General features: G+C 33.8%; 5 protein-coding genes and 3 pseudogenes across 6 annotated transcripts; 4 read left to right on the forward strand and 4 right to left on the reverse strand.

The window, feature by feature from the left end:
• LOC132608299 (protein CANDIDATE G-PROTEIN COUPLED RECEPTOR 7-like) overlaps positions 1–904 on the forward strand; it is a 12,641-nt pseudogene extending 11,737 nt beyond the window's left edge.
• Positions 905–5,778: 4,874 nt separating this feature from the next.
• LOC132608300 (protein CANDIDATE G-PROTEIN COUPLED RECEPTOR 7-like) lies at positions 5,779–8,617 on the forward strand (annotated as a pseudogene).
• Positions 8,618–14,527: 5,910 nt separating this feature from the next.
• LOC132605433 (large ribosomal subunit protein eL21x/eL21w-like) lies at positions 14,528–15,003 on the reverse strand (annotated as a pseudogene).
• Positions 15,004–25,521: 10,518 nt separating this feature from the next.
• LOC132608301 (uncharacterized) lies at positions 25,522–26,862 on the reverse strand. Its single transcript, XM_060322343.1, has 2 exons — positions 26,833–26,862; positions 25,522–26,064 (listed from the first exon to the last, which is right to left on the reverse strand). Exons 1-2 carry the CDS (start codon positions 26,860–26,862, stop codon positions 25,522–25,524), a joined length of 573 nt encoding a protein of 190 aa, XP_060178326.1.
• Positions 26,863–34,416: 7,554 nt separating this feature from the next.
• Positions 34,417–36,822, forward strand: LOC132607179 (protein TERMINAL FLOWER 1-like). Its single transcript, XM_060321031.1, has 4 exons — positions 34,417–34,666; positions 35,147–35,208; positions 35,921–35,961; positions 36,449–36,822. The coding sequence occupies exons 1-4, from the start codon at positions 34,466–34,468 to the stop codon at positions 36,673–36,675; spliced, it is 531 nt and encodes a 176-aa protein (XP_060177014.1). The 5' UTR covers positions 34,417–34,465; the 3' UTR covers positions 36,676–36,822.
• A 12,132-nt stretch (positions 36,823–48,954) lies between these two features.
• Positions 48,955–49,947, reverse strand: LOC132607180 (zinc finger A20 and AN1 domain-containing stress-associated protein 4-like). The gene has a single exon (XM_060321032.1). It carries the CDS (start codon positions 49,731–49,733, stop codon positions 49,290–49,292), a length of 444 nt encoding a protein of 147 aa, XP_060177015.1. The 5' UTR covers positions 49,734–49,947; the 3' UTR covers positions 48,955–49,289.
• A 7,833-nt stretch (positions 49,948–57,780) lies between these two features.
• LOC132607181 (anthocyanidin 3-O-glucosyltransferase-like) lies at positions 57,781–59,458 on the reverse strand. Its single transcript, XM_060321033.1, has one exon. The coding sequence runs from the start codon at positions 59,355–59,357 to the stop codon at positions 58,011–58,013; it is 1,347 nt and encodes a 448-aa protein (XP_060177016.1). The 5' UTR covers positions 59,358–59,458; the 3' UTR covers positions 57,781–58,010.
• A 7,963-nt stretch (positions 59,459–67,421) lies between these two features.
• Positions 67,422–71,082, forward strand: LOC132607182 (uridine nucleosidase 1-like). 2 transcript variants are annotated; one of them, XM_060321034.1, is made up of 9 exons: positions 67,422–67,706; positions 68,916–69,031; positions 69,124–69,183; positions 69,277–69,459; positions 69,546–69,650; positions 70,063–70,159; positions 70,273–70,380; positions 70,534–70,669; positions 70,757–71,082. In XM_060321034.1, exons 1-9 carry the CDS (start codon positions 67,607–67,609, stop codon positions 70,863–70,865), a joined length of 1,014 nt encoding a protein of 337 aa, XP_060177017.1. In that variant the 5' UTR covers positions 67,422–67,606; the 3' UTR covers positions 70,866–71,082. The 2 variants fall into 2 exon arrangements, with proteins under 2 accessions (XP_060177017.1, XP_060177018.1); XM_060321035.1 differs by having other exon boundaries at positions 70,738–70,937.
• The last annotated feature ends 1,007 nt before the right edge of the window (positions 71,083–72,089 follow it).

The following is a 72,089-nucleotide window of genomic DNA, read 5'->3' on the forward strand; positions in this document are numbered from 1 at the left end:
GTAAATAATAATCAAGCCTTTTTACACATCCCTCGTATAGTTAAATTGGTCCAGCCGGGAACCACATTTGTGGATTCTGAAGGATGCCTAACACCTTCCCTTCGGAATAATTTGAACCCTTACCTAGAATCTCACTTATTTTCGTAGACCATGTTAAGCTGCATATATTAATAATTTATAGGTACCCTAGTATACCTTAAATGCTAGGTGGCGACTCTGTACATGATTAATTATTTTAGAGTCCCATAAGTTGTGCTTTGTTTAGCCTTTGGTAAAAATAGGGTGCAACAACATGGCGACTCTGCTGGGGACACTTAGGTTCTAACCATATGGACTCAATTTGTTATTCGAGGTATGTTATCTTTATTTGAGTTTTTGTTTATTATTTTACTTGCCTGTATTTATTCATCATGTATATCCTTCCCCTTGTTCTCTTATTTGTTTACGTACATATCTGCTTTTAATTTCATACACTGTATTATTGCTTTTTTTTACTAGCAAGTTTTATTTACCATACTCATTTTTTACTTTATTGTAAATTATGCCTCTTGCTTTTACTGTTTCTCTTTAATTGCTATCTTTTTGTGGTTTTATATTAATATTCATATGTGTTATCGGTTTATATAAAATGGCATTCCGCTCATATTTCCTCCACTCCTAGAAAATTCACACAAACTCACACACTTAAAGCGGTTTCGCGGTTCGCGGCCGTGCACTACTAAATTACCCTTTTAGTTGGATCGATCTTGTGGATTTAGTCGATCGGCGGTGCAGTCGACGGCCACCGACTTTCCACTCCCAAGTTGTCCACTTGGGGGAGCCTTGTGTCATAGGAAAACCAACTCTTAGAATTCCTAGGTTACTGTACATTCCATTTTGCAGTTGTTTTTAGCTAGGTTGAATTTTATCCTTTATTTCGAACATTCTTTTCATTTTTCACATACTCTTTATATGTTACATGTTTTTGTTTTTAAATAAATATTGTTGTCATTTGCTTTGCACTACCTTAGCACTTTATCTAACTATTTTTAGTTGGCTTGTGTTAAACCCTGAATTTTGTAAAATATTTTTTTTTCTTCAATCATGCAGTTTATACCCTATCTGCAAGAACTACGCACACCTAATTCTCTTCTTTGATGAGATACGTAGGCAGCCCTTTTGGGTTCGGTATTCATTATTCAAAAATTCAAAAAAAAAAATCCTTTATTTTGAAAAATCACAAAAATATTTTATTTCTTTCTATCATATTTGCAAGAACTACGCACACCTGATTCTCTTCTTTGATGAGATACGTAGGCAGCCCTTTTGGGTTCGGTATTCATTATTCAAAAATTCAAAAAAAAAAATCCTTTATTTTGAAAAATCACAAAAATATTTTATTTCTTTCTATCATATTTGCAAGAACTACGCACACCTGATTCTCTTCTTTGATGAGATACGTAGGCAGCCCTTTTGGGTTCGGTATTCATTATTCAAAAAATCACAAAAAAACAAACTTTATTTTTTGAAAAATCACAAAATATTTTATTTCTTTCTTTCTATCTTATCTGCAAGAACTACGCACACCTGATTCTCATCAAAGATGAGATACGTAGGCAGCCCTTTTGGGTTCGGTATTCATTATTTAAAAAATCACAAAAAAAAACCTTTATTTTGAAAAATCACAAAAATATTTTATTTCTTTCTATCCTATCTGAACGAACTACGCGCACCTGATTCTCATCAAAGATGAGATACGTAGGCAACCCTTTTTGGGTTCGGTACCCCTATTCAAAAAATACAAAAATATTTTTTAGATTCATAGCTTTGACTTGGTTGGTACCAACACAGTTAGAATGTGCATACGAGAGAAACAAGTAACAATCAATATGATGGAGAGGACTGACTTCGTGGTAAACTATAGATTCTTTTGGTACCTCTCATTCACACTTTAAGTGACACTTGAAAAAATTCTCTTACATGCTTGTAAAACAAGAACAAAACCAACCTCATTGTTTCATGTGCATTGTGTGGTGAGCTTTAGATAGCGTTCAATTGCATTGCATTGTGATCTAGAACTTGGCTTGAATGTCTGTTGAGGCGAAATTATGAGTAACACTCAGCATAGAAAAGGATCGTAGGCCTTCTTTGACCTGTTTGAGCCTTTCTAGCCTACCAAATGACATTATCTCTAGCATTCCCCCTTTGAGCCTAAAGCCTTTTCTTTGGCCACCACACCATAAGCCTATACCATTTCTGAGTGCTTATATGCACTATATCTCTCTTGGCCCAACCTCCCTGAGCGCACTAAAAACGTGCAACCGCGGATAGAGATCTGAGCTGAAGCTTCCAAAAAAAAGGGATTCGACCGTCCCAGAAAAACAAAGGCTAGGAACGACCTCCAAAGCAAGAAGGAGTCCACGCAAAAAAAAAAAAAAAAAACTCAGTCATTCGGGATCTTGGACATACAACCCGTTATTTCTTTTATTTTTCACACTCAGGCATACAACCCAGAATTAGTATCAAGACCTCGGGCATACAACCCAGGTCAATTCTCTTAATCCCCACAGAGTCTCGGGCATGCAACCCTAAACTCAAAAAAAAAAAAAAAAAAAAAGGGGGGCTTTAACTTGCAAAAGAGGTCGCACAAGTACAAAATAAAGGGACAATAAAACAAAGTAGATCAGCGTCAGAGCACACAAATACCAAGCACATACATAGTGCAACGCTTAGGTAAGGATTAGTCACTCCCTACCCAAATAATATCCTACCCTTTTCCCAAGCCTACATTATAACCCCTTAACAAGCCCTACGTGATCCTATGCTAAGGTTTCTCTCATTAGTGGATACTTACATGACGGTCAAGCTTATGGTATTACAATTGCAAGCATTGAACATCTTTCTGAGTTTGAGTGTACTTCTCTAGATGTCCCAAAGTTCAAAAATACTGAATATGTGTGAAAAGAGACTTTCTTTCTGGTGAGGGCACTTGAAACATGAAGATAGGTATAGTTCGAAGTCTTTGTTTGAAACAAAATGAACCAATCTTGTCGATCCTTAGGTATGTCTGAGGTACCACTTGAAGTTGTAGGAATTACCAATGAGTCGATCTTAGTTTGTTGGACGATAAATAATGGTGAATTCTTATGCACAATCTAATTGTTCGTACCAATTGAAGTTGAGGCATGTTATATCAATCATTGTTATTAAAAAAAAAATCATTTTTGCTAGATTTTTCTCACATGATTTTGCAATTTTTTTTTTATTTTGTTTTTTATTATTGCACAGTAAATATAGTTCAAGGTTATTGTGTTGTTACTAACTCTACGAGGTATCGACATCTGGTCTTACCATGAAAGATCCTCGTATTTCTCCGCTGAAGCATGAAATTGGGAGAACATTTTTTAGTAGCTTAAGAAAAAAAAAAACCCCCGCAAGTGCACATCGCATTCGCGGGAAGTATGCAAATTTTGTTTGTTTTCTAAACTGGGACAGAATTTTTGAGGGGGCCCTCAAAAATTCCACCAATGGCACATTTTGAGAGAAAAGGCACGGGCTCAGCCAGCCCCACAATAGGACACTGCATTGGCTCGTCCAGCCCCACAACAGGACACCGAGGGCGTCATAGTCTAAAGGCATCATTTTCATCGCCTAAAGGCACAATTTCATGGCCCAAGGACCTTACCTTCTGCACTGCATTCGCGCCGAAGCAAAGGCGTTATCTTCCACACCTGCGTTACATTATCACTCTCAAATGCCATGCAGAGGCAACATCATTGTTCGCAAAAGTACCGCATTTTAGGCTTGTCCGCCTTTAATTGGACATTTTAGGCTAGTCCGCCTTTAATTGGACATTTAGGCTTGTCCGCCTTTAATTGGACATTTAGGCTTGTCCGCCTTTAATTGGACATTTTAGGCTAGTCCGCCTTTAATAGGACAGTTTAGGCTAGTTCGCCTTTCATATGTTACATGGGCCATGCACCGCCCTTTGTAATTTCTGCATAAGGCTGAGCACCGCCTTTCATGTTGCATGGGCTGCGCACCGCCCATTTAAATTTCTGCATAAGGCTGAGCACCACCTTTCATATGTTACATGGGCCATGCATCGCCCTTTGTAATTTCTGCATAAGGCTGAGCACCGCCTTTCATGTTGCATGGGCTGCGCACCGCCCATTTAAATTTCTGCATAAGGTTGCTCACCGCCTTTCATGTGTTACATGGGCCATGCACCGCCCTTTGTAATTTCTGCATAAGGCTGAGCACCGCCTTTCATATGATGCATGGGCTGCGCAACGCTCTTTGCATCGCTTTCATATGTTACATGGGCCATGCACCGCCCTTTGTAATTTCTGCATAAGGCTGAGCACCGCCTTTCATATGATGCATGGGCCGCGCACCGCCCTTTGCATCGCTTTCACATGTTACATGGGCCATGCACCGCCCTTTGTAATTTCTGCATAAGGCTGAGCACCGCCTTTCATGTTGCATGGGCTGCGCACCGCCCATTTAAATTTTTGCATAAGGTTGCTCACCGCCTTTCATGTGTTACATGGGCCATGCACCTCCCTTTGTAATTTCTGCATAAGGCTGAGCACCGCCTTTCATATGATGCATGGGCTGCGCAACGCCCTTTGCATCGCTTTCATATGTTACATGGGCCATGCACCGCCCTTTGTAATTTCTGCATAAGGCTGAGCACCGCCTTTCATATGATGCATGGGCTGCGCACCTCCCTTTGCATCGCTTTCACATGTTACATGGGCCATGCACTGCCCTTTGTAATTTCTGCATAAGACTGAGCACCGCCTTTCATGTTGCATGGGCTGCGCACCGCCCATTTAAATTTCTGCATAAGGCTGAGCACCGCCTTTCATATGTTACATGGGCCATGCACCGCCCTTTGTAATTTCTGCATAAGGCTGAGCACCGCCTTTCATATGTTGCATCGGCTGCGCACCGCCCTTTGTAATTTTTGCATAAGGCTGAGCACCGCCTTTCATATGTTGCATGGGCTGTGCACCGCCCTTTTGTAATTTTTGCATGGGCTGCGCACCGCCCTTTTGTAATTTCTGCATAAGGCTGAGCACCGCCTTTCATATGTTGCACGGGCCGCGCACCGCCCTTTGAAATTTCTGCATAAGACATCGCACCGCATCTGCCTTGTTTTATTATTTTTTTTCTTAATGCCCCTGCGTATGCTCGCAGCCGCATTGCACCGCACTTGCATTTTTTTTATTGTTTTCAAATGCCCCTGCATATGCTCGCAGCCGCATTGTACTGCACCTGCATTGTTTTATTGTTTTCAAATGCCCCTGCGTATGCTCGCAGACGCATTGCACCGTACCTGCATTTGTTTGTTTTAAATGCCCTGCGTATGCTCTCAGATGCACTGCACATACATTGCATCATTGCTTTGCGAATGCTCGCAAACACTGCACATGCATTGCATTATCACTTTCAGATACCCTTCAAACGCATTACATCATGCCGGCTTTAAAAAAAAAAAAAAAAAAAAAAAGGGCGTTACATAACACGACCGTTCTTCATCCTACACTTGCTAGGACCATTCTAACAACACTGGGGCAAAATTTTGATTGGACGATCAAAATTTTCCACAACATCCATTAGTTATCACCTTTCGAACTACATTGACCTGATTCTCGTGATTGGCGAGATATGGAGGAACCTCTATGCAGAGTTTGGTCACATCGGGACGAGAATCATTCTTTCCCCAGCAAGTATGCAATCTTGCACCCTCCCAGTATCTCGTAGCTCGATATTGGGGCAATTTTGGAAGCGATGACGTGGGTATGCGAACATTTTTCCGGCCCTGAATAATTCTTCCCGTTTTATCATTTTATTTTCATTGCAACCCTACCTACAGACTGAGAGTATTGCCAAAGCTCTACCAACGTCTGTCCTCTTTCCCCGTACATATCCTTTTAACAATTCTTTGTCGAGCCAAAATAGGCTACATGTCAACGTCTTCGTCCGAAAACTCTTTCATCGTCTCCGGTCGAAGAGGGACAAGTTGTTGACACCTAATTTTGGCTCGACGTGCTTAAAATTAACGTTTTGGGGGGCCCTGATTTGTTAAAGAGCACGAAATACATTTTTACATTTTTTATATAATTTATTGATGATTGTCCTTATTTTGGAAATTTTATCAATTTATTGTCATTTTTTAAGAATCATTATTTTTCACATGTATAGCGCATTACTACCATTTTCGTGTAATTAATAATTGTTTCTTAATTTTATAGCAATACATTTTTTATATCTTGCACATTAATATTTATATTTTATACTTACGCTATTATTTATACATGTATTAATTAATTATATTTTTAGTGCAGCCTGACAATGCATAGAAAATCGGAGTAATTAATTTTTAAACGCAGAGTAAAATCCGATCAAGTCAAGGTTTCATCATTTTTTTAAAAAAGGGATTAAGGTAAGCATTGAGTAGACAAAAGGGTGCAATCTTCTATTTTTTGGACAAAACAGGGGCCATTTTGCATTATAAGAAAAGGGAGGGGGTATTCATCTTCTACATATATTTACACACACACACAAACACTGAGATTTCTAAACCTAATAAAAACATTTCCCATCTCCTTCCACTCTCCAGCTGCCACCTTCTACGCCGGAGCTCGGAGCTCCGCCGAACCTCCGCCACACCTCTCAGTCAACCATCTTAACCAACAAGCAAACCTTACACTTCACCTCACATTTCTTATCAATACATAAAAACCCCAAAACCCGCAATACATTTTTCTTGTAGTACTAAACAAGGTTACTCTGTTCAATTGTTCTCTTTTCTCTATAATTTTTACTGTCTTAATTACCACCGCATTAGCAGAGATCCAATCCGATTCACGTTCTACAATCCCCTTTGATGAATTCGGGTTCACCCATTTCGGTCGTCTTAACCTCACTGTAACCGACATCACCTTATCCCACTCGAAATCTGAACCCGAACCCATTCCATCTGAATTGGATTTTTCCTTGTTATATGTGAATCTTGGCAACACGTCCTTGAACAACCATCTGTGAAACAATTCAATACTTCTTTTAGTGTCGGTGAAGCGAATCAATTCACTCTTGTTTTTGCTAATTGCATGACTAATTTGGAAGTTTCAATGAATGTTCATTCGGTTATGTATAATTATAACCCGAAAGTGGGAATCTTTATTTTCTGTCTGCAGGCAAGACTGCTCTTCCAGTGATTTATTACTTGTTTCTTGTAGTGTATGTTTTAATGGGGGTTTTATGGGTTTTTGCACTTTACAAGAAAAGGTTATCTGTTTATGGGATTCATTTCTTTATGCTTGCTGTTGTGATCTTGAAAGTATTGAATTTGGTGTGTGAGGCTGAAGATAAATCGTATATTAAGAAGACTAGTACTGCTCATGGTTGGGATGTTTTGTTTTATATATTTAGCTTCTTGAAGGGTATTAATTTGTTCACTTTGATAGTTTTGATTGGAACTGGTTGGTCATTTTTGAAGCCTTACTTGCAAGATAAAGAAAAGAAGGTTTTGATGATTGTTATTCCTTTGCAAGTTGTGCCCAATCATGCTCAGGTTGTGATTGATGAAACTTGCCTTTTTGGTGAAAATTCATACACATGGAAGCAGGTTTTCTTGCTTGTTGATATTGTGTGTTGTTGTGCTGCATTGTTTCATATTGCATGGCCGATGAAGAAATTTCCGTCGATTTCTAAGGCCTTCCATGTACAAAGACGGTTTTTTTTTTTTTTTTTTAAGTTTATTCATTATTTCTTTAATTCATCCGATAGTTATTTATTTTCTTACTAACATTTTTATTAAGTCTCATGCAGGTATCCGGAGTTACTTTTTGAAGATGACACTCAAAAGAAGTTCAAATAGCTTCTTAAATTCTCTGTTTATATATATATTTTTTACATTATTAAATTATACAAGCATAAAATATAGTGAAACTTTACTTTTTTAGGGTGCAGGTTGATGGTATTTATTTATGATCTGCTTAGGTGATTTAAATTTTATGTGTTTTAGACAAATCAATATTAGGCAGTTATTATTTTCGTAGCTAATATTCTTATAGTTATCATGTTTCGCTAGAGTTTTAATTCAATAGCTTAGCACACTTAAGTAAATAAATAGGGTGATTTGCCTCAATATTTAGGCTTTAGAATGTACTCTCATAATTAATTGATTAGACGTACATACTTAGCTAGTTAAATTAGTTAACTCACCTTGAGTGCAAAATAATTTCATGTCCATTCCTTATACCCTTTTCACATACCCAAGCTTCTAAGTTGCACATAACTTTTTTTTTTTAAATAATTATTATATCACATATGTATAAAATACGTATTGCATGATTATTTTTGTGAATAGTCATATTAGTTATTCTTTAGTCTAAATTCTATTAATTTTTGTAAATAATAATCAAGCCTTTTTACACATCCCTCGTATAGTTAAATTGGTCCAGCCGGGAACCACATTTGTGGATTCTGAAGGATGCCTAACACCTTCCCTTCGGAATAATTTGAACCCTTACCTAGAATCTCACTTATTTTCGTAGACCATGTTAAGCTGCATATATTAATAATTTATAGGTACCCTAGTATACCTTAAATGCTAGGTGGCGACTCTGTACATGATTAATTATTTTAGAGTCCCATAAGTTGTGCTTTGTTTAGCCTTTGGTAAAAATAGGGTGCAACAGCTGGGGCTGGGGCTGGGGCTGAGGCTCCCTCACGCTCCTCTAATATAGGTACTGAACGGGAGGACTGAGATTGAGCCGCACCCTGGGACTCACTTTCCTCTACTAACGGTGGCGGTGCTCTTTCAGCCCGCTTTCCTGCCACCGTCTTGCCCTTTTGGGCTGCCGTAGCCTTTCTCTTTACAGGCATTTCTGAAAAAGACAATACACGATTAAAGAACAAGAATTTCTCATATCATAGCTCTACCGCATGATTCTTATGAAGAAAGAAGGTCATTTATTCCTAAAATGTCCGCAGCTTCTTGTTTATAAATGTGGCGCGCAACACACCCATAACCAAGACTCTACTAGACACGGTTCGTAGACACACCCTAGGACTGAACTGCTCTAATACAACTTTTGTCACGACCCGTCTAGAGGGCCGCGACGAGCGCCCGGTGCTAGCCCACCCCGGGCACCCCTTGGCTTACACTTCACTTACATTTAGGTGGGCCACATAATTAAACATACATTTATAATCACCATTCATGCTAGTCCCATTGGACGACAATGCTTTCATATCATGGTTGGCATCTATACCACGTCAATGTACATGAGCCGTCAAGGCTATCAAAATAATATACCAAATATAGGCCGACAAGGCCGGACACATCTAACCATATTCACATGTCTACGAGCCTCTAAGAAGAGTATAACATATCACATAAGCGGGACAGGACCCCGCTATGCCCATAACTATGTACACAAAAGAATAAGTACCCAAAAGCTATAGCTCCGAATGAAGTGGAGCCCTGCTATGTAGTCTCTGAGAATGTAGCTATGGATCAAGCCTGTCTCCCTGTGCACCTGCGGGCATGACGCAGCGTCTACAAACAAAAAGACGTCAGTACGAAGAATGTACTGAGTATGTAAAGCATGATCAATATCAATATAGAAGCATAATGAACATCACGAAAAGTAGCACAAGATGGGAGATGGTAATATCATCGTCATGGGCACTTATTTGCCTTTCATAGGAACTTTCCATTCAAATGCGTATTTGTGCTCATACATCAATAGCCGTATCCATAATCGTATCCATTCCATATTAGTACCCGTATTCGTATACATAACCTTATTCACATTCATATCGTATCATATTCATATTCATGCCGTATCATATTCATATTCATACTCATTTCTATATCATATACATCATCATATCATATACATAGTATTTACATAGCATACCCGACCATGGAGGATCGGTGTTTTATGCGTACTTGGCCAACCAAGGCTCAAGGTTACTCATACCTGGCCCTACCAAGGCTTCAGGATCACATCTACCTGGCCCTACCAAGGCGTCAGGGTTATTTGTACCATCTGCAGAGGTGTGCGCGCGTTACGTAATCATATACATACTTATTTACATATCTTACCCGGCCTCATAAGCTCGGGGTTCCATAATAGTCATACATAGACACATATACATAATAGCTCAAAAGCATCTTTACCATTTACATCATTATCATAATCGTCATCAACATCATTATTACTATTATCGTCATTCATCACATTTATCTCTATAGGCTTACTCGTCATACGAGGGATTTAGTACAATCGTGGCGTATCAAGAATCGTGAGCTTACTAGCTCGGAAGATCAAATCATTTGAAGGATATCATAGTCTCATAGAAGATTTAGATATTTGGCCAAAGAACCATGCCTTATGAAAGAAGGGTTAGCCTTACATACCTTTTTCGTTCAACTATTCTACACTTGCGCTTTCTCCTCCAATGCTAGCGTTTCTACCTTCATTAAAGTCATACTATCATTAGAATCGATAGCTAACATATATGACTAAAGCTAGAGAAAATTGGACAACATCTCCTTTATTTATACGACATTCCTCCATAACGTATATCAACTCCCAAACGTCAATAATGCATTCACAATACCATAACAATAATCATTATTCATCCACATTATCCACATTTCTAGACTTACTTTCAATTACTCATATCCATGACTATAGCACACAACTATGTCCATTTACGTACATTGCTCATCTCATGTTCTCAACATCATTTATAACACATTTACATCACAATACATCAAAACTCATAACTCAATTCAAACTATTTCTCAAAATGACACTATTCCACATTCATGACCCATTTTGCCATACCTCTCTACAATCCGAGTATTTCAACTCTTAAATACCTTAAAAAACATAGAAACATCATAAATCTTACCTTAGATGTCGTAGGAACAAGACTTGGTTGATAATACTCCACTTGAGCAAAACCCTAGTTTATCTCCAATGAGATTTCTTGACTTGTATGATCCTTAATGGGTTTTCTTATACTTGATTCACTTAGTTTATGTTGTTGATCACCAAATATCCTTGAATTCTTGTGGAATTTATGTCGAGAGATGTTTTAGAGAGAAGGGGGTGTCATGTGGAAATGAAATAATGAACTTGGTCTCTTATTAATAACCCAAAATCTGATCTTAAATGAACAGTCGTCGAAAGTGCACAGTGGTCGTAAACACAGTTTACGGTCCGTATTCCAGTTTACGGATCGTATTTCGTGGTCGTATTTAAGGATGACAGAAACAGAAAGTCAGGCTGATGACATGGTGGTTTACGACTCAGTTTACGGGCCGTATTTCAGTTTACGGTCCGTATTCCAAGTCGTCTGTAACCATTCCAGCATTTGACAGAAAGTTGAAGTTTTTGGAAGATGAAATACGACATGGCAGTTTACGGACCGTATACCACTTTATGGTCCGTATTTCATTTTACGAACAACTGGGTCGAACTGCAAATCTTCAACTTTCGCATTTTCAAAACTCATAAGTAGTCATCCCCTTCTTAGTAAAACACCGTACACTCATACTCTTCGTTGATCTATTCATTGTACGCTCACGGAGAAATTTCCGAGGTGTAACACCCCCGCTCAGGCATAAAATAAAAAAATAATTTCGCAAGGCAGGGCTGGGGGGAGTGTATGCCGGATCCGGCATAAAGTCCTTAAGGAAAAATTAAAGTTATGCCGGAGGGGGCATAACTTTTCCTCAAGGTATAGTTTAGTTATGCCTTATGGGGCAAAAATTTTCCTTAAGGAACTATGCCTTATGGGGCAGACTTTTAATTAAGGCATAACCAAAAGTATACCCCATAAGGCAGAACTTTTTCTTAAGGTATAGACTTTGCCTTATAAGGCAAACTTTTAATTATGTCTTAGGAAAAATTCCGCCTTATGTGGCATACTATAAAAGTTTGCCCATTAAAAGTATGTCCCCACCAGCATAAACATGTGAAGGAATTACCAAAATTATGTCGGACCCGGCATACATATGCCAAGTTTGCCCATAAGGCATAAGTATGCCGGGTCTGGCATAAGTTTGGTAATTCCTTAACAAGTTTATGCCGGTGGGGGCATACTTTTAATGGGCAAACTTTTATGCCAGACCCGGCATAAACTTGTGAAGGAATTACCAAAGTTATGCCGGACCCGGCATACTTCTGCCAAGTCTGCCCATAAGGCACAAGTATGCCGGGTCCGGCATAACTTTGGTAATTCCTTCACAAGTGTATGCCGATGGGGGCATAGTGAAATTTAAACTCTGCCTTGTGATTTTTTAAAAAAAAATTGATTGTGTGGGGGTTCGAACCTGGAACCCATGGGGTTTAGCTGAAGGGAAAAATTTAAAGATTTCAAATATGAGGGGCAAAATTTAAAGACCACCCTACTCTGATGAACTCTTGTGTTGGTTTTATGGAAACCGAAATTTTTTATGTCCGCAAAATTTTTTGAACCAAACCCTTTTATCCGTATATTGTTTTTGGACTTCACAATGATGAAATTGTATATTTTTTGATAAATTAAAAAATATGTCATTCGCCCATTTTACTATTTGGTACTGCCTTTTCTTTATTCTCAAAAATCAGTGTCTTTCTATCTTTTTCCCTGTAATGTTTTGAAAGTTCTTTTTTTTTTTTAGCATAAATGATCTTTTTTTCCCTTCCATTTGGAGAAGTAAATCCAATGAAGGCCTCAACTGATAATGTAAACAACAACAAGCCCAGTATAATTCCACCATGTGGGGTCTGGGGAGGGTAGAGTGTACGCAGACCTAACCCCCACCTTGAAAGGTAGGCCGGCTGTTTCCGAAAGACCCTCAGCTCAAGAGAGGAGAACAAGAGAGGAAAACAAGACCAAAGGTCAAATAGGACCAAGCATATCGAAAACAATATGAAAACAAGGAATAACAAAAGCGAGAAAGTCATGGTAGAACAGTCCGGAAAGAAAGGAGCATTACTATAGATAAATAAGATAACCAAAGTACAACGGCCCAACAAATATAAGCAGCAATCAAATGGTAATAAACAAATGAGCAAAACTACAACTACTATGGTGAAAGGATAAGCCACCTAGCCTTCTATCCTAATCTGAGTCCTCCACAACCTCCTATCTAAGGTCATGTCCTCAGTGAGCTGAAACTGTGCCATATCCTGTCTAATCACCTCTCCCCAATACTTCTTCGGCCTCCCTTTGCGTCGCCTGAAACCGTCCATAGCCAACCTCTCACACCTCCGCACTGGAGCGTCTGTGTCTCTCCTCTTCACATGCCCGAACAATCTCAGCCTCGCTTCCCGCATCTTGTCCTCTACCGATGTCACTCCCATCTTGTCTCGGATATCTTCATTCCTAATTCTATCCCTCCTAGTGTGCCCACACATCCACCGCAGCATTCACATTTCCGCGACTTTCATCTTCTGAACGTGAAATTTCTTGACTGGCCAACACTCCGCCCCGTACAATAAAGTCGGTCTAACCACCACCTTGTAGAACTTGCCTTTAAGTTTTGGTGGCACTTTCTTATCACACAGCACTCCGGAGGCGAGCCTCCATTTCATCCACCCTGCACCAATACGATGTGAAACATCGTCGTCGATATCCCCATCTCCCTGTATAATAGACCCAAGATACTTGAAACTTCCTTTCTTTTGAATGACCTGGGTACCAAGCCTCACTTCCCCGTCAGCCTCACGCGGTAGGCCACTGAACCTGCACTCCAAGTATTCTGTCTTGGTCCTACTCAATTTAAATCCTTTAGACTCCAACGTCTGTCTCCAGCCCTCCAGCTTATCGTTAACTCCGTTGCGAGTCTCGTCAATCAGGACTATGTCATCCGAGAACAACATACACCAAGGCACCTCACCTTGTATTTGTCGCGTCAATTCATCCATCACCAGGGCGAATAGAAACGGGCTAAGAGCTGATCCCTGATGCAACCCCATCATAACAGGGAAGTGCTCCGAGTCTCCTCCTACCGTCCTTACCCTGGTCTTAGCTCCATCATACATGTCCTTTATCGCTCTAATGTACGCCACAGGTATACCTTTAACCTCCAAGCATCTCCATAGGACCTCTCTTGACACTTTGTCGTAGGCCTTTTCTAGGTCAATGAATACCATGTGCAAGTCCCTCTTCCGCTCCCTATACTGCTCCACCAATCTCCTTACAATATGAATGACTTCTGTAGTCGAGCGCCCCGGCATGAATCCAAACTAGTTCTCTGAAATAGACACACCTCTCCTCACCCTCATTTCCACCACCCTTTCCCACACTTTCATAGTGTGACTTAGCAGCTTGATACCTCTATAGTTGTTGCAGCTTTGAATGTCTCCCTTATTCTTGTACACGGGAATCATTGTACTCCACCTCCATTCTTCCGGCATCTTCGCTGAGGTAACACCAAAAAACTAGAAATTAAAATGCGAGTCTGAGGTAACACCAAAAAACTAATCCTGTCTTTCAATTTCATAAAAGCAAACAAAGTAAAATATCAATAGCCTCCCTTCAAATAATTGACCACATCATACGGTATGGGGGTAACCGTCTCCAATGTAGTTCCTTCAACCATTAATCCTGGTTTGGGTCCTGCGGGTTGCCTTTTCGTGCTGACGACCTCTCCTCTTGTTTTGGCATCAGCCTTTAACTGGTCATTCCTCTGGATCCTTTCTTTGACTTATTCAGTGCACCGGGAAGCCTGAACATGCTCAATCCTAACATGGATCCTCTTTTTTAACATATTTTGTTAACTTCAACACCAACAGTGCGTTTAGTAACATTCCAAATACAACCAGTACGTCCATGATAGAACTCGTATTACCTTGTGAATTGCACCATTCACTTTGCTATCAACATAAACCCCAATTTTGAAAATCCTCAAATAGGTTTAAAGAGGGATGACACCCTCTTTCTGAAGGCGCGTGAGAATGAATCTCGAGTACCAGAACTCAATCCATGTCCGGCCGGCATTGTGTGTGTGTGTGCCTGTGCGTAAAGGAAGCGACTGAAATCCTCTAAGAATACACCGAAACTACGTTGTGACTGTGTGTGTGCCTGTGCGTAAAGGAAGCAACTGAAACCCTTTTTAGCATAAATGATCATCCCATTTGAGAAGATTACAGAAAGCATGATACTTTAATTCAACCTAGTTTCGTTGTATTCTTAGATATTTATATTTGTTTAAAATATTAATTCATCAATCAAATGACAGCAGCACTTCGTTTTTCAAATATTACTTCTCTTCTCACGAATAGACTGTCCAGGATTAATTTATGTTAGTTTTTCTTTATACTGCTTTTCTGCTTGCTGGCAGGATGGTGGATTGTTTCTACTCCTCAAGATGTTGCTTTAATGGATGCTCGCAAAGGGATTAAAATGTTCTCTTAATGTGCCAGGCAGAGGTAAAGGTGGTAACCGGTTTGGCCTTACCGGTTTTAACCGGTAACCGGACCGGTTAAACCGGAACCGGAACCGGTAGAACCGGTTAACCGGTTCCGGTTAACCGTTTAATGGTTTACCGGTCCGGTTCCAATATTTTGGAAACCGGAACCGGTTAAACCGGTAAAACCGGAACCGGACCGGTTAAACCGGTAAAAAATTTAAAAAAAAAAAAAAAACTAAAGTATATAAGTAAGTATATATAGTTATACACATATATAAGTATATATAGTATATATAGTAGATATGTATATATAAGTACTTATATTAAGTTATACATATATATAAGTATATAGAGTATATAGTACATATATTAAGTATATATAGTAGATATATAGTAGATATGTATATATAGTACATATATATTAAGTATATATAGTATATATATAGTATATATATTAAGTTATACATATATATACATATATATAGTATATATATTAAGTTATACATATATATAGTATATATAATAAGTTATACATATATATATAAGTATATATAGTATATAGTACATATATATAAGTATGTATAGTATATATATTAAGTTATACATATATTTAGTATATATATATATTAAGTTATACATATATATAAGTATATGTAAGTTATACATATATATGTATACGAAAAGCACTACTCTGTATTGCTGACTTGCTGTTAGGCTGTTAGTCAGTAAATATTTAAACTTTAATTATAAAGTTGTATAACATATGAAAATATAGCTACAATATACAAATAAATACTATAATATATATATATATATATATAATACAAAAAACAAAAAAAAATAGATTTTAACCACTCCAAACCGGATCGGTTCCGGTTTGAGGTTTAAAACCGGTAAACCGGAACCGGTTAACCGGTTCCGGTTTTTTAACCGGAACCGACCGGTTCCTTAACCGGTTCCATAACCGGTTCCGGTTCCAACCGGTTGCTACCTTTAGGTAGAGGTGTCAGCCCAGCCCAACCCAACCCAGCCTTAAAGGGCCAAAGAATTAAATGGGGTAGGACGGGCTGACCCTTTTAATTGAAGGGCCTGGAAAATGGCAGCCCTACGCGGGCCGCTGGCTAGGACGGGCCAGTCCTTTAAAGTTTTTTTCGTCTTTCGAAATAACATTTTCTAAGTGATTTTTGGTACAATTTGAACATGAAACTTTTGCATTATGAAATAAAATCTTCTACCATCCATTCTTGCGCAAATTCATATCATAGAAGAAAAAATTCTAGAGAACAAATATAAATTATTATTTTTAATCTCTAATTCAGATACGTCAAAAGAAATTAAACATAATATAAATTCTAAGACGAAAAAGTATTACTCCAGTTTTTAATTACTACTTAGTAGTAAGTACATTTTTTTTTTCTCATTACTTTTTATCTTTTTATTTAATTTGCTTATATTTTTTTTAAAATTAATTAATTTATTATTCTTTTCTAACCTCAAGGACTGGCCTCAGCCCAACCCTTGAGGCCGGCGGGCCAAGAGAGGCTGGCTTTTGAGCCTCAGTTCTATATGGGCCAAAGAAATCTTAGCCCAATCCTACTTAAATAAAGGGTTGGATTAGGCCGGCCTCGTGGGCCAAGCCCATATTGACAGCTCTAGTGCCAGGTATGATCTTTACTGAACTTTCTGTTTACGAGCCTAACATGCCATAGAAACATATTATTGCAAGCTGTCAAATATTATTGGCTTGATTTTTTGTTTGAACGTACTATTTTTACTTCCTAAATTTATTGGGTCTGGGTTGAGTTAGTTGATTTATAATTATTAAAATTCTCATACTTTGGTTTCAAAAGGAGTACTATGGAAAGTCGAAGTTGTTATTTTTTTTTTTTTAATGACATGGGAACTCGCAGCCGCTACCCTTCGGGTGCGCAGAAGGTAAGCCCAGCTCTCCAAATGTCGATTTGAAAAGAAAGTAGTTGACTTTTTGCTGTCTACTGTGAAGTGCTATGACATTTCTGGTCTGATCATAATGTAAGTTCACATAAGTTGGATGTTTCAGTTAGATTTTATCAAAGTTTTGGTTGCTATTGCAGTTACGCGGACGTGTTGGAGCCTTTCCCCAATTTATGGAGAAGTGTGGAAATCATTCCAGAACTGGAAGCAGCACGATCAAGAAGCACTATATATTGATATTCAAGCATTATGTGTTTTGCACACAGCACTTTAGAAGACCAAGAACACTTTGGCAGCGAATCCAACTTCAAGTCGCTCTTGCTGTAATAGCAACATAGTATTCAAGAGTACCATGAGAAGAGGGCCATGAGAATTCTGAGTTGGTGAGTCTTCCAGTTGAAGATAGAACCGAAAGATCGGCGAGAGTTACTTTTAAGATGGTCCTTTCTTATCATTGAGGTTCTTTTTAATGGATGGCAGAAGCAGCCTGGCCCGAATACTATCCAAGGGTAAGTATTTTTTAACTTAGCCATTCATATTTGAGAAAACGCTTAAACTAATTTATGGCCTCTCGTGTGGCAACGGATTTTGAACAGACAATAGTTTTTAGTTTAACATTCTTTTAACAACATGATGCTCACAGTTAACTTACAATTTACATAAGATTGTAAATGGTTAAGTTTAAGTTGCAGGATTCCTATCCTATGACATCTTGAGTGAAAATTCTAAATCTTGTAGTTTCGTTCTTTTGTATTCATTTGGTTATCTCATGGGGACATAGAGATGTTATACTTAGCATTTTAAGTTGAGTTTCAACCTACATTCTTAGGAAGGAGCTTTAGGGAAGGATTTTTAAATGATAAGAAAACCAAGACAGTAAAAATCATATTGATAATAGCCTTTTGGTAGATTATTTGCCCTTTGGCATAGGATTTTTTTCAACGGTTTTATCTATTGGAGCTTGAAGTTCCTTATGCTTAACGATATTTCAATGCAAATATTTTAGTTTCAGAGTTCGAAAATAATAACATGAATTCGATATAATGAAGCTCGCAATGAGAGTCAACATTTGCGTTGATGGTAGTTTTATTAATCACTTTATGACACTATTTTTGTTAGTTCGATGAGCTTGTGGTCGACCTGCTTCACAGACTAACAGATTTTTTTTTTTTTTGTAGTGATGAATTCCAGTATTGCATTGAGAAGAAATCAGAGTAGTTTTGAAATATAAATAAAAGTAAAGCGAGAAGGAGAAGATAGATCGCCTGTAGAAGCAGAGGAGAATATTGAATTGTCACCGGAAGATTGATCTTTTTACAAAAGAAGAGTGATCTTATTTGCAAGATCTTCTCTTTTCATTGTCCCTGCTTAATATTGAATAATTCCTTCATCAATGTTTATCATTCCTCCCATTTGCTTGCTTTTGTTAGTCCTACAATATGTATGTATATCGATAGGCTTCTTCGCTTGATTTTTCTATGAATAAGGTGGAGCTAGATTTAATGGTTAGATGTAGTTTTCAAGATTGTGTAAGTTGTACCTTTATCTTTTGAGTACAGGGATAAGATGAGAATTTAAAGTCCAAATTGCGTCCTGAGGCTGTATCTTTGCTACTTTTTTGGTACTTTCGTTATTTCAGGACAATGAATTTATGAATTGCATTTCTCTATTTTAGGTTGCTTATTAGATTATTGGTCAATGTTAAGCAAAAAGAAAGTAATTTTGCCTACTACATGTAATAGCATGCTCTAATTGACTGGGAAAGCCATGTTTTAAGTTTTCTCAAATCTACTAGTTACGATTATAAACGCGTGCCTTTTCACTTCCCCACTAAGGACTTTTGATTAGCTTTGTAACCACGCCTCATTCATTAGCTAAGTAAGTGTTTGAACATGCGATTTGAAATCATGAGATGAAATCGGCGTTTGGACATGCATTTCATCTCATGGTTTCAAACCATGGTTTGAAATCCCAAATCATCAAAAAAGGCATGATTTGGGGTTTCAAACCATGATTTCAAAAATTTAAATATAAAACTTGACTCATGAGTTTATATTTTGTAAAAAAAGACTTATAAGTTGGTAGATATTTTTAATAATTACTCCCACCAATCATTTACCAAATTTTATTTATGTCTATCATGTGGGAGGATTATATTAAAGAATAGTTACATTACTATTCATGTTAAATTTTCTTTTTTGTTGAACTAAAGTTTGATCAATTGATGTTGTATTTTTTAGAAAGACCTTCTAATAGCGTATTAATTTTGTTATGAACTATGACTTGCTCATTTGGTAAGATTGTATAAGAATTGAGAATATTTTGATAGTTTTCACAACTTGTGAGGTTTTTATGTCTATAATAAAAAATACAACTTGAGAAATTCAAATTGCATGTCCAAACATGGTTTCAAATCATGTCCAAACAACTCCTAAGAATGTTATCAACACCTATATAAATGGACTTTTACCTCAACAATCACCATTAGAGAATTTCTTCCTTTCAATTTCATTTCATCTTACCATGTTGGTGCAAAATCAATCGCAGGTAACCTTCAAATTTTATTGGAATATTAATTTTGTATGATAATTAAATTTATTTTTCTTTGTTAATGTTTAGTTGGTCTATCTTAACATTCAACATTTCAATCCATCTGACTTGATTTTATTTGATTGGTAAATTATTACAGTAATCAATTTATCTAGCAAATCATATAAGAAAACTTTCTAAAGAGGAAAACAATAATATTTTTGTTAAGCGAAGCCTTAAAAAATAAACACCAAATTATTCTTATTATCAGGCTTTTACCTTTTTGCTAGGAATTGTGGTATAATTAGTGGCAAGTGCACTTGAAGGGGAGTATGAGGTGAGATATAGAGATCACAGCAGCAGATTTTGCCTTGGTGATTTATATGGGCATCAAAACAATGCCGAAAAAAGAGATTCGTGTCAAAAACTTGTGCTAAGATGTTGATTAGAAGTTGAATAGCAGCGGCATTAAATTTAGACTAAGCAAGTTGATAAACTTTATTGGGTTCCCAATGTGATTCTTGAAGACTAAGTGCCTCATTTCCCATTGTTTTTTTATTTTTAATTCTTTTATATTCTTGTGAATTTTATAGCATTATGTAAATTAATATCTCCTTTGTAAAATGACATGCAAGATTTGAATGCATTTTTTGCAGATCATAATAGCATATGATTAGTTTTAATTTCTCTTTGATTAAGTGTTAATTTAAAAGATTGCTACAAAAAAATAAGCAACTCTATGTCTCTATCCAATGAATCTATTCTGTGCTACTAATGTCGCCATTTAAGAAAAATATATAACTAATATAGCGAAATATTTCCTCCTTTGAATTAGCTACATAAGATTAAGGGGAATTTACATAAATATACAATTCAACGAGCTAAATTTCATTCGCATAGCCAATTAAAAGAATTACATCTTTGTAGCCCAACAAATCTTATCTTTTCTTGCAAATCTAGAGATTTCATCCATTTTCATCCAACAACTTTTTCTCTCCCCTCTCTACAGTACACTGGCCACATAATTTGCTTCTTTTTTTCTTCTTTTTGTTTTCCTCTTCATTTTTTGGTTCCTAAATCAGATTACATTTTTTTTGTTTCATTATTTTTCTATTTTCATGCTTATTTTTTATCTGAAATTTGAAAAAAAAAAGAGCACACTACTATTATTGTTTGAACTTGAGCAACTCGAGTACATTCTTATACAGTTATACATAATTATAAACTAAGATACATTGTGTATACATTCTTATACACTGATATAATTAATGATTATACAATATTATACACAATTATACAAAATATACACACATGTATATAATGTATCTGAAGTGTGTATAAACATTAATTATATGCATTTGTACTGGAGAAACCTTTCAACCGCCACTGCATCTCTATTTTAACACCAAAATTACCATATACACCAACAAAAAAAAAGGAAGGCGAAGAAGAATAAATTTATAGCCTATACACTAAGATACATTATGTATACTGTAACACCCCGAAATTTTTAAAATAACACTTGAATTTTCAATTGACCATATCTTGATAGTAAGGGTATATTTTACTTCGCAATTCCTAAACGTGAATTTGACGATATTTGGAACTTCTTGAAGTGTTATGGTGTAGTTATGTAAACTACTCCTACTATTGTTATCTTACTAAATTAAGAAATGGAATAGATATATATCAAGTTTGGGCAGCAAACCTTTCCTATTAATTAATCCAAACATAAAGGGAAAAGGGTCAAAAATGCCCCTCTACTCTGGGAAAAGGGCTAAAAATATCATTCGTTACAAATTTGAGTCAAAAATACCCCGCCCGTTATTAGAGTTTTCAAATATACCCCTCTTAAATGAAATCCCCAAATCCCCCAAAATAACCCGATTTCATTTTTAAACTCGACCCAACTACGTAAAAAACCCACATGCGACCAACTTGTTCCCGAGTCCTACATCAGGAACCACTAGGCACAGGAGCAGGTAACCCATATGGGTTTTTTACTTAGTTGGGTTAGGTTTAAATGGAACGGGTTTAAAGATGAAATCAGATTACTTTGAGGATTTCATTTAAGACGGGGGTATATTTGAAAACTTTAATGACGGGAGGGATATTTTTTACCCAAATTTGTAATAAAGGTTATTTTTAGCCCTTTACCCAAAGTAGAGGGGTGTTTGACCCTTTTCCCAAACATAAAGGTTTGGGCAGCCACTATTTCTTTCATCCTTATCCAAGGTATATATATAATACCTTTTGGGCTCATATCCTCTCCACCTCCTCAAATTTCATTTTCTCCAGAAGACTAAAACCCCAAAACTCCTCTCCTCTTATCAAATTCTCCCACTAAATCACCAATAAGACTTGTTTTGGTTGAGCCACAAGCTACTCCACCCTTTTGAGGTAAGTTAACTAAACCCGTTTTTGAATTGGACAACTGTTATTACTTTTAGCATATCTTCTTGTATAAAATTTCGTTTTAAGTGAGCCAAGATGATCTGAAAATCTATTTCATAGATATACAATTTTTGTTTAGGCTCCAAAACCTAGTTTTGCTTGTATTTACTCGACAAGGGGTGATGAAGTACAAGGCAGGTGCTGCCCAGATTTCTGTTTGCAAACCCTCCATGTGCTACTATTAGTATTTTGAACATATCTTTTTGTACGAAACTGATCTTGGGGTAATTTAAATTTCTCTGGAACCCCAAGACATATATCTACAACTTTCATAGGGACCACAAAGTCTATTTTACCGTTTACCCCTTCAAAACTGAACCACAATACAAGACAGTGGTACTGTCCAGAATTTCTGTTTTGATAGTTTAGGGTGATTTTCACTGATATCATGTTTAGTTTTGACATGCTGAAACCACTGAACTTAAATAGATATTTGATTGTGTATTTAAGGTATATATACTCTTGTACAATCTAAGCAGAATTGGTTGAGGAAGTGGGAAAATTTGGTTGGTCTATGGCATAGACGATTTGAACTCCTCGAGTTGTGGTAGAACTTGTTGTGTGGTAAAACGCCAAGATTTGCGTATTAACCTGAACCTGGAATATCTTTACTTTCTGGAATTTTTGAAGTATCTTGATGTGTTGTTTCCTTTCTCTTCACTGTATATCATTGTATGGTTATTATCTCAAATATTGCAAGATATTCGCTAAATCGCCCACTTGTACGAATTGCCTGATCATTTTGCATTCTTATTGGGACTTTGTCCTTCTTGTGGCTGTGACTTTGTCACCGATATCGGCATGCCTCTTGACTCGGATCTTTTGCCATCTTGACTTTGGATTTGTGATTCATCTTAGTTATGAAACTTATCCATGTTATGTACGAACTAGAAAACCATCTTTAATATGGTTCTTGATTCTCTTGATTATTGGGTTTCGACCCTACTTGATTTGGGGCTTCGGTCCATGTTGATATTGATTATGCTTGGTGTGATGTATGACGTACATATTGGGCTAAAATTGTTGTTTGGAAAACTCTCTAGAATTGATTTTATAAGCTTTCATGACACTTAAGCCTTCGAATATTGATATGGATATTTGGAAACTCTTCAAGGTTTGATATTTGATACTTTTGGTATACTTGTTTACTTGATTTATTTTTATCTCATTGAGCTCCTACGACAGATAAGAGAATTGGAGAATCTAATGGCTCCAAGCCCAAAGTTTATATGCCACTAAGCTTTATGCTTAGCGATAGTTGTTTTCTATCGTAGGTAATGTACGGGAAGAGATTTGAAGATGTCTATTTGGAGTGGACTTTTGGGGAGCTTTAGTGAAGATCACATTTGCATATGCATTTAGGTTTTGTATAGTTTTGGGATTTGTACATGATCCATATGTTACACTCATGTATGAAATTTTGGAGGCTTGTTGGACCACAAGACCATAAGCTTGTAACTTAAACTTGGTAACTTGTTTTCCTTTTTTAGGGTGTGCTAATAACCCAAGTCATATCATGTACTAAATTTACATTTTGCCATGTAATTATGTACAAAGGAGATATTCACAAGTTGAAATTCGTGCATAATATGAACCTGTAGTGGTGCTGAATGAAAAATATAATTTCACTAGGAAGTTGCTTCAACATTTTGATTATTCAAGAAGGGTGCTACCACATTAAATTGATACTTTGATATTGTATTTCTTTAAGGGATTTTACGAAGTGTATTATGAAAAAGAAAAAAAAATGTCGCACCTTTAAACCTTTTTCGCATGGGTCTATTTCTGGTACTAAATCATTGTGAATATATTTTTAAAAAAAAAATTCTTCTGAACGTTGTAAGTATGAAATTAGCTTTTGTTTCGTAAGTGACATCCTCCCAGAGGGGGTGATACATATACATTCTTATACATTGATATATGTACGATTATACATGTATATGATGTTTAAATAATGTATCACCACTGTAAAAGTGCGTACAAACATTGATTATATACATTTGTACTAGAGAACACCTTTCAGCCACCACTCCATCTTTACTTCAACACCACAACACACACAAAGGAAGAAGAAGAAATTTATAGCCTATACACAGCCAAACACATGAGACTTTTTTTTTGTTCCTCAGAATCAACATCTCAAATGAAAGAAAAGTACTGAACTAGAAATAGAACTTCAGATCTTGTACAGATTCGAAGAAAGGCCAGAGCACAACTAGCAGTCGCTACTGAGAAGATAGATTTGACGGATGAAGTTAGAGTCGGTGCAACTTCGTCGGTGGCTACTATAGTTCTGTTAATAGAACAAATCGTGGCAATGACAGTGAAAATTGTTCTTCGAGACCACCATTTATGCTTGAGAGAAGAAAAAGTGAAGAGAAATTTAAAGATTTTGACTTAGTATGAAATAGAGAGGAAGAGAGAAGTGGGTGGAGAGACAGAGAACTTAGTGTTGAGAGTGAGTGATGAAAAATGAAAAGTGAAGGCGGTGTGGGTGTTTCTCAACACAAATTGGGCCTCTTCGGGTAATAATAGAAATATGGGCTAAACCGGGTAAATATTTTCTACACATAGACATAGAGTGTTATTTTCCCTAAGATTAATTCACCATCCTTCTTTAATTATTAATCTATTACTCAAACACAGTTATTAAGGACTTTTATGTAATATTTTATTCATCGACACAAGCTACACATACGGAAAAGGAAAAAGTTGAGTGACCTTATTGCCCACAAAAAGTTAAACAAATTTTTCACCCTTCAGACAAAAATTACTACAAAATTATTTTTTTATGAAGATAAAATTATACATTCTAGTAAAAATAAGAAAAAAAAAAACAGCATATTCAAGTAGGCACATTAATGCATCTCTCTCCACTACTTCTATACGAAATTGGGTCATTAATTAATTTTCCACTTATATATATAAAAAAAGATATATGATAATGCATGAAGTTTCTTTAGCACTTGTGAAATCTTTTTGTATTCCCGATCAAACTCATCTATAATGCAGTTGACTCTTTCACTTCTTGTCAGTTTCATACTCCTTCTAGGAGTAAGTAAACAGGGCGGAACCAGAATATTTGATAAGGGGGTTCAAGAAAATTAAAAAATAAACACGCGAAGAAATAAAAACAAACACAATTCTCTATTGAAAGTGCAAGTATATTACTACAACTGTACACGACGAGGTTTCATTCCTTGAAATGTTTTTATAATAACATCATTAGAGATCCTATTAAACACATCTTTTTCTACATAAGGCACCAAGCAACCACTAAAATAACTCTCATTCATTCGACTCCGCAAGTCATTCTTGATAAACTTCATTGCCGAAAAAGTTCTTTCAACGGATGCAGTGGCAACTGGCAAGAGCAAGGCAAGTTTCACTAAGAGGAATACAAGAGGGTAGTTTGAATGCTTCTTTGTCTGAACTAATCTTTTTGAAAGATCACAAAGTCCTTTTAGATCGGAGAACCTTTCATCAAGATCACGAACATCAATAATGTAACTCGCAAGTTGATTCTCAAGAACCCCCATACTAAATTCATCAAAGTCATCAGGATAATGTTCAGTCATTCTCATTATTTTCCTGAGATCAAAACTAGAAAATGAGTCAATTGGATTTAAACAAACAATTCCATGAAGCAAATCATGAGAGTCCAAACTTGATTTTGGAACTTTGGTAAAATAATTCTTCACTGACTTTTGAGACTGAATTATAATAAAAAAATTAGTTAGAATTAAAGACACAATGTCAATCTTAAAAGCCAATAAAATAAAGCCTATTTAAGAACATCTAACTGTGAGAATAAAAACTCAATCTTGTATAAGACCAATTTTGCAAACAAACAACATTTAAAAATTAAAACAATCAAGGTTTGGGGTTCATGGATGGAAAATGGGTCAGCTACCCATTTCACAAAATGGGTTGATTAACAACTAACAAGAAACAATAATGGATTTATTGTGATTTTGAGTATGGTTAAAAAACAAAAGAGGGAAAAAAAAAAAAGAAATACCTTGGAATTGGATTTGGAAGCCATGGGCCAAGAAGAAATGACAGAGTTGGAGACGCAGTAGTCAGTAGAACAAATGAACAATGTTAACACTTTTGAAATTAGGGATTCTATATCCCAGCCAAATGGCCCACATTTTTTTAATAATAATAATAAATAAAGTGACGTCGTTTTTTTTTTTTTCAAGGGACTGGCCGACTGGATGAAAAAAGTAAAAAAATGTGTCATTGCCGAGAATCGAACTCGCGACCGCGGGCTCAATCACAGGCGCCTTATCCACTGATCCACAATCTCCATTTGTTAAGGGGATGCAAAAATAATATTTGTACATGAATAAAAAAAATCGCAGTATATATATAGTGCAATTTTCCGACGAAGGAGGTTCGGTTGCCAGCCCTCGCACCCCTGTAGCTCCGCCTAAAGTAAATATGGACGATTATATATGAAGTCTACATGAGCATACCGTTAGAACAAATGAAGATACACTGTCCATATATCTGTTGTGTAACTTAATGAGTAGCAATTTGCAAGGGCAAAAGGGCAACGATATTAAAGAAAAATTTTGTTCCCCTGATGCTCCAGCTTATATTGCCGCAACTCTGAAATGTTTGATCGCTGAAGTAAAATTATTCATGTCTATTCTTTCGCAAGCTTTATCCTTGGGGCGTTTGTGTATGCTAAATTGAGATCAATGGAATTGGATTCAGGAGTTAGGATTCAAAGTATAGTTTATCTATGTAAGTTTATGTTGTTTTTCTAGCTTTTGATTGCTATCAGGTTTAACTTTTTACGCATAACGTCAGATTCTTATAAAATAATTCAATGAGCACTTATTTTTTTATTTTCTTAGCTGAGCTTCTGACTGGTCCAATAAAAACTATTACTTTCATGGTTTAACTAATTTTACTCTCTCAAATATTGAAATCCATATCAAAAGCCTTAATTTTCTCTCCTAACTAAGATGTAGGACCTTGTTCCCTTTCCTCCGATCAGTGATACAAGAATGGGGGGAAAAGACAGCTCCTTTATTTGGAATTATCAAAGTTCTAGGTAAGCAATTATCAACGTCATATTATTACTTTGTTTAAAATTATAATCGTCGGTTTCTATATGTCCCTTGAAAGGCATAAGCGTGATCTAAATATATAATTGTAGTTAATAAATTATGATGGAAAATATAGAAATTTATGCTATTTCACAATTTACTAATTGCACCTGCACTCTTTAACATTCAAATTTTATTTTATTGACTATTATGTGAGTTTACAAGTTTGTATAGAATAACATGAGATATACGCACGTATCCAGAACTAGTATAAGTGAAATTAATTAATATATATGAAAGTGAAAAAAGTGAAGAGGAAAGGTGGTGTGTTTTGAACTGCATTGAGCTGCTCGAATCACGGTTGACAAAGCTAGTATGCAACATAGTACTTTAGTTTCTAATTATAGTAATATTACCACCTCAACAATTTCCATCCAAAACAGGAATTATGGGTGCAAATCATCTTAATTTATCTAGTATGCAACAGAGTACTTTAGTTTCTAATTATAGTAATATTACCACCTCAACAATTTCCATAACAGGAATTATGAGTGCAAATCATCTTAATTTATAATCTCAAATGACCTCTCAGCTCTTGAATGGTCGTTTAGTAGCTGGTTAGAGTTATGCAAGTATTAGTAATGTAAGGATTATTTTTTAGAAAATTTATGTATTATTTTATGCGGGAATTGGTTACTCCATCTTCTATCCAGCATAAAGTAATACATTTTTTTTTCTTTAAGCTAAACCATCCACCTAGGCTTTCACCTCCCGCGGTGGTGGGGGGTTTGGCATGGACCCCTACCTCGTTATATATCACAACATAAAGTAATACATAGATTTTCTTATAATTTACACATGTATTAGTTACACAGATTTTTAAATTACCAACTAAACACTGTATTTATTTTATACATGAATAACTTAACTACCCAGGTACCAAACGTGTTACCTCCTAACTAGCAACCAAATGACCCCATTCATTGTCTGTAAATTAATCAAGTATGGTGGAGTTCCCTTTATACTCTGAGCAGCGTGCCATCAGAATATCACTTAAGAGAACTAATGTACTTCTAATATTTATATATTGTATACATATAATTTAGGAAAGGTTTTTACAGAGACGAGCCCAAATTTCAAGATTTGTTTCTTAGGATTACCCTAAATGAAAAAGCAATAGATTGCCTTGGTCTTTATGTTTTTTATTTTTGGCAAAAAATGTGACAACTTGCTTAGTTGGGTCCACATGCAAAGGATTTCATCTGACATTTTTATACTGGAGAGAAAAAAGTGTGGATTAGTTTTAACTTTTCTACCCTTTAGAAGAGCCAGTTTATGGGCACTTTCTGGTCGTCCGTTTGTGGGCTCAAAAAAAAATTATGGGCTCACATATTTTAAACAATTATTAATATTTAAAAACAACTACTAATATTTAAAAAAAAAAAAATTGTGGCCCACATATTTTAAACAACTACTAATATTTAAAAAAAAAATTGTGGCCCCCATATTAAACACCAACCAGTAATAAAATAAAATAAAATAAAAAAAGTGGAACCCACCACATCCAAACTCACGGGAAAAAAAAAGTGGATCCCAAAATTGTGGGTCCACATATTTTAAACAACTACTAATATTTAAAAACAACTACTAATATTTAAAAAAAAAATTGTGGCCCACATATTTTAAACAACTACTAATATTTTTTTTAAAAATTGTGGGCCCCATATTAAACACCAACCAGTAATAAAAAAAAAAAAAAAAAAAAAGTGGAACCCACCACATCCAAACTCACGGGCAAAAAAAAGTGAATCTCATATTAACAAAATCAAGCATTATTAAAAAAAAAAATGAATCCCATATTAAAAAAACAAACAATGTTAAAAAAAAAAAAGTGCTTAGAAAATCAAACAATTAAATCAATAATGATGGATTCATTGCCACATGTGTATCAACCTATTAGAGGGAGCAAATGAAATTATTGTACAGCAACATACTTAAAATACAAAAATGCTTAGAAAATCAAACAATTAAATCAATAATGATGGATTTATTGTCATATGCGTATCAACCCATTAGTGGGAGCAAATGAAATTATAGTACAACAACATACTTAAAATACTTATATATATATATATATATATATATATATATATATATATATATATATATATATATATATATATATATATATATATATATATATCCATTTTCCAATTTTTGAAAAAAAAAATTGTGGGCCCATATAGCCTGATGGATTCATTGTCACATGCGTATCAACCCATTAGAGGGAGCAAATGGAATTATTGTACAACAACATACTTAAAATACAAAAGTGCTTAGAAAATCAAACAATTAAATCAATAATGATGGATTTATTGCCACATGCGTATCAACCCATTAGTGGGAGCAAATGAAATTATTGTACAGCAACATACTTAAAATACTTTTAAAAAAAAAGTGTGGTCCCCATATTAAACACCAACCAATATTAAAAAATTCAAAAAAACATCAACCAATTAAGTATTTTAAAAAAAGTGTGGTCCCCATATTAAACACCAACCAATATTAAAAAATAAAAATAAAAACACCAACCAATATTTTAAAAAAAAAAAGTAAATAAAGTGAAACCCACCATCTCCAAACTCACGGGGAAAAAAGGGTGGACTCCATATTAAGAAAATCAAGCAATATAAAAAAAAAAGTGAATCCCATATTAAAAAAACAAACAATGTCAAAAAAAAGAGTGCAGACTTTGTATTCGTAGCAAACACTAATATAATAAAGTTTTAGATACGGAGCACAAACTACAATGTTATATTAATCGTGTTTTGAACATAGTATGTATATATATATATTATATGCATAAAAATAGAGCAAACTAATAATGTCCAAAAGGGTGGGTCCCATACTAAACAACACGAAGCAATATAAAAAAAAACTATATAAAGCATGGGTTTAGACCTATAAAAAAATATAATGTTAAAAAAAAAGTGCAGACTTTATATTCGTAGCAAACACTAATATAATAAAGTTTTAGATACGGAGCACAAACTACAATGTTATAGTAATCGTGTTTTGAACATACTATATGTATATATATATATATTATATGCATAAAAATAGTACAAACTAATAATGTCCAAAAAAAAAAGTGCACAAAAAGTGGATCCCACCATCTCCAAACTCATGGTAAAAAAAGGTGGACCCCATATTAACAAAATCAAGTAATATCAAAAAAAAAAGTGAACCCCATGTTAAAAAAAAAATAATGTCAAAAAAAAAGTGCAGACTTTGTATTCGTAGTAAATACTAATATAATAAAGTTTTAGATACGGAGTACAAACTAAAATGTTATATTAATCGTGTTTTTATATATATATATATATGCATAAAAATAGTGCAAATTAATAATGTCCAAAAAAAAAAGTGCACTCCCTATTAAAAAATCAAACAATATTCATGTAATTTCCAATGTATCTCATTAAGTCAATAATGATGAATTCATTACCACGTGCGTGTCAATCCATGAAATTGCTTTTCTTCAAAAGGTTAAGTAGTCAAACCATACAATTTTTTTTTATATTAGCCTGAGATCTAATCTACATATTAAACTGTTGTATTTGCTATTCCGCCATGTCATTTATTTGTTATGTTTACTAAAATAAATATACTTAAAATATTTATATTTTAAAATAAGATAGAATTTAATTACTTTTTTATTTTTATTCTTACTCTAATAAATGTGAAAAGAAATTAATATCGTAAAAAAAAATATATCAAATGCAGATCAAATAATGTATAAGGTAAATTAGTCAAATTATAATTCTAATAGACGTTTTCTTAGAAAACCATGCAAAAGACAACATGACAAGTAAAATGAGCTAAACCGAGAATATTTACTAAAAATTAAAAAATAGTATTTCTTCGTTTAAATAAAAAATCAATTTCTACTTTGTTTCGTTTTAAACATGTAAAATTAATTTAATAATTTGAATTAGAATTGTCCAAATCAAAATTTGATAAAAAATAATAAGTATTTTACACCTTTAAATTAATCGAATTAAAATTGAAAGTATCAACTGATGCTTAAATATTGCTATTGTTTTATCTCAAAGAGAAGAAAATAGTTTCCTTTTAAACAAGTCTTCTCTTTTAAAAAATATTAATAAATTTGCCGATTTTTTGTTCATAGCAAATATTAATATAATAAAATTTTAGATACGGAACACAAACTACAATGTTATATTAATCGTGTTTGAACATAATATATACTTTATATATATATTATCACTATTAAAAAACAACTACATACACATAAATGCACTATAATCTAAAGTGTTGGGTCCGTGCGCAGCACGGGCATAGGCCGTCTATACATACAAATAGAGTCCTCGAATGGGCCCATATATTGGGCCTACATAGCACGTGAAGTTCACGAGGTAAACTCATGTATTTGGGCCCACACTACAAGTGATAGAGACTAGAGGGTTAGGCTCAATTTGTGATACATAGCAACAAAAAAGGAAGAAAAAAAAGTGGACCCCGTATTATCAAAATCAAGCAATATAAAAAAAAAAAAAAAAATGAACCCCATATTAAAAAAAATATAATGTTAAAAAAAAAGTGCAGACTTTATATTCGTAGCAAACACTAATATAATAAAGTTTTAGATACGGAGCACAAACTACAATGTTATAGTAATCGTGTTTTGAACATAGTATATGTATATGTATTATATGCATAAAAATAGTACAAACTAATAATGTCCAAAAAAAAAAAGTGCACCCCATAAAGGGTGGACCCCATACTAAATGACATCCAGCAATATAAAATAAAAATAAAAAGTGGATCCCACCATCTCCAAACTCACGGTAAAAAAAAGTGGACCCCATATTAACAAAATCAAGTAATATAAAAAAAAAAGTGAACCCCATATTAAAAAAAAAAAATAATGTCAAAAAAAAAAGTGCAGACTTTGTATTCGTAGTAAACACTAATATAATAAAGTTTTAGATACTGAGTACAAACTACAATGTTATATTAATCGTGTTTTGAACATAGTATATATATATATATATATATAAAAATAGTGCAAATTAATAATGTCAAAAAAAAAGTGCACCCCTATTAAAAAATCAAACAATATTCATGTAATTTTCAATGTATCTCATTAAGTCAATAATGATGAATTCATTACCACGTGCATGTCAATCCATGAAATTGCTTTTCTTCAAAAGGTTAAGTAGTCAAACCATATAAATTTTTTTTATATTAGCCTGAGATCTAATCTACATATTAAACTGTTGTATTTGTTATTCCGCCATGTCATTTATTTGTTATGTTTACTAAAATAAATATACTTAAAATATTTATATTTTAAAATAAGATAGAATTTAATTACTTTTTTATTTTTATTCTTACTCTAATAAATGTGAAAATAAATTAATGTCGTAAAAAAAATATATCAAATGCAGATCAAATAATGAATAAGGTAAATTAGTCAAATTATAATTCTAATCGACGTTTTCTTAAAAACCATGCAAAAGACAACATGACAAGTAAAATGAGCTAAACCGAGAATATTTACTAAAAATTAAAAAATAGTATTTCTTCGTTTAAATAAAAAATCAATTTCTACTTTGTTTCGTTTTAAACATGTAAAATTAATTTAATAATTTGAATTAGAATTGTCCAAATCAAAATTTGATAAAAAATAATAAGTATTTTACACCTTTAAATTAATCGAATTAAAATTGAAAGTATCAACTGATGCTTGAATATTGCTATTGTTTTATCTCAAAGAGAAGAAAATAGTTTCCTTTTAAACAAGTCTTCTCTTTTAAAAAATATTAATAAATTTGCCGATTTTGTGTTCATAGCAAACATTAATATAATAAAATTTTAGATACGGAGCACAAACTATAATGTTATATTAATCGTGTTTTGAACATAATATATACTTCATATATATATATATATATATATATATATATATATATATATATATATATATATATATATATATTATCACTATTCAAAAACAACTACATACACATAAATGCATTATAATCTAAATTGTTGGGCCCGTGCGCAGCACGGGCATAGGCCGTCTAGTTACTTAATAAAGCTGAACGAGAAATCATGGACCGATTCAGAGGTAAAAGATTAATTTCACATACGGAAGAAGAGATTTGAAAAGTGTTGTATTAATCAAGTTCAAAATATTATCTTCATCAAAAGGATTTCACTATTATATTAGAATTAAGACCATTGACATTCACAAAATTTTGGAAGGAACTTGTTAAATTTATATGTACTTCTACTTAGAGTTATCAAATTTATGTGTACATGTAGTATAAATTTAAGGAAAGAAGAAAATTTTAAGGTGTAATAAAGGAAATGATTATAAGTAATACATATACCAAGATTAATTACATTATACTAGCCCAATAATTTGTAACGTATATTTTCGACCACAAAACGTCATTCTCATTGAAGGATGTGACCATCTTATCTAAAAGTTTGAGTTGTTAGAAAACACATTTTCAGTTACTCAATTATATATTTTCAACACGCCCATGATTATGTTTGATTTTTTTTAATGGCCAAACACGTGAATTTTTTTATTTATTTTTTATAATGTGTGGCGTGCCTGCCTAGCTACTCTGGTACTGTGCTGAATGAAAGTATCTCATTTAAAAGTTTAACTTGCTAGAGAGAGATACTTTTATTTACTTAGTTATATATTCTCAATAATTACGATGTGTATACTGTATAAAAACATAAAAATATTTGATGTTTTCTTTTTTTTCTTCAGGCTGCTAGGGTGGTTGCTATTTTTTCTTTTAATTTCTTTAGATATAATATGAAGTTCCCTAAGGTCCCATATTTCATTTGTAACTTTTAATTCTCCATATCTTTGAGGCTAGACTAAACTATACAGGGTAGATACTCCAAAACATCTATATAAGGAGGCTCTAATTTCAGTAGCTATTCAATCAAAATCTCTCTCAAAGTTCCTAGCAATCCAAAAAAGCTCTCTCTCTCTCTCATGGCAATTAAGAATATAGAGACTCTAGTTTTGGGGAGAGTAATAGGAGATGTTGTTGATTCATTCACTCCCACACTAAAAATGACAATAACTTACAACAATAAACAAGTTTACAGTGGCCAAGAGCTCCTCCCTTCTGCAGTCATTGCTAGACCTCGGGTTGAGGTCCAAGGATCTGATTTGAGAACTTTCTTCACTTTGGTAACATTTCTAAATAATTTTCCATCCAGAGATTTCTATGAGTACTTCTCATTGCCCAAATTTATATAGACACACTACAAGAAAGTACAGAAATAGTAACAACTCTTTGGCAACAAAAATAATATTATTGGCAAAATTCAATATTTAGCAACAACTTAATTTTATAGTTGACATATATGATGAGATTTTTAAAAATGAACTTTTTTTTCTTGCCAAACAATTTAATTGTATTGTCATATATTGACTATTATTGCAAAAAGTACTTTTGGCAACAATAAAAAAGTTGCTGCACGTCGTTGCAACAACAATCGATGGGAAAACTTTATGCAACAACAAAAAAATATAATTGTCAAAAGTACTTTTTGCAACAATACTCAATACTATGACAACAAAAAATTTTGTTGCCAAATGTCTTCTTTCTTGTAGTAACAAATAGTTTTGAAAATTCATCATCATAATTTCCTTATTATATTGTTGTAGGTCATGACAGACCCTGATGTTCCTGGCCCTAGTGATCCGAACCTAAGAGAACACCTTCACTGGTACGTGCTATGTTCAAGAAAATCTATGACAAAAACTAGGCGATATATAAGCCAAAAAAGAAGAGGATTTTTCGATTTAGAATTCTATATTAGAATAATTCATGCAATTATCTAAACTAGGACTCCCTCTGTACCAATTTATTTGATACTATTTTCTTATTAGTCCTTGCAAAAAGAATAAAACATTTTTATATTTGAAAATAATTATCTGTAAGCTTTTCATTTTATCCTTAATGAAAAGTTTTTATTATGATATTTTTAAAGCCATAAGTTTTAAGAATTTTCCTTTCTTAAACTTCACGTGGAATCCAACTAAACCAAACAAATTGGAAGGGGGAATAATAAGGATGTATACACAAATATATCAGAAACATCAATCTGAAATAGCTGGCTATCAATCCGGCTAGCTAGATGATTAAGACTAGTTTATCTTCTATGCACTTGACAAGTCGATATATTTTTGCGCTAGGAGTATATATGTAAGTACTGTTCATAACAAGCAAGTGGTATCTGTCAGTAGAAAAATAAAGTTAATAATTTGCTACAATAAATTAAAATACATTAATAGTGTAAAACTTCTTTAACACAGTCAGTATATAAGTTGAATCTAACTGAGTGCCTCAATTGGGAACAATCAGGATTTATGTTTTATATGGAACCAAAGTAAAGAAGGATAACTGTTGATACTGTTTTACGATATTATAATTTGCAGGATAGTAACTGATATTCCAGGAACAACAGATGCCACTTTCGGTACGATCACAATCACTATCACTATCACTATCAAGAAGATGCATGTATATGCTTGGATATTGTAGTAGTATCATTACTACTACTATAATTGCTGCTACTACTCCCTCCATTTTATTTTATGTGTTTTAATTTGACTGGTATCAAATTTAAGAACTTAAAAAAAAATTGAATCTTGTAATTTTGAACTAAAGATTTGTATAACATATAAAAAATACTCTTTGAATCTTCTGATCTTCAACATGCACGTCATTCCTGTAAGGGAGCGTCATTGTGATTAAAAGGAGAATAATATGGGAATTATAGGCTTACTAAATATAGAAGACGCAATATTTTTAAACGGACTAAAAATGAAAGAAAGATACATAAATTGATTTTAAAAGGAGGGATTATATAATTTAACTTCTTCTTTCGTTTCTTTAGATTGATTTTTGACATGATATTGTTGATTTTTGACATGATATTGTATACTTATTTTAAATGTGAGCAGGAAAAGAGTTGGTTAGCTATGAGATGCCAAGGCCTAATAGTGGAATACATAGGTTTGTGTTTGTTCTCTTTAAGCAAAAATGCAGACAATCAGTAGTTAGCCCATCACCGGCTGCTTCAAGGGATCACTTCAACACTCGCAACTTTGCCAACGTTAACGATCTCGGTCCGCCTGTCACCGCCATCTTCTTCAATGCACAACGAGAAACAGCCGCCAGGAAACGCTAACGCAGTTTGCTTAAGTCTGTCCCTAATAAGTTTGATGTAAACATCCGATGTATGACTTATATATTTTATTTTGTTCGGTGGTATATGACTAGTAGAGCCATCAATGGCATATGCAGGATGTTTTGTAAGCGGTATCAATGTTTAAGATGAACAAATAAAAATCACTATGACATCATATTAAAAAGCATAATTCTAGTGTACGTTTTTTTTTTTTGGTTAAAGAGTTATTTATTGATCTTAAGCAGTCCTTACATTGCTTTAGATAACTAAGGTTACTGTAAAGATATGATATTTGGGTCGTCTAATTCAACTTCAAAAGCTAGCTATGAGGTGATGATTGTCCAAGACCATATAAACCCAATCAATGTAGGATTCTAACCCACTCTAACACTCCCTTCACGCCCAAGCCAACTGGAGCGTTCGGCAACCCAAATACGGATGGACTTGACTCTGATAAAATGTAAAAATATAACACTTGAACCTAAATCAATCCCAAAAGTTAGCTCATGAAGGAAGAATTGTCCGAGTTCATATAAATAGACCACCAATCTATTTCCCAGCCAATGTGCATATATGGAACTCTAACTCACTCTAAAAGTTACCAAGTTTAGCTAGATTATGACTTACATAAGAAGAGATTTTTTTTTAGTGATATAATGCTCTTCTTTATTTGGCTTTACCTATTTGTTGGTGCAACCATGGTGATGGATCAGACAAAAAGAGTTGTTTATTAACTGTTGCATTCTTAATTCCTTGTTTGGCCAAAAAGTGTGTCACTTTCTTTGACAAGTTTTCATTAATTACAATAACTTTCTTTGACAAGTTTTCATAGCTAGAAATTATTCGTATTGGGTGTTACTTATCATGCTAAATAAAATTGAAATGACTCATTACTATTACTTTGCTCAATAAATATATTATTGCTCAATTGCCCGTTTAAATGAGTTTTTGGCTTAGAGCTTGGATTGGTTCGAAACTCCACGACTAATTATTTTTTTGAGAAATAGCTTATTAGGTTAGGTTTAAAAAACTGCAAAAGCAAATTCAGGAAGACTTGAACACCCGACCTTTAGCAATCAAAAACAACGTTAGCCTACCAGGTTGCAGGGATGAAATTAAAATTTTGAGTTCATAAGTTTTAGACAAATTATTTATACATATTAAGTGAGTTTTTAAACACCAATACATTATACATCCAAATATATGGACCAAAGCTAATGAATTCCGTCGAACTCGTAGACTAAAGCTTGTAACTCTGCCTCTACTAGGTTGTCTTGACTTCTTGTTTTGGTACTACCGGATCTGCCGCCATGTTATCAGAGGTGGAGCCAGGATTTTTATTAAGGGGGTCAAAATTATAAAGAAGTAAACACACGAAATAGCCAAGAGTATTCAACATCTACTATATATATGTTATCTTGTATATAATTATAATTTTAATCTTGTATATACAGTGTAATTTTTGGCCGAAGGAGGTTCAGATGAACCTCCTGGCACTTTACTAGCTCCGCCCCTGCATGTTACTACATACATACAAATTTTATATATATGTTTTAACAATATTCATAATATAATTAGTAAAAGTATCCAACGAAGCAGTGTCTAAGGTGCATCCGCCCCTAATAGGGGTGGACATAGATAACATGTCAATTATTAGACAAATTATAAACATATCTTATCAAAATATCTCTTCTTCAATAGTAGTTACCGAGTTACCATAACCAAATTTGATTTAATGTACCGGATCAAACATTGAAAGTTCAGTATTTAATATCTACTTTCAATTATCGAATAAACAGAATTGAACTTTTGAAAATATCGGAGCGGCACCAAAATAGGTTCCTTCCTTATTTGTACCCCCTCAGTCCATGCAAAATAATGCCAAAGTTGTAAGAGATTCCTTCCTTATTTGTACGACGTACCAGTCAAGTCTAGCCTTTCCATTAAAGGCTATAAGGTATATCTTTGAATTTTGATGACTCATTAATTTGTCTTTTATGATTATTATTACTACTTTTATGGGGAGAAATTTCTCTACGACTGTACATCAGTCAGGCTTTTACTTATTGTCAAGATGACTATTATGAACGGCAAGTTGTGAAAACCATTTTTGCAAAAACCATTTTAGTTGTGAAAACCATTTTTGTTCTGAAAACCAATCTGCTTTGCTTGAGCTTTGAAAACTTTTAGACGAATTACCAGTTATGTACTATGTTGTTTGATTGTTATTTTTAAATATAGATTGTTAACGAGAAAAGAGGAAGATTTCAATTTTTAAATATAGATTGTGAAGGAGCAAAGAGGAAGATTTCACTGGATTTTGGATGGCTAATAAATTGAACCCGCAATAATATAGATTAAATAAATTATGACATCTTAACCATTGAATTATCCACGAATTCATCATACACATTTTTGACAAATTGATAAGAAGCAGTTTTGGCTTTTTATAGAAATTAATCTTTTGACGTTCGAGTACTCATGAGTGTTTCCTAGCTCCATCATAAAGGATACTGTATTGTTACATGTGCCTAGAGGTGGCAACCGGTTCCAACCGGAACCGGTTAGGGAACCGGCCGGTTCCGGTTAAAAAACCGGAACCGCTTAACCGGTTTTAAACTCCAAACCGGAACCGGTCCGGTTTGGAGTGCTTAAAATCTTTTTGTTTTTATTTTTTGTATTATATATATATATATATTATAGTATTTATTTGTATATTGTAGGTATATTTACATATGCTATACAACTTTATAATTAAAGTTTAAATATTTACTGACTAACAGCCTAACAGCAAGTCAGCAATACAGAATAGTGTTTTTCGTATACATATATATGTATAACTTACATATACTTACATATATACTATATATACTATATATACTTAATATATATACTATATATATTTATATACTATATATACTTATATATGTGTATAACTTAATATATATACTATATATACTATATATACTTATATATATATATGTACTATATACTATATATACTTACTTATATATATATGTTTAAGTATACTATATAGCTTAATATACTTATAAGTATATTCTTAGTATATTTTAGGTATATTCCTAACTTAATAAAAGTAAAAATATGAACACAAGTAAATAGAAGAAAGCTCAATGAGTCATATATTTTATTCATTCTTGGATAACATTTATTTGCAAGTTGTATTTTTTTTAACTTGCAAATAATACATGAGTTATACAAAAATAGTAGAATAATAAAATCACCAATTTTGAACCATTTCGTTAATTTCCCCCACATCATATTCGGTCATGGAAATATCTTCAAAGTCTTCCATTTGGTCCGGTCCACTAGCTATCAAATCTTCAATTTCTTCCTCTTCGCCTTGCTCCGCTTCTGAGTTTTGGTTGCGTCGCTCCGATCTAATCCAATCTCGAATGCACACTAGTACTTGCAAGCTAAAGCCGGATAATGAATGTCTATGATCTCCAATTTGCTGTCTTCCTTGGCTAAATGCGCTCTCCGAAGCCACGGTTGATACTTGAACCGTAAGGATATCTCGAGCCATTCTTGAAAGTACCGGATAGCTTGCCTTGTACTTCTTCCACCATGCTAAGACGTCCAACTCATCCAGTTCCTTGATATCCACATTTGGCTGCATCAAATAAAAGTTATATTCATCAAAGTTTGCAGTAGAAGAAGAAGTTGGCTGTGAATGTAAAACTTTTAAACCCGACAAGCCCTTTTTGCTACTCTGAGAAGTAGTAGGGCGTGGAGCAACGGGTGTAGCACGTTCTTCCAAACTAGAATAATGAGTAAAAACTTTTCTCAACTCATCATCAATAGCGAGATCGGCTTCAGCTAAAGATGGTTGAACTCGCTCTTCAATTTCTAAAAATGTATAAATTTGACTAACCAAATTTTTAGTATAAGACACTTTTAAACAAGGATTTAAAAGGGAACCCAATATAAATAAAGTTGGGATGGAAAAAAAATACTTTTTAAATTTGATTATCATTTCAAAAATAGCCACTTGATAATCGGGTTTATATTTATACTCTTGTAAAACTCTAGCTATTTCCGCTAAGTAGGCTAAAATTCCGGTTATCGTGGGATAGAATTGTCTAGAAAAAGCAAGAGTTGCATTATAAAAAAATTCTAAGAGTTCAATACATTCTTTAACATCTTCCCAATGCCTAAAAGTTAACCAATCCTCACTATCAGTATTATATTTGTTGTGAACTTGTTGTATGGGAATCCTATACTCATATGCTTGTTGTAGCATAATGTAAGTGTAGTTCCACCTAGTCTCAATTTCTACTTGAATTTTCCTAGGTCTAAGGTTATTTTCCACACAAGCATTCTTAAAATCTCTAATTCTTCCCCTATTAGCATTACAAAAAAGAAACGCAACAGCATTTCTAACTTTTTGAACAGAATCATCAAAATGCACAAGACCATCTTTAACAATTAAATTTAAAATGTGACAACTACATCTTACATGAAAAATATTTCTTAGCGGAGGGTTTATTTCTCTTTTTAAAAGACCAATTGCCTTTGTATTATTAGAAGCATTATCTAAAGCAATACAAAGTGTTTTTCTATAAATGTTAAAAAATCTCATTATAGTAGACATTGAATCGACTAAAATTTTTCCATCGTGACGACCTTTTCCTTCGTCATATAAAAAAGCTATAATTATTTTTTGCATAACCCAGTTGTCATCAACCCAATGACATGTAATAGCAAAAAAATCTAAATGGTTAATACTAAGACCCAAATCAGCGGTAAGACAAACATTACAATTTAAAGAATTAAATACATGGCGCAAATAAAATCTATATTTTTTAAACAAATCTATAACATCGGCTCTACAAGTACTTCTAGGAATACCCTCAAATAACGGGTTATAATAACGTTGAATGTAAGTAACAAACCCCAAACCCGAGGGAAAGGAAAATGGTAAACAATCATAAGCTACCATTTTAGCTATTTCTACGCGTTCTTTTTTCTTGTCATACTTAAAATTTCTACCGGTTCGTGGGTCTATCGTCATTTGAATCCCCCCCACATTTGAACCCGTTTGTTCTCCCCAAATATCCATATGTTTGGTTCTCATATGACCATTTAGTGTACCCGTTCCACCATCCTTACCAGTTCCTTGCTTAAAACTAAATACTTGTCCACATAGGGTACACGTAGCTGTTTGGTTTTCCCTATTCTTAGTCATAAATTTCCAAACTTTAGCTGTTGGCTTACGAGTTCTAGGCGGTTTGTCTTGTGTATGTGATTGTGCAGGACATGTATCTCCTATGGGATTTTCGGGGGGTTGTGTTTCATCATCATCATCTAAGTCTTCATTAAAAGTGTCGGTAAAATGTTGTTGCATTGCCTCATGACCTAAAAGTGGATTATTTCCACCAACATCAATACCTAAATTAGGTGTTTCTTCCACAAATGTTTCCTCATTAAGCGCACCCCTAACAGTACGACTACTACTACCGGCACCACGTCTTAATCTCTTTGACATTATTAAATAGAATTAATTTAAATCACAAGAAAATAAATTACAACAAATTAAATTGCTAGAATTAAATTGCGAAAAATAAATTGCTAGAATTAAATTGCGAAAAATAAAGATAGAGTTGGAACGAAGGTACCAAATTTCCAGATTAATTTCCAACAAAGTGAAGGCGGCTAGAATTGCAAATCCACCAAAGCTACTTCGGATTGTTGCAAAATCACCAACTCCACCAACAATATTATAATTGCAAAATTAATAATTGAAAATTGAAACTATAATAAGACTTTATGGCTAATTATTGCAAAGTAACTATAATTGAGAGATTGAGATTTGAGAGAAAGATGAAGAAGAGTGAATTGATGTGAATTAAAATGAAAATGAAGAAGGGTTTATATAGGGGTGGGGATGGGTTAAAGTGTTTAAAAAAAAAATTTGGGGGCCAAAAATTAAAAAACTGACCATTTGGCAACGGCCATTTTTGCAAATGGACCGTTGCCAACGGTCCATTAAGGCCCAACGGCTCTTTGCCTTTTTTTTTTTTTTTTTTTTTTAAAAAAAATTTCACTGGTTAAACCGGTCCGGTTCCGGTTTCCAAAATATTGGAACCGGACCGGTAAACATTTACACGGTTAACCGGACCCGTTAACCGGTTGCCACGTTTACATGTGCCTGTGAAAAATATTATTCTCTCGGTTGTAATTTATGTGATACTTTTCGCTTGTTGATAGTCAATTTGACTAATCTTTGATGCTAAATTGGATTAGATCAACATTTTAATATTAAAACTTAAATATTCAAAAAACTAACGATAAGTATTACTCCCTCCGTTTCAATTTATGTGAACCCATTTGACTGGGCACGACATTTAAGAAAGAGTGAAGACTTTTGAAACTTGTGGTTCAAAATAAGTCTTGAATATTTGTGTAGCTGTAAATCATTTCATAAAGTGAATTTGTTTTCAAATTAGAAAAGAGGTCATTCATTTTGGCACGGACTAAAAAGAAAATAAGTTCACATAAATTGAAACAGAGGGAGTATAATTTATAAGTTATAATTTTTTCCATGTCAATATAATGAAAAATACATTTTAAAATGTTCGATTCACACAATTTGAATCTCGAGAAGCGAAAATATCACATAAATGAGGGAATACATTTTAAGACACGACATTTTGAGACCCTTATCAAACAAATCAACTGTTTATTATTAATTTAAACCATTTTATTTAAGTACATGATTATTTACTGTAAAAATAATCTAAACCATCTAAAAGTAATATTCTAACATTTAATGTTTGTCTGTTACTTTTAATCAACCAACTCAAAAAGACTCTTTAGTCTTATCTTAGAACGTGCATGCAGATGCAGCATATGTTTTTCTCTTTTTGAATTTTACCGGATCTGCCACCCCAAAATAATAAGAGTAAAGCTTATCAATTTTGGGATATGAAACAAATGGAGGTGATCTTGGTAAGTTCATTGCCAATTGGATCAGATTGAAAGCCCATCTGCATGAATTAATGGGCTTAATAGAGTTGGACCAGGCTTTTCTACTGTTTAGCTTAGCCCAATTCGTAAAAGGAAGAGTCTAGAAGGATTAGTGAAGTGTCAGTACTACTTAGCTGCTCAAAAATTGACATACATAGCCGCCCATCAAAATAATACATATATTAATTTATAATATACATTTTCGATACATACTAGCGTATATTTATTGTATATTTGGCTAGTACCGGCCAAATGTGTAACTGGGCCCACACAAAAGTAAAAATGTTTTGTTCTTTTTAGGCTAGTGATCCATTTACTTCATTTTGCACTGCCAAAACTTGGAGTGCTGAAACATATGTTACAATGAGTTTAGATATTAATTCTATAGTGTATGTAAATTATAAAGAACTCCTGCTAAAGAGAAGAAAGTAAGATTGATATAATAGTTGAGTAATTAATGAAAACTAATATTAGCATATTAGTTTCGGGGGCGGACCCACTATAGAAGCTATGGATTCAGCAGAACACAATAATTAAACCTTAGAAATTCACTTAATATATATAAATGATTTATCAAGAACTTAGTAAGTATGTTGTGGTCTAGACATGATAAGTTTAAAATTTTGGATCCGCCTCTGATTAGTATCCGTCATGTTTTCGGTTCTTTGTAGTAATGAAATTCAGCAACCATTGAAATGCTGCTAAACGAGGGGTTCTGGTGGCCATGAAATGAAGGTATCACAAGCTTTAGTTGCGGTAGGAATGGCGCTGGAAACATCAGCAATAGGCAATAAACAATTTGCGAGAAGAGTACAACTACTTGTTGTTGCTTTAAAATAACTTTCCCAATTATTATGGGGTGGTGGCATATTATTCACCAACTCCAAATCTATCTCAAATAACTCCTCTTCTTCTTCATCATCTTCTTGTTCTTCTGCCAAATGAATCATAATTTTGCTTTCTTCTTTGAGTTCTTGATTGGCGAGTACTAGAGCCATACTTATCTTTGTGTGTTATGTTGTGGCCTCGGAGCACACTGAAAATCAGAATATGGAGCACAAGTATTTATGGTGTGTGTTTAGTTGGATTAAATTAAGCCCTAAATTAATTTGGTTGGTTAAGTGGCAGAACGCTCTTCAACAAATCTTCAGCTATCTGAGAAACTTAGATATTTGGTAGTTATTTACGTATTTCTTAATGCATCTTAATTAGTTGTTGTTTTAGCATCTCCTACAAGTTAACAAGGCACTATAATATTATTCAACGTCTAACTAGTACTGGTAGTATTTTATTTAGCTTGAAGTTCTATGTACTAATGGGAAAAACAATCTATACAAACAAATCATTTATTGAGTAATTATATACCTGTTTCTTGTTAAACATACTGATAATCTGATAAATTAAAATGGTAACTAACCTGCTACCACATATCAAAATTCATCAATCGTGTAAAAAAAATATTTACATGAATTTAATCATAAGCCCTTTTATTTATCAAAAATAGCAAATGATACTATTACTGTTCATTGGTACATTTATACATACTGATAAAAAAAGCAAATGATATTATCTCTCCATAAAATATACATGAATTTAATTTATATATACTAATAATATAAATACTTTTTACATCATTGGTACATTTCAGCTAGTTATACGAGGTCATTCTTCGAATTTTTTGGTAATATTAGGTTTTGTCATGAAAGATTACACGTTGTTTATAATGTTCCCCTTCTTTGTATTTATTTGCTTTTCTATAATATACAAGGTAGGGGTTAATGTCAAACCCCCCACCACCACAAGAGGCGAAAGCACGGGTGGATGGAATTAATTAAAAAAGTATTTCTTAATAAAACCGTCATTGCAGCAGATTTCTTGCTTTGTTTGTTTGATATTGTGTGTGTTGTGCCATGAGCTATTATATTAAAGTATTGTAGTAATGAAAGTTAGCTACTAATTGTGTTTTTTCCTCAGATTGAACAACAATATTGACCTTCTTATATCGGACTTTATTTGTATTAATCTTCCACCTTGTTTGTTCCCCTGAAAATTTGAACTTAGAATTAGGTTAAGTATTGTTTTCTATCATATTGCATATGATTAATGGCAACCTCTAATTAATGTCAATAAGTTGTAACTATTAAATTTTAAAATAACACAGAGACATAGAGATGTGTATGTGAATCAGGTCACAAAATAGATTGTTGCTTCCACCTAATTCAGCAAAGAAAGGTCAGCAAAAGTAGAGCTAACAACCACAGCGGAAATGAAGTGCAGAAGATTTTTATCACACATTTCTTAATAATAATAAAATAATAAACAATGGACATAGGAAGCAGCATGATACGTCAGAGCCACGTCACAAAAGCTTTTTACTTATATTTTGTTTCGTCACAAAAACTTTTTACTTATATTTTGTTTCTGTTACATGTCATGATTATAGAGTAAGAAGTTAAGAAGGCGGTAAGAATTGAACTCACACCTATTATGTGAGAGACTCTCACCAATACTATTAAACTGTAAGTCTTAATAGTATGTCACAAGAATTTCGCTCGTGTCTTGCCCGTAAGCACTCATCAGGGTTTTTGATTAGTATATGGCCTATGCAGAGATCATAATATAAAAAATATTTGCGATAAGTAATACTACAAATTGTTAAGCTACAAACTTTTGTGAACATCCTTGGTGTCGCGATAACAAAGAATCCATTTGGTTTAGCAAAGAAAAAAAACTATGGGTTAAAGAATCAAAATGAAGTAATGAAGTGATATGAACTAACTTGTATTGATAAACAGATAGGTAATACAAGCTTTTAGGGAATCAGAAACTTGCTAAGAAAAGAGAAATTACAACCATTAAAACTAAGGAAACAACTGAAAGGAAAGAAAACTAAGAAAAGAAAACAACTCTCAGAATATGCATGTCCGATAACATTGTAGCTCTCTTCTATTTATAGGCTATTCTATTGCTTGGAGAGGAATTCTATATCGTGGCCTGTGTAACAACTTTTGGCTGGTCTGACAAATTTGTTCCCTTGCTGGTCCCTTTAGACTTTAGTGGAGTATTCCTCCAAATACTTGGGTGCAGCTTTTGGCCTATTACTGCGCCTAAGAGTGAGTGGGTCATTACCCATATTCATAACATGAAGAGTTACTATTAGTATTAGATTTCAGACTTGACTTCTTCCAACAAGAAGTCACATAGAATTGAAAATTTATTCAACAAATAATCAATGGGTATCCATAAATTGGAAGAAGAAAGAACGTTACGTTCCCTCATAGTTAGGTGCATCCGTTTAAGACCCTGCAGTGTATTTCATTTCTTGGTCATTGGTTTGAATTGGCCCGAGTATTTTCATTGTTCTTGGGCCATCCTCTGTAACTTGGGCTTGCCATTAAAGACGGGGCAATATCCCTATGAGAAAACAACACCAAATGTCCACTGGAGACAAAATAAATACACAAGAATCAATTTCGTTTCTATTCAGTCCGGCGCAAACTTATTACCCGAGTAACCCCTCGCCCCAATCCTTCCTCCGTGATATCATCTCAGTATATATAAAAAAAAAAATCAAATTTCAACCAATCTATGTTCAAACACTAACTTATTCTTGCTTCAGTTCTGTCGCGTCCTAATATTTCCTTCTTATAGCAGAGTTTTCTAGGTTCAGATAATCACTTATTGTTATTATCAAAGATAGTCATCTTTTTTTTTAAATCCCAATTTTTTAAATTAAGAAAATGACTTTCTAAGATAATAACTATTAGTTGAGTAACTATGAGAAATCAATTCAGAGTTTTCTTTTCCTTTTTTCTTTAAATTCTTTGTGGGTGGAGTGAGTTCGTGAATGGTGAGCGAGATTAATTAAGCTATATAAAAGAAGGAACTTTATAAGATATGAAACACTGCACCTAACTCCTAAGGTATGTAAAAGAGGAGACTACGTATTGTGTTAGCGCCTCTTTATTCTTAGCCACAAAAGATGAACCACATAAGGTTATCAACAAATAGAACTTATTGAGAAAGCCATAAATAAATATACTGCCAATTGATGGATGCCAACAAAAACCAACACAAGTCATTTTCATTCATCCACCATTTGAATATACCAATTATCTTTTTTCGTTGTCACATGGAAGAGGAAGTGTTCACCTCAAACTAGCATATGACCACTTGCGGAAGGTTTTATCTTAAACCCTTGTATTTTCTTCGTGGCAAAGGATAAGGACATATGTCATAAGTATGTCATGCATATGTCGACACCATAAATTGTTACTGCTCGTACTATTCAATACTCAATATTGTTAATAAAAATAAATAAAGAACCTTTTAGCATGTCTCTATGGTAAAATTGAAAGCAAATACCCTAATGTGCAGGATAAATAATTTACCGCGGAGTTGAGAGTTAGCTTACTTGGTGAGCTTCTTATCTTCCACATTTAGGGTGAAGGATTAAACTCTATCACTAGTATAATATTCCCTTTTTCCTTTTCCCAGCCCTGTCGTCCTGTTATGTAACAAAAATTTATCGAAAAGGAGTAATCTACCGAAACATTATACCAATATTTAGATTAATTAGGTTGATTGAGTAGTAGTTACGTACTCTCTCTGTTTCACTTAATTATGTGAACGGTTCAGAGTTTGAGGGCCAACGGACTTGATTAACAATGTGAATTTAGATACAGATTTTTTTAGTTTTTTTAAAATAAATCATATTTATACATTATATAAAAATAGCATATATTATTAATATTAAAATTGCCACGTAAGTTGAGATAGATGGAGGACTTTAATTCTTATATTTTGATGATGCGAGTGAGTAATGTTGACCTTTATTTGAATTGAATCACTTGATTGTCATGTTTACAAATTAAAATGCAAAAAATACCAATTGGAAGGATTGTTTATGATGGTTAAAAACTTAAAATGGTCATCATTTTGCACGCAGCTTTAAAGGATTTCTTGGCATGCATGGTGCCAAAGTTCCAATTTTGACGATTCTTTCCAATCACACATCAATTAGTTACACCACTCGGTTACTCCCACCGATTCACAAATTTTGAGATTTTGACATATTCATGGAAAATTACTTAATAACATTAAAACTAAATTATCCTAGACATAGTAAAGAAGTATTGAAAGACTTTAGAAATTAGTTCATACTATCATTTACTCCTATTAGACAAGGATAAAAAAAAGAAATTTAAAAGAGGTGGAGACAACTCACACTTTTAAGCTGCCAATGCAGACCTCCTTCCCTTTCAATAAAAAAAAAAAAAATAGGTGAAATTTGAAATTTAACTAGTAAAATTTGTATAAATTCCATCATCTGTCTTTATTTAACCAAATAATGCATGGTGATAACCTCAATGGAGAACATCCAAATTCCAAAGACAGTAAAGTTAAATCTACAAAACAAAGCCAAACCATTAATTATTTCCAAGCAAAAGATAAAAATATATAAAAAAAAAGAAAAGAAATATACACTAATTAATTCACATTTTTGGTCAACAATGGAAGAACACCCCAAAGATTTTATCTCTTTTCAATTCAGCCCCCATGATCAAATAATTCGCAATGATATCCATCATCAATTACCGACGATCTAAATCCAACGGCTGTGATTAAATCTTGTCCAATTTCTCAGCTTTAATCAACGGATTAGCTTTAGCTATAGCTTCTCTTCCCATAGATTTAAAATCAAACGAACAGCCGTGAATCTCGGGATACCTATGGGTCCCACAAAAAGTGGTCCCACATCTACACTTAAACCCGGTCAACCCAACCTTCTTTCTACAAACCGAACACCGGTTCGGTTGAACCGGCACCGGTTCAATTACCTCCAAAACTACCGGTTTTTCCTCTATTTTAACCGGTTCTGGAAAAACCAATACCGGTTTCGAAAAGGGTTTTTGTTGTGATTGTTGTTGTTGTTGACTTCCTTTTAGATAAACTTCATGGTAACATTTGGAACAGAAATTTAAGGTTGTTGGACTACCAAAAAAACCACAATTGTTTGCACATAATATATGTCCTTCTGGTGCTTCACATCCATGCTCTTCTGCCATAATTATCTCGATTACTCTTCGATATCGAGAAATAATAACTTGTAGAATTTTTTTGGGTATGGAATTTTGGAAAGGAAATGAGGAAATTGGGATGAAAGGAGAATATAAATAAATAGAGTAAGGGCTGAAGGGGAAGGAACAGAGGAAGGAGACAAAAATTTAAAGGGCATTTAATAATGAAAAAAAGGTGGCAAATGATTAGAAGAAGATAATAAAGAAATATGAAAAGAACAGGCTGGAAGAGGCAAAAAAGAGGAGGAAATTAGTTAAAAGCCTTTTGTTTTATTTTTTGGGGTAGCCCAGCAAATGAAGGGAAGCCAGGAAATTTGGTTATGGGGAGTAATTGGGTGGTGGGGGAGGACACGTGGCTAGAAAATTGTGGTTTGAGGTGAGAGTTAATTTGAAGTAGAAAAAGAATCTTTTCATTTATTTATAATGATAGTGCCCTGGTTAATTTGCGCGCGACTAATTTTACGGATTATTTAATCTCTCCGTTTCAATTTGTTTGTCTTATTTCTTTTTTTAAGTTCGTTTAAAAAAGAATGTTCCTTTTCTTTTTTGGCAACGCTTTAATTTTACCTTTTCACATGACATATTTAAGAGCACAAGATTAAAAGTCGTTTTGCTACATCCTACATTTCTTTAATTAAGAATCAAGATTCAAAATTCTTTCACTTTCTTAAATTCCGTACAAAGTCAAAACCAGGCAATCAAATTGAAACGGAAGGAGTATTACATTTCATTAAGTTATAATAATTCATATAAAGACACTTGTAATGTGTTGATTGGGTAGTGTAATGAATATTTGTTTTTGTGAGACAACAATTAGGATATGGGGATGGGGGTAGTGGGTTAGGTGGTAGGTTAGGTTAAGCTGAATGGGTAAGTTATGGGGATTAATGTGATCATTGTTCTATTGCGCATTCTCCTCCAATTACGTTAGTGCTTAGCTGCATTCATGTGTTTTGATGAGTCAATTTTGAAACACACTCAAAAAATTACTATACTACTCACTATTTTAAAGTAAAAGAACAAGGTGCACTCTTTGGGTTTTGACTCTTTTTTTATTATATCCATTCAATTAAACTTTGCTTAAAGAGTACACTAATCTCTTCCTTTCAAAAGGTCCCACTTGCCATTTACTATTCTCCGTAAAAAAGGTGGAAAATGTAAATAATAATAATAATAATATTATTATAATTTGAAGGAAAAACTAGAAAAAGGCATCTAGCGTTAAACATGACAAAAACGGAGGAATAAGTGTTCAACCTTTATATTATCGGCAACTTTTTTATAGTATGTTCTTTTGTTGGTGACATAGGAATCATGTACCTAGCCAGGTCAAGTATTGTGCTACCTATTATTAATCATTATAAATATATAAATGTTTTCTTAAAGAAAAAGTCGTCCTGTTCTTATCGTTAATCTTTTAAGAAGGCTAAAAATGGGAGTCACAATCCGTGCAGGTCCACTAATTCATATTTCATCTTTTAACATTTTGCTTTTGGTATAAATTTGACTTTCGTTTTTTAATTTGGTGTGGTTGGGGGTTGAGGGGAGTTCTAGAAAATGAAAAAGAAATTATTATGTTCATCAAGCGAAAATGGTTAACTCCACATATGTTTCAGATAAACAAAGGGAATTACCGAATTAGTACATTGACGATTACGTACAAATAGCCTAATTATGATAAATCTTCTGATTTTATATAGAAATTTATACAATCAATCAAACTAAGTATGACTTTGATTTTTGCTTTTTATATTCCTTTTTTCTTTTTTGTTGGTTTACGCGAGTAAACCATCCATGTCTTGCTGGTTCCACTAGCTATGAGATAATTGGAAAATTCCCTTTCGTTATTACTTATTTTTTTATGTCAAAGATCAGAAGCTGGAAACATCATTTTTTTTTCATTCTTTTTTTATTAAGAAGTCATAAGTAGTGGTGAATCCGTGGAGCTGCAAGTTTAAATGGTAGTTGTTTATTCTCACCCGGTAGTTGCTTTTAATGAATAATATCTCTTGCTTGGAGATCTTGTTTGTCCTTCGATCTTTGCGAGAATGTGGGGTTTGAGTATAGTTGTTGATTGATATCACAACAAAGAGGGAGATTTAGTTACATAATACTCCGTTTGTCCCTATTTTGTATAGTGCTTGACTAAGCAAAAAATTTAAAAAAGAAATAAAGATTTTAGATATTTAGAAATAACATAACTTGAATATTTATATTTTATAATTAATGGAATCATTTATAGTCATAAAAATATTTAAAAATTATTTTAGACCGCTAATTTTAATTTTAATTTTACTTTTTTTCCTTCGTCTCCAATCAAACAATATTAGTAGGAGTAATAAATTTGGACGGAAAACAAGGTATCCACTAAAATTTTATTTCCTAGCTTTGTTGGACCACTTGAAGATATTCCTCTAATTATAGAAAACTTTTTTTCTCTTCTGCATCAATAATTGCTTGCTGCTGTTCTTGTGATATTTGTTGGAAGCTACAATATGGTTCTCGAACTCTTTTAATCGCCCATAACATTCACGTAATACATTTTTTTTTTTTAATAACATAGGGTAGGAGAAGAGAAAATTGGGAAGGGATTACAACTTGAGGATTCGAATTCTCACCAATAAGGAAAAAGTTCAGGTAACAAATCAACTGAGCTACTAGATCTCTACATTCACATGATATCATACTCCTGTTAGGATACATACTATTAACCATGTGTTTGGATATAGTATTTATTATAGGACAATTATCAATTCAATTTTTAATAAACAGTTAAATAGATCATGTACTAGTATGTGTGTCCTTTACTTATATAGTACATGATTTAGTGTATAGAGTTTAGCTTATACACGAAAGATTAAATCATCGGTTCTTATAAGTATAACGTTTATGGTCACAATCTAAGATGGAAATTGGACGAAGTCATCAGAATGATTGTAGTACGAGATTTAAATATAATTTATCTTGAATATGGGAATGAGCTTATTTCAACTTCTTGTACTTGTACATTTTGTGTGTATTAAACGGATCAAGTAGAGGTAAGTGTTTTTTTACTGAATATATAAAACAACCTCTCTAGCTCATTAAATGTACTTATACTCTTAATCTTGATATGGTTATTATGATCAATGTGATTTGTTCACTATTTTGATTTATTAAAAGGTACGACTCAATTGGGGGTCTATGTATTTCTGGTAAATTGGATAATGACAAAATACTTTTGTCAAATAATAACTAGTTGATAGAATTCATGTCTCGACTTTGAGATTGATGATACCCCTTTATGTATGCTAGTGGCGGAGCTAGGAATTTGATGAAGGGTGTGCAAATTTTCTTCTTATTTGTGTTAAGGGTGTGCAAAATTGAATAGATACTCATTGTACCTAACATTTAACCTATGTATACCGCGTAATTTTTCGACAAAGGGTGTGCACCTGACCACCCTTCGCCGAAGGTGGCTCCGCCCATGCTGGATGCTTATAAGTTTTCATATGAAAACCCTGCAGGTGGATTTTGTAACCATAACATAAAATAAGTTAAGCGGAATTATAAAGGAATTAATTAGTCAATGAATTAAATTGTCAGTAATTTAATTTAATTGATTGGTATCTGTAATCTTAACATGGGGAGTTAAATAAGATTTAATAAAAGATTTTGAAATTAAACTGAGGAGTGCAATTATAATTTTTTAGTGGAATAATCTGTAATTTATTGTGGTAGGATTAATTCATTCATATTTCGAATTAATGCCGCAATTGGAACCCTCGTTATTTATTATGTGGTCCCTACTGTGCCTAATTAATTAATGGACTTGGAAAATAAGTTTCTTGGAGAAAAAGTAGTCTACACGTTTTGAACTAGGGTTGACACCCTAAAACGTGATTATAAATAGAACACTTTTCATCCCTAAGAAGATACACTCTTTCCAGAGCCGTAATGCTTGCCCACACAAGTATTCACTGTCCAAAGGCTAGTTTGGTTACATGGCAGAAGACTGCAGACCGTGGGAAGGAAGATCGCGTGGATGCTTGAAAGTTCGATTTGCGGTTGAGGTCAACCTTCAAAAGATAAGTACTGCTTTTAGGTTTGATTAAAATCTCGATTATGTGTTGTCTATATTACATGCAAGTTCAATCCTGGCTAATTGCTTCCGCTGTTTATGCCTGTATTCCATCAACTCCCTCCGGTTCAGAATAAGTGTTCATTTAGTCTTTTTATTTTGATTTAAAAATAAGTGTCCACTTACAAAATTAAGAGGAACTAACTTTATTTTTTCAGATTTGCCTTTATTTACTCAAGACAATAAATAAGCAAGAGTCGCATTAATTAAGAATAGTTTAGTCAACATACTTATTTTTTCTAGGAGTTATTATTTTCTTAAAGATAAAAGGGTCAAAAATACCCCTCTACTTTGGGAAAAAGGGTTAAATATATCATCCATAGAAATTTGGGTTAAAAATACTCTTATAGTCATTAAAGTTTTCAAATATACCCTGTCTTAACGGAAATTCCCAAAATAAACCGATTTCATTTTTAAACCAGCTTCATTTAAACCCGACCCAACTAAATAAAAAATCCATATGAGTTACCCGCTCCTGTGCCTAATGGTTCCAACTGTAGGACTCGGGAACAAGTTGGTCGCGTATGGGGTTTTTATGTAGTTGGGTCGGGTTTAAATGGAGCGGGTTTAAAAATGAAATCGGGTTATTTTGGGGGATTTGGAAATTTCCATTAAGATAGGGATATATTTGAAAACTTTAATGACAGGAGGGATATTCTTTACCTAAATTTATAACGGAGGATATTTTTAGTCCTTTTTGCAAAGTAAAGGGACATTTTTGACCCTTTTTCCTTTCTTAAAAAATGTCAAAGAAGCTAAGCGAACACTTATTTTAAAGAGGGGAGAGTAGCATTTTGTATTCAGCTCATTAAAAAATGATGCTATATGAGAATCACACTGACAAAATGTATGTGGCCAAGAGAAATGATAGGTTGCATAGTAATTAACTATGGAGGAGGTGGCTCCATAATTACCATAAAATAATTATGGAGCCACCTCCTCCATAGTTAATTACTACGCAACCTAATGTAAGCCGAGTTGCCTCAATGACATTTCGAGAACCGTCTCGGGGAGTCCAAGTGTGGATGATAGCATGGGAGGATAGATTGGAGATGGATGAGCATTGAAGTGGCCAAATGAGTGAAGGATGGCTATGATTGCAAAAGAGGCTACTTCATAAATTCAAGACTCTCATCTTTTCCCAAGGAAGACTAGCCAAACAAGGCCTTTACTTCATTAAGGGTAGTTATGTAATAGCATAGTTGTCTTCCTTAGTTTTCTAGTATAAATAGTAAGTCTTTTATTTCATTAGGGAGCTTTTAATGAATTATGAATATTGAGTGTTTATGTTAACTCTAGAGAGAGAAACTTTTGAGAGGCCTATGGAAGACTCTTGTTGATTCTTATTGTTGAGAGGATTGGTTGCTTGGGACATTAGTTCCCTTGAGGTCATCCTAAGATATTAGGTGCTTAATAGTGGGTAATTAGGAGGTCTTAGTTATTATAGAACTTTGGTTGCCTAATTGTGCCTATTTTTATGTCAATCTATCTATCCTTTTTCTTTTCTTCTTAATTTCTTGTTTCCGCGTATCCATTCTTGCAACGTCTATTTGTGTCCACCTAATGTTAACACTTGTAAATTGAATGGTAGCACATTGTCATGTAGTAGTCCTGTTAGTAAATCTTATGGGCTTGATATGCTACCAACTAGTGTTGATATTTGTGTTGATCAACTTGCTTGTGATGTTAATTCATTACTTGAGGACTCTTGTGATGTGCTTAATGAGCCTCTAGTTAGTGATGATTTTGATATCGTTGGTCATTTGAAAGATGTGACACCTCGCCTTTGTTTGTTTCATGTCAAAATAAGTCTTTTGATCTTATTTTAGTGTCATGTGATAAGACTCAAAATTATAGTGGTGACGTGTGTCAAATGAATAGTCATGTGAATGAAAGTACTTTGAAAGATTATATTTATCTTTGTGAGAATGAAATAGCATGTTTTGATTCCTCATTGTTCATGGATTACCATTTCATTAAAGATAATGTCTTATTTGATGCTAACATGACTATTGAAAGTGAAGTGCCTAGTGGAATGTATTGTAATGTTGAAAGTGTAGCCACTGTTAGGACTACATGGTATTTGAAAATCCACTATGGAATGATGACACTCTTCCCTATGATAAAGAACCCTCCCTTGGGGGATTCTATTACACTTGTGGGGAAGAAGTGTTTTGAAAAGGAAGGTGATACTTGTTTACAAATTGTTACTTCTTCGTTGTGTGTTCAAAATCACAGTAACATGCTAGATCTTTTTCTTGAACCTAATAGTACGGCTACATTTGAGGACACCACAGATGAAGTTATTTTGCGTGATAGCTTTGTTTATTATCTTTTGGCATATGATGACATTCATGATCTTTTCGGGAGTGCATCTTATGTGGGGCGGGGTCCTATTGGGGTACTTAGTTGTTACATTGGCCGTGATATGTGGGTATGTTTTCCTTTTGACCCCAGTGAAGTATTAAATTTGTGTGATTGGTATCATTTTACAATTGAAGATCATTTATGTGTCGTGCCAACTTGGTATCTTGAAACCATGGTTTCTTTTAGAATATCCTCATCTCTTGATCTTTGGGATAACCAAGACCTTGGTGCTCTACTTGAGAGCTTATTCTTCATGAAAATGGTTGATACTTGGCTATATCACAAATTTGTGCTTACTTGACATGGTGATAGATTGGTCCACTCTAACACTAACCCTCATCCTTTGAGGACTTGGTTTTTGTTTGTCTCTTTTATGGTGTTGCAAGGTATAGATTCGAGGACGAATCCTTTTCAAGAAGGGGAGAATGATGCAAGCCGAGTTGCCTCAAGGACATTTCGAGAACTTTCCCGGGGATCCCAAGTGTGGATGATTGCATGGGAGGAGAGAGGGGAGTATCAAGAAGGCCAAATTAGTGAAGAGCATTGGCGTGCAAAAAGGGCTACTACTTAAATGCAAAGCCATCATTTCACATTGGAAGACCAACTAAACAAGGCCCTTACTTCATTAAAGATAGATTTGCAATAGAGCTAGTTGTCTTCCTTATTCTATTAGTATATATAGTAGGTTAAACATTTCATTTGTAGCTTTTGATGAATTAAGAATATTGAGTGTTTATGTTATCTCTAGAGAGAGAAACTTGTGAGAGGCCTATGGAAGGCTCATGTTGATTCTTGTTGTTGAGGGATTTGTTGCTTGGGAATTCAATTCCCTTAAGGTCATCCTAAGAGATTAGGTGCTTAATAGTGTGTAATTAGGAGGTCTTAGTTATTATAGAACTTTGATTGCCTAATTGTGCCTATTTTTGTCTCAATCTATCTATCCTTCTTTTCTTCTTAATTTCTTGTTTCCGCGCATCAGTTCTTGTATCACAACCTATGTAATTTCCTCTGCTCTTCGTCATAATGTCTATAACCTCACAACTCTTAATTAAATGATTAATGTACTTCCTCCGTCTCAAAATATTTGTCACATTTTTCATTTGCATGCCCCTTAAGAAAACATTTATAAGGGTCGCATTTTGACTATTTTACCCTCTTAACATATTTCATGTAATCTCTCCTTAATAAATATCTACTCCATCAATGGTGAGAATATCTTAAATATTGCTAATTAATACAAGGGTAAAATGAGAAAAAGTTACTTAATTTTGTCTTGATTAAATAAAACGATAAATATTCTGAGACAAATATTTTTAATAAGGATGATAAATATTATGTGACGGAGGGAGTACGTACTAATGACACTTTGGTGTTTACTACTTAAAGTATACTTATAAATATAAGTTGATTTCTCTTTCTCTAGATACTTTTGTTGTCTCTCATATCAATGTTTAACACTTTCCGATTTCACGTTCTTTAATTCAATTTGTTCATTGTTATTGCATGAATGAGCCTAACATTACTGGTTATAATTACTTGGAGTCACCAGAACATAAATATCATACCACACATATATAAAACTTTATATCACACACTAAGGATTACATCACAAAATTTAGTCAATAACATAGTAGACTACAAGAAGAATTTATTCTACAATAGACTGAAGCAAATTCCAGCTAATAACACAGTCACATATTACAATTATAACATACTAATACAATCAAGCCAGCTAATAACACATAGTCACATATTACAATTATAACATACTAATACAATCAAGTGGCCTTGTGACATTTAATTAGCTCCACTAGAACCTTGAAATCTTTAGTTGAACTCCCATTATCTGATTTCACAGCTTCTAATGCTTTTTCTTTTAGCCCTTCAACATTTTGCCTTAATACCTTCCCTTTTTGCTCATTGAAAAATGTATCCAATGCATTCATTGTTCCACTTTTGGTGAAACTCCCACCTTCAATTTGCAAACCAATTTGCCAAACACTCTCCACCATTCTACTATTCAGTTTCTGGTCACCAAAAAAAGGCCTACAAATCATAGGCACACCATATGATATGCCTTCTAAAATAGAATTCCATCCACAATGTGTTACAAAAACACCAACAGATGAATGCTCCAAGATTTCCAATTGGGGTGCCCAAGAAACTATTTTCCCAAATTCTTCTGTTCTTTCAAGAAACCCTTTGGGCAAAATCTTAACCCCATTATCTCTTAATGACCAAATAAAAGGTACCCTTTTGGTTTCTAATGCTTCTGCTATTGCCACAATTTCATTAGGGGATAGTGTTGTAACAGTACCAAAACTAAGATACACAACTGATTTTTCATTTTGCTTTTCTAGCCATTCAATGCATCCACTTTCATCAGAATTAGCATCTACTTGTACCTTTTTTGATGATTGTAAAACTAAAGGGCCAATGTTGAGTATCTTTTGGAGCTTGGATTTGAGATCTTTGTTGATTATTGGATCCAGTTCTTCAAAAGAATTAAGTACAACACCATCTGCTTTATGCAAATTTAATGCCATTTTATAAAGCATAGATGGCATTGGCCCTTCTAAATTCTCTGCTACAACTTCTGGTGGCATGTCACTCATCCTTAAACTTGACAAAAATCCTGGGATTTTTGATAATGTTTCGTCGTTCGATCGGATTAAATCAGTGTACAAATGAATAGACAATGAACAAGAACCAGCAGTCCAAAAAGCAATCCAAGGGACATTCATTGTCTCAGCCAATTCACAAGAAAACCATAAAAAAGCATCACTAAAAATGCAAGAAAATTTTACCCCTGTTTCCTCCTCTGCCTCTTTCATGGATTTAACAAAATTAGTTGGAGTTGATTGTATGAAGAGTTCAATTGCCTCACGACCAAAAGGGGTGGCATTTCCTTCTTTGACACCATCCCAAACATTGTAGATTTTGAGGTTGTCTGGTTTTGAAGATTTAGAGAAGATTGAGGTGTTGGATTGTGATGTGTTGAAGAAGGAAAAAATTGTGTCTGATGGTAAAAATGGAGAGAGCTTTTGGACAAGTGTGAGTAAAGGAGCTGCATGGCTGCCAAAAGGGAAAGCAAGGAGTGCAATGTGAAGTTGAGAAGTAGTCATTCTTTTGTTGTTCTTCTTTAGTTTGTTCAAGTGTTGGTTTAGGCTTTTTTCAAGTTTATTTATGCAGTTTTGGACTAATAGTTTTTAATGTGGGGTAGGAAGGATGACTAGTTGTTGTCCTTTATTGCAGTTGTGGTACTTTAATTTCTTAGTGGGGGTTGAAGATACCACCTGTGACCTACCATTATGTTGGGGGTTGATGCATGGGGATTTTGTTTTTTGAAAGGTGGGTGTAGAAACGTGTAACTTAATTTCAAAAGTCAACTCATTAGGTGAGAATTATTTAGAATAGACAAAAGATAAGAATTGAAAATAAGATCTCTTGTCCTCTTATAATTTGAATAGAAGAAAATGATTTTTTTAAATCTCTTATGTGTTTTTTTTTCCGGATCTCTTATGTGTAAAAAATAAAAATCTCTTGTAAAAAGGTCATAAAACTAAATAAAGTTTGAAAAGGACCAAAAAATTTAATTCTCCCCTGTCTATCCCTCAATAAATGGGGGACTTTATTAACAACCCCAGCACGCCCAATGCCAAATATATAAAGCATGAACAATATAATATGAGGGTTCAATATTAAAAAAATAAGATCAAGAATAAGTATGAGTCTAACCCTATTATAATGTCAAGAAAATATATAGATCTTGAGTTTAACTCAATCCAAAAAATAATTCATCCGATGAGAATTATAACATAAGGAGTTCACTAGGGGCAAAATGGAGCGTTGTACCGCCGAGTTCATACCGAAAACCTTAAAGATTGTATCTATAGAACTTAAATTCTAAATCCATCTCTGGAGTTCCTATAATTAATGCATTTTTTCACTTTATTAGATTACTTAATCATAAAATATTAAATTTATTTGGTATAAGAGTAAAGATTTACCTTTATTTGATGGATCCACTTAACCACCATGCATTTGAGCTAGGTAGGACTAACGGTAGATATTGGCTCAATGTGAGCTATTAGGTAGGATCAAAGGTAGATATCGCTAACACAAATTAAGGCTCTACATGTTACTCTTTTGGACGTGGAAACTTGGCTGCCACAATTTAAAATAACGTCAATTCTTTGATTTTCTTTTTTCGTGTAAACATTTTGACCGCTAATGCATGAAGGACAAAAATGTACGTGAACTTGTCTAGAAAGTTTATTTAATCCGTTCCAGAAAAAAAATGGACATATTTTTAAATTTGAAATAATTAACGTCATAAATTTTAATATTTTATATACACACTAATGCTATAATATATTTAGACTATAAATTTTAAATTTTAGTACTTTTTTCTTAAATGTTGTGTCAATTAAAATTTGAAACGGAGTGAGTAATAATTAGCACGGACGTAGTAAGTAGAATGATCTCGTTTTTTCATTAATTAGCTGCTTGTTCATTTATAAATAAGTTCGTTTTTGAAAAGTTTTTGTTTGGATTATTTTTGGCTTTAGCTTCTCAACTGTCACATTTTACAAGAAAAAATGATTTTCTTTTATCGAGGATTTTAATTTTGAAATCAAAATACTGCTCCTGTTTCAATTGTTACGAGCAGTCCTTCTATTTTGGGATGTTTCAAAAGATTTGGCATCATTTCTTTTAGATATATGTGATATTTCTCCATCAAAATAAATTTTCAATCTTTGTTTACTATTTTTTGTCAAGTTAACACTTTAAATTTTGTATACAACCAAGTATTGTTATATGCAATATAGCGGAATTAGTAGAAGGATTCCCAATTTATAAAAAAAAATTGTCGACTACAGGTAACGCTGGGGGATCACGATGAGGTGCGAAGTTTTCATATTTTAAGGGACAAATTTGAGTGGAATCTACTAGACATGCAAAATATTAAATGCAAAACAAAAGAAATATTTGCAACAATGTACATCAAAAACAATAATTCTTCAATCTCTAATTAGATAAAATAAGTTACTCATATGGATCTAACCAGCTATGAGTCTTATATATCCTTTTTGCTCCGCTTTCCCAATTAAATTGGCAAGTGGGCGGGTTATTTCCTTCAAACGCACTGGTCTTTAATTTTGGTCTCATGCTACTTATGTAATGAAAATATTCAGACTTGCTTCGCAAGTCATAATTTTGTAACATTTGTATCCTTAGAAGCTGAACTTTTATCTAGCTCGGCATAAATTTTGTAGGAATTAAGTTATGCGGCATAAGTTTTATGGTATTTTTCAAATTATGCTGAGTGTTGAATGTTTTGCCTTATCCGGCATGATTTGTGTGGATGTTAAACGTAAACTATTCCAAGCGAAATCTAAAACTATGTCGTTTTTTAGATTACGTTGAATGTTGAAAGTTTTGCCTTGCCCTGCATAATTCGTTAGTATGTTATGATACATATGCCGAAGTTAAACGTAAACTATGCCTTGCGAAATTTAAATTATGTGCGCCGAATATGCTGAAGGGTAAAAATTAAGGGAAAGCTCATGCATGCCCCCTCAAATAAAAAAATTTACTCGCCCATACCCCCATTACTTTCGTACCCCGAGAAAAAATTAAAACTATTTACTCGAGATGCCCCCAGTTATGATACCAACATGGTATATAAATATACTGAGATGGTATCATGGAAGATGTTTCAGTCCTTTTCTTAGTCCTCCATGATACCATCATGGTATATAAATATACCGAGACAGTATTATGAATGATTATTGTCATTTATTAAAAATAACACAATTTTCTCGAAAAAAAACCTCTATGATACCATCGTCTTATATACATATATGGTGATGGTGTCATGAAGGACTGCTTCAGTCCTTCAATGAGACACTCCTCAGGAGTCAGGACCATGGTATCATCATGGTATCTAAATATACTGAGGTGGTATCATAGAGGACTGTTTCAGTCCTTCCCTTAGTCCTCCATGATGCTCTCGTGATATATAAATTTGCTGCGATGGTATCACAGAGGAAAGGGTTTGGCCAAGGGGTATGTCGAGTAAAAAATTTCTAGCCGGTGAGTATAGAAGCGAAAATAGTTTAGGGGTATTCAGTAATGTTTTCCCAAAAATATTAAAGATCACAAATTTGAGAACAATAATTAAAGCCGAGAAAAGACATCATTTGACCCTTGAACTTGGCACGAAAACTCAGTTTGACAACTAAACTTAACTTGTATTTATTTACCCCCCTTAACAACTTTCATCTTAATTAAATACAACCCCAAATGCTGACGTGGCCAAAAAAAAATTAAGAGAGTGAAAATATAAAAAGGTGGGCCCGCTGATATATATATATATATATATATATATATATATATATATATATATATATATATATATTATAATTAAAAAACAAAATAAAAATAATATATAATTAAAAAATAAAATCCCCCACCACCATCTTCTTCTTCCCAACCCCCCCACCTGCCCCTACCACCTTCCTCCACCTTCTTCTTCTTCCTAACCCCCACCCGCCCCCACCACCTTCCTCCTCCTTATTCTTCTTCACCCCACCCCACCGCCCCGCCCCCACGACCTTCTTCTTCTTCACAGCCCCCCACCCCACGCCACAGCCCCTCCCCTATCACCTTCGTCTTCTTCACGGTGGATATTTTTCCCATTATTAATAATCTTTTGGGTTACAACTTGCAATTAAACATTTGCCCCTTCTTATTTATTCTTGTCTGAAACAGTATAACCTAGTTGATCCCCAAATAGCTTCATAAGGTTTCCAACTGTTGTGAGCAATCCGATCAAAGGAGGAGGCCGATTTCTTTCTAGAAAATATTACTCAAATAAGGAGATATTGTTGGTACATGGTCAGAGACAAATAGATGTTCGGAAATTATGAGCAGCAACCTCACCATTAATCTAAAGCCTTGAACTGAAAATTAATCGATGATTGGAAAACAAACCCGCTGAGAACCTTTTTGATTTGTTAATCCCTTCCCATTTCTACAATGTGTAACAATTGTAGTCTGGATAATTTCAAGGCTAGCTGGGTTGTATTAGTTTTTTTAATTTGGGAGGAGGTTGATGACTTTAGATTGTGGTTAATGGTGGTGGAGCTGTACGGTGGTTTAATGGTGTTTCTACTCTCACTGGAAAATCAAGAAAAAATGAATTTGAGCAATGGGTGTTGGTCATTCTTTTCTACTCTCACCGGAAAAGAAGAACAGAACATTTGAACTTGGAACACACGTATAAATGGTGACACTGACAATTTAGATAATAAATGCATAAACGGAGAAAGAAGAAGAAAGAGAAAAGGGGGAAAGAAGAAGAAAGAGAAAAAATAATAAAAGAAAAACAAAAATGAAGGGTTAGTAATTTTTGACATGGCAACCACGTGGCAATGACATGGCGCTGAAAGTTGTTAAAGGGGATAAATAAATACAAGTTAAGTTTAGTTGTCAAACTGAGTTTTCGTGCCAAGTTCAAGAGTCAAATGATGTCTTTTCTCATTAAAGTCACCCCGAAATAGGTGCGAATGACCCCTAGCCTGTTAATGACAGCCCATAACTAGCCCAAAACCACACTACAATGGACTGCTCGGCTTGGCCCACATATGATCTGGTGCTAGTTCATCACCTTCTAAAGCCACAGCCCACAATCATGAGCGGCCTGGACTAGTAATTAACCGGACTGACTAGCTAACATTGTCAAAATAGCGCCACTAGCCACTTTTCTTTCCGTCATTGAAAACTAATTGCTGTTTTGAAGTTTCAAATTCCATAAATGACAAGTATCTTGAAGATTCATTTGTGAAATCTAAATCTTCAGGAAAGTATCTATTTTTCAATTAAAGCTGAAAAGCTACAAGTTCTTTTTAGCCAAAACATTGGTCATTTATGCAATTATTCGATATTTTAAAATTTATTTTGAATATTTTATCATTTACAATTAGGTTAAATTGCATATAGCGATAATTTGTATGCACACGTTACATATCCAGCAACTTTGTTCAGCAGTCATATGTACATATCCAGATTCCATTCTTTAGAGTTCTCCAAGAATCAAATTTATTTGACGTCAAATCATTTTTCCACTCAGACAAAAAACAGTATATATCAAGTGATACCTATAAAGGAATCAAAAGATAAACTAATAAATTGGTTGCTTTATTCAGATTCCTCTGGATTGCTATAAGCATATTTTTTCCTTACCTACCATTAAATTAGTGAACTTGTATGGTTTTGTTAATTTATATTAAAAAATTAAGAATATATGTCAACTTCATCACCGTTTTTTTTTTTTTTTTTTAAATCGTTGGCCTTTGGATCGTCAGAGCAGTGACAATTAGTTTAAATAGAGTTGTACGACTGTTTATGCTGCATGACTACTCTAAACGGAGGGCTAAAGTAAACCATTTCATAATTTATTTGCTTTTTGGTAACAAATATAAATATTATCATTAACAAATAAAAACCAAAATACACCTAAAGAGCATCTAACCTGATGACCACCTCCCGGGAAAGGTGCCATGAGAATCAAGCCTCCAACAAGTAGAGACCTTTAAAAAGAATTGCTGTATCAGTCAACCACACCCAATAGCCTTTTTGGATTGTCTAATTGTATCTATCCTAATTACAAAATAATATTTTATCTGTGTAATCACTCTATCAGTATCTACACGTGTCCCCGCTCACAAATTACAAGGCCAATTTTGAACCTTTCACCTAAGCCTGTTTGGATGCGCTTCAAAAAAACAGCTTATAAGTTGAAAACAATTTATAAGCTAAAAAAAATAAGCTGAAGTAGTCTAACTTATTTTTTTTGACTTATAAGCTGTTTTCAGCTTATAAGCTGCTTTAGATAAGCTAAGCCAAACGGGTCAAATTAATTTTTTGGGCTTATTTTAAGCACAAAATGACTTTAAGCTGGCCAGCCAAACACTTAAAAAAGCTGAAAACAGCTTATAGGCAACTTATAAGCCAATCCAAACGGGCTCTAAATGAAGAGATTTTTTTTTTTTTTGTGGTTAAAAATAAAAATAAAAAATAGATGGCACGTGCATCCACGCATGGAAAATTAAACCACTCATATAGCACACCCTATCTATCCAATTATGAGTGGATAAATAAAAAAGGCAAAAGTGCAAATATAACCCTCAACTTTGCGATTTAGAACAAATATATCTCTCATTATAAAAGTGGTGTATATATACCCCTGCATTTACAAAATGGTGCAAATATGCTCCTACCGTTACAAAATGGTGCAAACATACCTTTTTTGCTAACAGGATTTTTTTTTCAAAATCATTTAGGTTATTTTTTAATTTAAAAAATTCCACATGACTTTATAAAAAAGTCTATCCCTTTTTTTAAGTAGACATAATTTTCTAAAGCCATATAGTAATTTTTTTCTAGTGGGTTGGGTCTGGTTAGTTTAAAAAAATGGATAGACTTAATTTTTAAAGTCACGAAGATATTTTTTCAAACGAACCTGACCCGAACCACCAGAAAAAAATTACTATATGGCTTTAGAAAAGCATTTCTACTTAAAAAAAAATGGGTAGACTTATTTTTAAAGTCACGTGACATTTTTTTTTAAATTAAAAAATAACCTAAATGATTTTTTAAAAAAATCCCGTTAGCTATATTTGCACCATTTTGTAACGGTAGGGATATATTTGCACTAATTTTTAACTGCAGGGATATATATACACCACTTTTGTACCGAGAGGTATATCTGCTCTAAATTACAAAATTGAGGGATATATTTACACCTTTGCCCAATTAAAAATAATTTGTCCAGCTTCAAGTCTAAGCCCATGTGCCACAATGTGCTTGCTAGTTGCTAATAATAATCTATGTCCCTTATTCCTCAAGCTTAGAATTAGTAATAGTTAAGTTTTCTATATCAAATTTTAATTACCAACTTGATTAAGTTAGGTATTTTTTTTTTCAATTTACTTTTTAATTGATTAAGGAATAGTACTTGAAAGAACATGTTGAGATGCTTTGCGAGGAAGCGTACTTTAACTTACATGTTGAGAACTTTTAATTAGCCTACTCAATTCTTCTTTGATTTTTCAAATAAAAAATTTATAATTTCTATTTTTAACAAATACTTTAAGAACCTGGGGTTCCCACACTTTACTTCTCATAGTTTCACTTAATTAAATTATAGTAATACATATTATTAGCTCTTTGTGACTTTATAATTAATTGTATGAAGAGAATATTATAGAAAATTTAAAGAAGCAAATCAATCTAATTCAACTATAAAAATTAACTCATGAGAGATGGGGATTGCTCAGGGCATATAAGGCGACAAAATTCATATCCACATATGACAAGAGATAAAATAACAACTCTTAAATGTCCATGCCTGCTATCTGAAGTGTTGATAACACAATATGGGGCCTAATATTGAGTAAATCAGGAATTAAAATGAATTTGACGGTGATACTATGTAAATAAATATACGTTGGACCTACTCGACCTAAAGCTAGCTCATGATGTGAGAATCGTCAAAGACAGTATAACGAGAGAAAAATCACACCCCACAACTGATGTGAGACAACTTAACAATCCATGCATGCCCAAAGCTGTCAATTGGAGTGTTGATAACATAAAATGGATGCTTAACGTCGGGCAATCCAAGAATTGATATGAATCTGACTCTGATACTTTATAATAAAATTGACTTTGAACCTAACTCAACCTAAAGATTAACTCATTGTGTTAGAATTGCCTAAGAATATAAACACACCAAATCATATCAGACGACCTATGTGAGACAGCTTATATTAAATCATACTCATTATCAAATCAATGAATACAATAATACTATCACAAAATTGTATAAATTATATGAATATGATCTATCATCCCTTGTTTTAGATCGAGCCTTGCGAATGAACAACATCTCGATAGAGAGCACTTTATCCTCTTGGTAAATTTATTATTGTAGAATCTAATTAGTTGAGCTTGTTGTACAATAAAAAAAAAATACAATAGCCCTTGAGATTATTGCAAAAGGTCTCCGTCAAAATATGACAAAGCGAATCAAATTAGGATTATCCTTATTGCCAATAAAAATAAGCCACTTGTCTACGCACTATATTCCAAATCCTATATTTAAGCATATTGAACACAACATGTAAATCGAAACAATCGAGTAAAAGAAAATTCAGCACATCGTCAGAGCTGACTATACATTTGATCATTGCACTTTCATTGTCTGGAAGCACCAAGATTACAAATTTCTCAAACTTTCCTTCGGTTTTTTCTTTTGATTTTCAATCTTTCTTTGTAATCTTTGAGTCTATAAGACAAATTAAATATGTCTATTTCTGGTAGTTTGCCTGATGTTTTGGTGGCTCCAAATGATTCTCTTGCTAAAAAACGTGAAAAAATCATCATAGATACTGATCCTGGCATTGGTAAGATTTCTCTTTGTGTGTTCTTTAGCATTTTATGAGCAAATTTTAGTTTCCTTGCAACTGGGATTCAATTTTCTTTAATGAAAGATGACATATTTGGGATCATTTTATGTACCCCACAACATTCAGTATGAGCCCATCCGCCGGGGCGAAGCTAAAATATTAGGTACAATATTTGTGGGGATCCATGAGTGTTTATCTTTAATCCTCTCTGCTAACTTAAAGAGATGCTTGAAAAAGTTAACACTGCAAGAACATTCATTTATTTTCTTATTTAGTATCAAAAATTTGATAATTTCTCTGTAATGAGATGTGCTTTGCCTTCATAAGAAAAGATATACTGCACAGATATAGCCAATTACCAGAATTGGCTGAGACATTATAACTCTTTCGACTAATTGTTGTTTATGTTTTCTTCTGTAATTGTTTGGCAACAATTTTAGGAGAAGTTCTTGTTTGCTAACTTTGATGACCTTATACATCACTATTTTTTGCATCCTGTAATTTCACTCAATATTCATTACTAGAAACTTTTTGACTTCAATGTTATGGAGAGAGCAAGAACATCAAGATCTTTATTGAAAAAAAGAACTGCAAGAGCATCAAGATTTATGCCTATCATTTATTGGAAGTAAAAAGTAGATTGTGAGGCCAAGCAACAAACAGACACCAAGTTAGTTTAAACCTTGGAACCTAGCAGAAAAAACACTTTGGGATAGTGTCACTAGATCAGAAAGAGGCCTTAAAAAGAGAAAATATTGTTTTACTTAAGGATATGTCCCATGAATTCTGTATTTTCCGTTTCTTCCTTCTCCAGAAACAATAAGAAGGCAAGGTTTTGAGTGTATCCTTTTGTTCTTATTAAGATAGAGTTAGCACTTTTTTTTTTCTTCCTTTCTTGATGATCTTCTTAATTTGGAAGAAGCATTTTTGGGAGCATCCATGTCGGGGATTTGAAAGCTGGAAGACACTTTTTTGTAGGATCTTTTTCTTGTCAAGCCAAACAACTCTCTGAGATGTAGAAAGTCGAAACTAAATGCCTGCTTAATATATCTTAGAAGATACCTAACTACAAAACTTTCAAGATACTCTTTTCTTTTCTATCCTCTAAAATGTTGAGAATAACTTGTCCACTGTATGAAATGTGAAGCCTCTGTCATTTTCAAGAAAAATTCTCATTGATCTGATTGAGTCTTTTTATATATCTAGATGACAGCATGGCAATATTAATGGCATTCCAGACTCCAGAAGTTGAGATATTAGGCTTAACTACCATATTTGGAAATGCTACTACAAAAGATGCAACACGAAATGCATTAATTTTGGTATGTGTTTCCATTTATCTATAATATCAGTATTTTTATGTCTTTAGAACAAACTCTTGATCAGTCACTTTTTTTAATTTGCAAAAGGATAGTGTGAGACTGCAGGATTTCCAGATATCCCAGTGGCGGAGGGTAGCCTTGAATCTTTGAAGGTAATTAGGTATATGTATAATTGGAAAAGCTAAAGTAAACCGGTTTTGTCAATTTTATTTCTTGTCCTTATTTTTTGCAAGTGTCACATGTAGAGAGGGAAGCCACGTGTTGCAGAGTTTGTTCATGGTTCAGATGGAATAGGCAACTTATTCTTACCTTCTCCAAATTCTAAGAAAATTGATAAATCTGCATCTGAATTTCTGGTGGATAAAGTATCCGAATATCCTGGTGAAGTATCTATACTTGCATTAGGACCACTTACAAATCTAGCTTTGGTGAGTTGTACATCTCAAAATCTTCTTAGTTTTCACGTTCTGATTGCTTGCATTTTGTGACATTTTTATTGTTATGTTTCGTTTAGGCTGTTCAGAGGGACTCAAACTTTGCAAGCAAGGTGAAGAGGGTGGTAATACTTGGCGGTTCCTTTTTTGCTTTGGGAAATGTTAATCCTGCTGCAGAAGCAAATGTGCGTGATCTTCTTTTCCTTTTGGTTTGACTTCATAGAAATCAGTTTAAAGATACATCGATATTGACAATGTGCATGTATGCTTTGTAGTTGTTTGGCCCCCTAATATCTCTGCTTAGGACTATTTCAAAATGATTTTTTTTTCCTTCAGCGCATTTTCAGCTTAGTACTGTAACTAGTCTCCTTATAATTTGAGAATACCGTGGACTGTTTAGGCGTTATATTTGGAGAATACTTAATGAATTATCGGTTGGAGTTGTTTCATCTTTCTGTGGTTAACACTTTTGGCATGTACAAACATTTTGTCTGTGAGAAAGAGTAGTTAGTATTTTCCACTGAGGTTGATCTTTGTGCCATTGGAAGTGCTTGCATGATTCGATTAATTCATTTAGAAAGATTTCTGACGATGCAGATACATGGTGATCCAGAGGCTGCAGATATTGTGTTTACCTCAGGAGCAAATATTGATGTTGTTGGTATCAACATTACCACACAAGTCAAAATGACAGGTGCTTGTTCAGGACCAAAAATTTCCAGACTCTTCCAATTTTTCCACTTTTAAGTGGTTATGTAGTTCATTTGTCAGTTCAGATTTCATATTTTTCTATTTGTCTTGTTTTAGATGCTGACCTGGATGAACTGAGGCAATCCGAAGGAAAATATGCTAAGTTTTTGTGCAACATGTGCAAATTTTACCGAGATTTTCATGTAAAGTCAGATGGCATATATGGTATCTTCTGTTCTTACTTTGTTTTTGGACACAAAAATATGTTTTTTGGACACAAAAATATGTTCTTAATCCCACCTTCGCTCGTATCATTCTTAACCATTATTACTTGATACCCCGCTTTAATAATTCTGAGCTCACTTTCTTAACTTTTAGGAGTTTTTCCTCATGATCCTGTCACGTTTGTGGCTCTAGTTCGACCTGACCTCTTCACGTACAAGAAAGGCGTTGTGAGGGTTGAGACACAAGGCATTTGTGTTGGTCACACGCTCTTGGACCAAGGCCTAAAGAAGTAAGCATTCGTAAACTGATCATTTCATGCAAATCTTAGAGTCTGATTTCATTTCTTTGGATTATAAGGATAAACCTTATTATGTAGGTGGAATACGAGCAATCCGTGGACAGAGTGTTCTCCAGTTTCAGTTGCGTGGACAGTTGATGTGGATGAAGTTCTGAATTATATAAAGAAAACATTAATGAAACAATGAATATTTTCATCCTTGTATCATAGCTAAAATATTCTTGAAATTGAGCAATGCATTTTCTGATTTCTGACAGCATTTAAACTTCTGAATATTTCATCCTGCTATCTAGAGGGCTTATTTAAACTATATTCCGTGATGAAATTTGGGCATAAGATGCCCATGTACACATGTTTATGTTGATGAAAGTAAAAGAGTTTGTCCAGGATATTGATGATGAAAAGTCTTGACTTAATGATCTTCCATTGCTCATTAACTTTCTTTAATAGACTTGTGATGGAAGTGTGACTATGGAGGTTAACTAGGTATAAAGTAAGATGATTTTTGGGATATTAAGAAAAGATAGATGATTTTGATGGCCCACTATCACAAATTGAGTGGCAATCAACTCGTTAATCATTGGTCTTAATTTATAGACGCTTTCTGAACAGAAAATCAGATTTTAATAAAAGTAGTTAGCTCTTATAATTCTGAAACATGAATTGACAAAAAACCTCTGTGTAGTTATGATGTATGTAGAAGATCTCAACAAGCAAAACTAGGACCTGCAGATCTTCATCAACCCATGTTTTTGTTGAATCTTCCATCTTTTGTAATGCAAGAACTAAGTAACGATGTTTTAAGTAAGTAATGATGGTTTAGGTCAATGTGCTGTTAGGAAAGTGTCTACTACTGCGTAAGCTTGCTATGTTAGGAATTCTGTATTATCGAGTCTGATGTAATGATGAATACGGCGGTTATGCCGTGACAATCTATATATAATATAAAGCTAGGCATTAGAGAAGTGAGATGGCACCTCTCTTTGGCCAAGAAACACAATTATCTTTTTTTCTCCTTTTTTCGGCCTCTTCCTTATTTTTCTAATTTATATGCTAAATTAAAAAAAAAAAAACTCTCTTAATTATCCATAATGTATTGAATATTATACGCTATAATTAGCATTTACTTACCAATTATCTCACCTAATAATGTTGCACGATTCGCTACATTACTAGCTACCCACTCTACCCATTTCTTAAAATCACTTTATACATTATGATAATGCACTGAATATGAAGGTTCCATTACATAAATGATTCAACAACGTGGGTTTCGGTTACTAATTTCTTTGGATGAATCAAATTTACTCTATGCTCTCTCATATCTATAAAAAGGCTCTCACCTAGTCATCCACCAATTAAAAAGATATTGTTAGAAGTGTAGTTAAAAAATTGGAGTCTTTTTTTTTTC

This window comes from Lycium barbarum, chromosome 8 (assembly GCF_019175385.1).
Source record: "Lycium barbarum isolate Lr01 chromosome 8, ASM1917538v2, whole genome shotgun sequence".
In the NCBI taxonomy this organism is placed as follows: Eukaryota; Viridiplantae; Streptophyta; class Magnoliopsida; order Solanales; family Solanaceae; genus Lycium; species Lycium barbarum.

Bases quoted from the DNA above. Each gene is read 5' to 3' on its own strand.
- LOC132608301 (XM_060322343.1), bottom strand. From the start codon at position 26,862: ATGGACAGTGTATCTTCATTTGTTCTAACG. The intron at 26,065-26,832 runs GTATGCTCATGT...ATTATAATTCAG, and splicing joins TATCTTCATTTGTTCTAACG to TCTCAAAAGTCAGTGAAGAA.
- LOC132607179 (XM_060321031.1), top strand. From the start codon at position 34,466: ATGGCAATTAAGAATATAGAGACTCTAGTTTTGGGGAGAGTAATAGGA. The intron at 35,209-35,920 runs GTACGTGCTATG...TATAATTTGCAG, and splicing joins CTAAGAGAACACCTTCACTG to GATAGTAACTGATATTCCAG. The intron at 35,962-36,448 runs GTACGATCACAA...AAATGTGAGCAG, and splicing joins AACAACAGATGCCACTTTCG to GAAAAGAGTTGGTTAGCTAT.
- LOC132607180 (XM_060321032.1), bottom strand. From the start codon at position 49,733: ATGGCAGAAGAGCATGGATGTGAAGCACCAGAAGGACATATATTATGT.
- LOC132607181 (XM_060321033.1), bottom strand. From the start codon at position 59,357: ATGACTACTTCTCAACTTCACATTGCACTCCTTGCTTTCCCTTTTGGC.
- LOC132607182 (XM_060321034.1), top strand. From the start codon at position 67,607: ATGTCTATTTCTGGTAGTTTGCCTGATGTTTTGGTGGCTCCAAATGAT. The intron at 69,032-69,123 runs GTATGTGTTTCC...GCAAAAGGATAG, and splicing joins CACGAAATGCATTAATTTTG to TGTGAGACTGCAGGATTTCC. The intron at 69,184-69,276 runs GTAATTAGGTAT...TGTCACATGTAG, and splicing joins GTAGCCTTGAATCTTTGAAG to AGAGGGAAGCCACGTGTTGC.